This window comes from Seriola lalandi, unplaced genomic scaffold, assembly GCF_002814215.2.
Source record: "Seriola lalandi dorsalis isolate HSWRI2012SDOR001 ecotype SW California unplaced genomic scaffold, Sedor1 jcf7180002054579, whole genome shotgun sequence".
NCBI lineage: Eukaryota > Metazoa > Chordata > Actinopteri > Carangiformes > Carangidae > Seriola > Seriola lalandi.
The window spans coordinates 2,306,863-2,378,951 of NW_019525132.1; the positions used below are offsets into that span (position 1 = coordinate 2,306,863).

At 41.0% G+C, this 72,089-nt stretch overlaps 1 protein-coding gene across 1 annotated transcript; it reads right to left on the reverse strand.

Moving 5' to 3' along the window:
- Positions 1-31,174: 31,174 nt before the first annotated feature.
- mdfic (MyoD family inhibitor domain containing) lies at positions 31,175-52,917 on the reverse strand. The gene is made up of 5 exons (XM_023418015.2): positions 52,619-52,917; positions 52,161-52,320; positions 50,014-50,124; positions 37,771-38,160; positions 31,175-33,369 (listed from the first exon to the last, which is right to left on the reverse strand). The coding sequence occupies exons 2-5, from the start codon at positions 52,252-52,254 to the stop codon at positions 33,119-33,121; spliced, it is 846 nt and encodes a 281-aa protein (XP_023273783.1). The 5' UTR covers positions 52,255-52,320; positions 52,619-52,917; the 3' UTR covers positions 31,175-33,118.
- Between the last annotated feature and the right edge of the window lie 19,172 nt (positions 52,918-72,089).

The following is a 72,089-nucleotide window of genomic DNA, read 5'->3' on the forward strand; positions in this document are numbered from 1 at the left end:
CATTAGACATGCTTGTGAATGTGTTTTTATTGGGATAGAGCTTGCAATTCCAACTGTTGGGTTTTGCGCTCACCGTGAACCCTTTTTCCAATAAAAACTTGGGGAATGTTGGGAATGAGACGCAGGTGGGTGCAGCAAAAGATGGAAAAACAGAGAGAGGGGTAATGAGGGCAAGTGAGAGAAGTGACGTAGAGAGGTCAGTTTCAGTCAGGCGGGATGACTGAAACCAAAACTATCTGCTAAGATGATCGCATGTTTATCCTCTGTCAAATGGCACGCTTTCTATTTTACTACAAAACTACAAAACTTACTACAAAACTTGTTGGTATTATGTCATAACTTTTGCAAGATTGAGAATTACGGCTAAAACATTTGACAACATTTAGAAAAAAAAAAGGAACAGGAAGATTCTCAATGAAAGACATCACCAGCACCTCCAAAGCCAGGGCCATCTTATAAACACTGCTTAGCCTGACAAGTGAAACACACAGCAGTTTTGCTTTTAGTTGAATCACATGCTGAAAAGCAGAATAAAAAGCAAATATTCAACTCGTGTCTCAGATGAAGTTGCTGCTCTGAAAGCGCTCACTAAACACAGCCAGTGTACTGCATGCAGTCGCCTACTGAGGGGACCCGTTATTTATTCACAACAAGCTGCTGCCGAGGAATATTCGAAAAACAACTGTAATGATCAATAATACAAATCTTTGATTGTACATATTGTATAAGTGTTAATTATTCACTAAACAAAGTGACATAAAAGTCCATTAGTGTTGCTCTTCAACAAAACAAGAAATTACTCCCAGCGCAAATCCAATCTTAGGAATTATGTTTTATTGGTGGAGAGTTTAAAAAATGCATGATACAAAATATTTATCTTTATTTTTCAAAGGCTTGGGATGCAAATCTCTGATGATGAGCTCTAAATGGATGGTGTCTTTTCAAAAATGTATGCACTGCACAAAGCCTTCTCCCAGCATGCAGTTTGAGAGGCTTTTTTCATAAATTTGTTATGAAATGTTGGTTGACAAATACGAAAACATGAATATTGAAAGCATTTACAGCATTTTACTTTATGAGTTGACACATTTAATATGCTGACTAAAAGCCTACAGTTCTAAATTACTGTGCGTGACTGTGTGTGTCTCTTGCGTTAGTGTGCATGTGTTTGTGTGTATGTATTGTATGTCTAAGCCACTTAAAATGCATTCTGCACAGAGAAGTTCACTTAGAAAAACATTCTTGTACCTCAAGGCTTCATAAACACCCTTGCATGCATTACATAGATAAGATGCTGCTGTGCATATTGTACAACTTCAAAACATGCACTCATTGCATTCATCAAAACCCGCATGCCTTATTAGAATGGAAGTGCATTAAGCTTTAATACAGACGCCTGAGAAGCCTAAACACAACTCAACAGCTGAGTCTACTGCGCAAGCACGCACACAGCAGCGGTGCGGACACAAAAGCCAGTTGAAGATTACCATTTAAATGCTTTACTATAACCACACACATTTGATTCTGGAAAATTATAACAAAGCAACCGTACAGATGTTGAAAGAACACATTGATAAGCAAATTTGCAGTGATGTTCTTTTGTATTTGTGGTAGAATGAACCAAAGAGCAAGCTGCAGTTTGACTATTTGACAGAAAAATCCAGAACAAAAGATGCTAACAGATATAGTGAGCTGCAGATGACATTTTGGGGGAAAAAACAGAATTATTTTCTGATAGAGCACATCTACAGTAATTTAGAATTCTCTCTCCCCCTCATTCTTTTTGCGGGTAACACACCTCACTGCAGGGAATACCACTTCTAACTTTTGACTCTTTTAATATTCAGTGTTTGACAAAAAAAAAAAAAAAAAAAAGCCCACCGCTTTGCTCAGAAAGAAAACTGGTAGATTGTCAGAGAAGAAAACGATAAATAGCACTACAACTAGTGTGACTGAACCTTGCTGTGTGAAGATCAGAGTCCCAAAATCACACCTGACAATTCAAACACCAAAAGTTATACACACACATACACACACACTCTCACACTTCATGTCTCCCCTGTCTCGCTCTCCGGGGTGCTGCTTTATTAATGAGTTCGACACATTAAAAGCATCCGGAGGACGGGAAGTGTCACTCATCAAAAAAGGCTGTTTTTGAACAGTCTTGGCGCATGTTAAAGAATTATTCTCTTTCATAAGGACAAGAGACAATCAGTGATTGCCAGGGTTTTTTCAGATGACCAGACCGTGAATCCTTATTCTCAGACATGGCATGAATATTGTATGTAAAGTGTGCAAAGTTGGGTTTCCTAGTGGGAGAGAGGGAGGACTGAAGGCTGTAGACATTTGGTGCTGTTCATTATGACTGTTTGCAATGGGAAAGAGTGTGTGGTTTGTCAGTGTGTGTTTGTCTATGCAGTTGTGTGAGGAAGAGACAACATGAGAGTGTGATTAATTTCATTGATTAAATGCAATGTTTTGGGTAAATACAGATATGTGTAAACCACAAATGAATTGAGCAGATCAATGAAATTGATTTTTTGTGAATAAACTTTCAGTCTAGCTCAATAAAAGCTGCTTTCTCAAGACTAACCTGCCAAGGCTAGTAATAACAAACCACCATATGACAGCTAAGTGAAAGCTTCTCTACACACAATCTACACAATAAAGTCAACCTGCAATCATTTGGCCCTTCACCTACCTAAAAATACACAGACACACCGACCACGGTATAACTACAATCCAGCAGTGTACCACTTCATACAAAGTGCACAGATATACATACTGTATACAATGTGCAACACAGAGACACCACAGTACTAATGCCGGGCAATGACACACGCACACACAGTGTGCAATCACATACAAACACACTCACAGAGCTCCAGTCCTGTGTGATCTCGCCTGTGCCTTCCTGGACTAGAACAAATAATGGGGGGGAAGTCGACTGTGGGATTTTGAAGCTCCCCCTGTCAGTGACAGTGTCAGCCCTGCATCTCTCTCTACCAAACACACACCTTTGCTCCCCCCTTACTAAAACAGCATAAGGAACAAGGCCTTTGAATAATAAATACTCCAAAGTTTCTACACAGCTCTGGCCAGAGATGCCCATCCAGCAAACAATGTTGATGTGTAGAGGAGGAGAGCCATGGAAGGAGCCTGGATGAATACAAGATACATGTTCAGACACAACACAGGACTGAACAGGGGCTTCCAGGAAACGAGTTGGGCCTGCAGAGCAAGAGAGCTAGTGGCCTGAAACTTCAAAATCTCTGTGTACACACAGACAACTGACATTCATGCAGAAGATGGTACAACTGCAACATAAGCAAAAAAAAGTTGGGAATATTTTACTTGTGAAATTTGAAGTGAAATTGTAGGAAGTGAATATTTCCTAATGAAAGAAACAATGCATGAAGTGTGACCAACCCTCCACATTTTGAGGCTGGTATATGGAGTGAGTATAATTGAGTCACCTCATGCATATGTTTTAGAGCATCTTGCCATTCTCCCAGTAAACATTGAGATTATTATTGAGAACTTGGCAAAATTTCCCAAAGGCCATGGGGCATACTGTATTAATGGCTTACTTTCAGACAGAGGGATGATAACAAAGTGGCCCTCCATGAGCGGCACAAGGTGGCCCCATACTTCACTTTCCTCCAGAGGTGTTACAGGGGACAGGGCAGAATGAGGGTTTGCTGATGAACAGGGGCCATTGTAGTAGTTGATGTGTCCATCGTCAGCCGATATTTAATCCTCCGGTTCCGCAGCGTGGCCTGAACATGACAGAAAATCATTAGCCACTGTGGGCCGTTAACTGTCACATGAGTGATTGAATAGGCAGTGAGCCATGGAGTTTTGTATGGCAGTTAAACATCTGTCCTGAAGACTTGTGGTGGCGGTCCATTGAGGTCAATGATGAGGCAGAATTGGCGGACAGCCACTCCTACTCTCTGAGGAATGGGGTTCATTGATGTCTCACAACTGAGGGGGGAACAAGTAGGGGTCAAGCCAACGTAGTTTACATCAGTGTTGGAAAAGTAACTGGCTCAAATAACGGTGTCTACTTTACTTGAGTATTTCCATTTTTATGCTACTTTATACTTCAAATCTGCCAGAATTTAGAGGTAAATGTTGCACTTTTTACTGAACTACATTTACTTAATAACTTTAAGCAACAAATAAATGATCCAATGAATCCAAAGCTACCCAATAGTCGTAAAGTATTTAAAATTAGTCTTACTTTTACCAGCTGCAACATGAAAGTAATGAACATTTTAATGCATCAATAATTATAATCCAGTAACATAATATTCATTATTGTCAAAAGGAATGGCGGCTTGGAATGAATACCATTGCATGCACTGGGCCTGTATGGACAGCCTCTGCATAATCTGGCACAACATACTTGACATTAAACGTATCCAAGTGGGCAACAATATCGTCTCAATGGACGGTCTAAAAATACCATACCATGCAACATTTTTCATCTAACATCCACCCTCTTGCCACACACATCCACTACACCTCCTTTCCTCTGAGCCTTGACATCCAGACCTTGCTTAGCTGGTCTATGTAACCTATACATAAGCTTGGTTGTGTTATCCACCAAGGCCGAATCTCCATACCATTCCCCCGTGGCCTCTGTCTGTGTCTTGGAGAAAGTAGGAGGCCCAGCTTTACACACCAGCTCCTTGACTTGGGAGGTGGGGGGTGGGGTTGGGGGGTTCTCGAGGGTAAAACAGTCCAGTTTAAGAGGACAGACCACAGATGCCATTTATGTAAGTTAATTCTGCCTCTCCTTTTCACCATGCTACATGTTCATTAAAGTCACCGCTCTTAAATGTTTCTCTCCATTTCCCTTTTTTTTTTTTTTTTATTAAAGGAATACATGAAAGAGGGAGAAAAAAGAGGCAGGAAATTGTCAAATTATAAATTAAGCTGCTGCTTCAATTATTTGCTTGGTTTGATAATAACATGTGGTTAATTTTTGAACGAGGTTAATTACAAGAGGGTTAATGATATTCTAATAAAAACCAAGAACTCATCACATTTTCCTGCTTAAATTACACTGACATATATGAACCAAATATTTTCTTCAATTAATTCATAATTGTTAATAAATATCTTACAATTCAGGGGGCACGCAGGCTGAGGCCATGTTTTGGAATGACATATTTGAACAGATTCTCGACACATTCTGTAACAATAATTGCGATAACCGACTTCTCACTGGAGGTAATCTGACTCTTGCTGTCTTTGGTAGGTGGCCAATTTATTTCATGAAGTGGTGCAGATATTGCACTTGCTGCACATGGTGTTATTGAGTATGAATGTGTGTGTGTGTGTGTGTGTGTGTGTGTGTGTGTGAGGGAGGAAGAGAATGAGAAAGAGAGAGCAAGAGAGGGACAAACATGGGGCAGGTAGGTGTGATCGCTCATTCACACTAGAGCTGCTTGACGTTGAGCCCTACAAGGCATGATTACGAGGCCCTGGGTGATCCTTCAGCTCTCCGTCTGACACTTGCTGCCTGTCCCCTTCTCTTGCTCTTCTCGCATCCCACCCCCTTTATTCCTCTCTTCTCATCCATCTCTCTATACCCTCTTTCTTTAACTCTATCTCCCTCTCCCTAAGTTTTTTTTTTATGTTGCAAGAGTGTTTTATTTACTTCCCATGCACTCGCGTGTCATGATGATGTGGTTCTGCCAGTCTGATAAATAAAGCTGTTTGTCTTTTTACAGTACCCAGCTCAGTTAGAGATAATGTCTCTTCATCGGCCTCAGCTATTTATCAGACTTCAGACATGCGTTTACTGCGTGAGTCCCCTGCGGCACATTTCAACAAGGCTATTAGATTTCATGTGCTGAGGTATAAGTGGTATCTACACTACAAGCTTCAGGGGTAAGAGTTTCCTCTTTTCAATAGTAAAATTAGGAATTTTACATTACACATTTGGGGTATTTAGTTGAAGCTTTCAGCCATAACAACTAATAGTGGAGTAAACAGCTGCATGGGGCTTTCTTACTTAAAACCATTCCCTTTGTCATGTAATAACAAATGGAAGTGCTATTCATGTTGATTGTTTCCCATGCACTTCATTTTCATTAGACAGATTTACAGATTGCTCTGTGAGTTTGTTTGTCCCACCAGCCAGTGCTATAAAAACTAATATAGGCCCAGACTTTCATCTCATAAGATGCACTAATTTGCTTTTCCCCACTATCTGACACTTTAATCATCACTTTCATCTTCTCCACCACAAGTTCTGTTCACCCTCCTGTCATCACATTAATAACTGTCAAGAAAAATTGATCATGTAGCAACATGCTGCTAAACTTAACAGCAACAGGCCTAAACCACCATCAATGCACCATGGATTGGTAAAATAATGCAAGCATTACCACATCAAATTTTTGTACGATAACTCATTTTTAACACTAAATAATAATAATGTTTGACCTCCACGGGCAAGATACCAACCATTTACAAACTCCACAATGAGGAGAGCAGCCACCCAAATGACAGCAATGCAAGCAGTCAGTATGAAATGGAAAGATGCAAACCCACACTCATGATCAGTTTTAAGATTCATACACATAAAAATGAATTTAAACATTCTGATAGAACTTTTTTTTGTTTGGACAAATCAAATTTATCAGTTACACACACACACACACACACACACACACACACACACACACACACACACACACACACACACACACACAGCCAACTAATAAAATGTAGTTCCTGCAGAATTCCCTGCCCACACTAAGGTGAAAGAGAAGGAAGTGCAAACAAATTGGTTTTGTTAGGTTTCATTGCAAAATTCAGAAAATGAGGTAAATCAAATATTGTAAGGCAGTAACTAAGAATAAAAATCATTCAATTTCAATCTAGATTTTTGAAATAACACTGAAGTCTAAGAGTCCAGGTGACAAGATGAGATAGAGACTGCTGGAGCCTTGGTGGCAAAAAGTTAGAGAGAGTGAGATGATAAAATAGCTTGAATTTAAGCTCATAGTCTGAGGGTTTAATCTCCTCTTGTTAGAAGGACACAGGGGACTTGTGGTGACTTTTTAGGGGGCTAAAATATTACCATGATGGGCTAGCAGCATCCTTTCATGCTCTATCCAACAGAGTTCATATAGACATGCTTGGCTTAAAACCACCTTGTTAACAAAAAAGAGAGTGAACAAAAAAAATTGCACTCTGTAAAAATCCTGACACTTCTGCAGTGTGCGTACTTGAATTTTCAAACACTTGTCTTTTCTTTACCATAATAGATGTCAGTTTTCTCTGATGTAGCTCAAGTAGGGGGAGCAGCACGTAGGGTCTCACTCTTTCTGCATTTGAAGCTATCACTCAATAGCGGATCTGTGTTGTTCGACATCAAACGAAAGAGACATTCGCGGCATCACCTGCAGAGCGCTCCAAAGGGATGAAGCAAAATATCTTCAAATCACTTGTCCAAGACATTTCCCCCTATTAAGGCTGCCTCCACACGGGCTTTAAGGCGGAGACAGGCCCTTTAGATAAGCTAACCAAACCTGAGTGTTACAGCGGGGAGATCAGACACACAGTCTGTGTTCTATTACAGAACTCCCTTAAAATGGCATGCCATTAAAAAACTAAAAAGGCTCATTATTTAACAGTGTTAAACAAGTAGAATGATTTGACTATTTATCTGTAAACAGCAAATAGGAAAAAATTAGATTATCCACATATAATTATAGAGAGTAGTGTTTGACAAAGGGAGAAGAACAGGAATGCTCTACATATCATTCCTCTTAATGTGATCATTGTATACATCACACATTGTTGCAATTGCAGTTTTCCATATTTATTGTCTTTAATAAGCTGATTGACAACTGTCTGGTCACAATGAATAGATAAGTGTAAATACAAAAGTGAGCCAGTCATTTTGTTTTTGTTTCATACATTTTGAACACAGTAAATTATGAGGTTGCTTGTCAGCAAAGATTAATTTTTGGTCAAACATCTATTCATTTTGAATCAAATGTAGAAATGTTTCAAGTCGTCATTGCACCTGTGTGTGTGCCTGTTGTATTTGTATGAATGTGTATCACTCCCAACAGTGAATATATGGTACCAGCACTACAGTGCTAGGTGCGTTTTGGTGTATGTGTATGTGTATGTATGTGAGTGTGTGTGTGTGTTTGTGTGTGTGTTGTAATCTCAGCAGCAGATCATGTTTTCTAGGCCTCAGATGAGGCAAAGCAGCTTTGGCAGCGGGCCGTTTCATCTCAGGCACTGGGGCCCAAAACAAAGAGAAAATGATTGATTGGATGATGAATTATTTAGAGGTGGAGGGCTGAGGAACGAACCAGCCATGCTGGAGAGAGAGAGGGAGAGAGGGAGAGAGAGAGTAAGGAAACAAGAGAGAGAGAGAGTTCAACCTCCCTTTATCACTCTCTCTCCTTGTAGAAGATGGGAATCCAAGTAAAAACTTTCCCCTAATTGTACTAATGCGTGTCACTGCAAATTTGCCAAAATAAAATATTGATGTGGACGCAATGACAGGGCTGCACAGTACTGAGCGCTGATTGGAGAGGAGAGGTGTTTGCTCAGGGATCTATAGGACGTTTGAACCTACATGTAACACTACACCGAAGGCAAAGGGGGAACAACCCTCCTCAGCTCCAGACATCTATCCTTTCACCACACTCTGTCTGTATCGCAGCATATTTAAAGAGAAAACCACTATCACTAAATGTTTACCTGTACACTTACCTGTAGATAAGCCCATATTATTCGAATGGCGGCATGAAAACAACACTTTCTAAAATGTCAGCGACAGAACTGTGTGAGTGAACACAGCTACAGACACTTGTGTGATGCCCAGTTGGACCACAGGGGGCACTGATGTGATATATGAAAAAGAAACAGACAAGAGGGGAGAGAGAGTGCGAGAGACGGAGGAAAAGACAGTGGGGGTGAAAGAGAAAGGGAGAGAGACAGAGAGGGAGAGAGAGGAAGAGAAATGCAATGAGGCAAGGCTACAGGGATGAACGCAAAGCGTCTCTCTCCCTCCATTTTTTCAATATCCCCTCCTCATGAAATTTCATTTGGATTGTAAATGTTCAGTAATTTACCATCATAAATGTGTAATGGGCCCCTGAATCCAATGACATTGTGCTGGCTAATCAACTCATTTGAAAATGAATATAGATCTATTAAAGGGAACTCAGCATTTCCCCTTTGTTAAGACTGGCATGCTGTCAAACATGGGAACACTTCCTAAAAGGGGGTTTTTGGAAGAAGGGATCCTCTTCAGGGAAAAGAAAAAATAATCTACTCATCAGATGTTTTGATCTTAAATAGAGATGATGAATGAGATTAAGTGCTTGTGCTAAATTCTGATTTGTTTTGTCATTAGAAATCTGACATGGAATCGACTTAAGAGAAAAGAGGCTCATTTAAAACCTCATTCAAAAAATAAAAGCAGTGACAGGAAGTTAATGACACTTCATTTTCAGTTGGGAGAATATAGCGAAATTAAAGTCTTGAATTTTAAACTGTTTTCTCGGTCCCACGGCAGACAGCCACAGAATCCTCCAAAAAAACACACAATAACACACACAGAAGGATTACTGCTTCTTATCTATGAGAGACGGGCCTGAGGCGCTACCTACAAACACTTAATCAAAAACCAAGTTCAACTCATGGCAGCCAGTGACTCTTAGAAATAGAGAGTGATGGGGAGAGTGTGGAATGCAAATTGCGAGTGTTGCAACTCTGTCAACGTGTGTGTGTGTGTGCATGTGTGTGTACAGTACGCTTGACTCTCAAAACGAGTAAATCAGCCGCCGGTAAAAAAACCAAATAAGTGACAGTGGATGTCAATGAAATTCACAGAGTTTTGAGCGATGTGCTCTAAGTATGCGTAAACCTCTCAGGAAGAGACACATAAAGCCATTTGTGTAGCTTTACAATCATCCATTTTTCAGATTACAGAAAATGTTTTCAAAAACGTGTGTCAGTGACCGTAGACAATCATGTTATGATTATGTCAAAAATTCTGCTGGGCTTACATGGTCAAATTCATCCATATGTCTGAAGGTGTGCTGAATTGTTAAATAAATATAGCCATTATTAATTAGCAGTTATTAAGTTGTGACTTTCAAAAAAAGAGAAATCCCCACCTTGTTTGAATTTATTTATAAACTATGGTGACAGAAACGGTGGCTTCAGACACTAATGTAACTGTGCTCGGATAATGAGGACAAAGAGTTTCACATTATTTGCTTTCAGGTGGACGGGGAGATTGATACCACTCTCGTGTCTGTCCGCTGATTATGAAGCTACAGCCAACAGCTAGTGAGCTTAGCTTAGCACAAAGATTGGAAACAACAGGAAAGAGCAAGCCTGGCTCACTTCAAAGGTAACAAACCCACCTACAGTCCTATCAGCTAAAGCTCACTAATTAACATGTTGTATCTCATTTTACCATATCTCACAAGGGTAAAAGGAAAATTATCTGGGAGGTTACTCAAGGAAGTTACTGGTCCAGCATATAACTTGCCGTAAAACTGTAAATTTGTCATTTTGACACTTCAGTTTCCCCTTAATTCCAGTCTTTGTGCTCAGTTAAGATGACCTGCTGCTGGCTGAAGCCTTATATTTAACAGACAGACAACAGAGTGGTATCAATCCTCTTATCTATCTAAAGAATGTTTCCCTTAATGTCAAACTATTCCTTTAAACCCCCAGCCTTGTATAACTAAGCTAAAACTGGCCTCACAGACATCTTTAAAAATGCATACAGAATCATAAAAAGAAAAGTAAGTCAGTTTGTTTCACATGACTATGTTGTGTGTGTTTGCACCAGTTCTTGTTTATTGAACTAGATGTCCTCGGATAATCAGTACTTCAATTTTCAGCTTATTGTAAAACTTGTATTTACAAAAAACAGAAGAAAGACAGAAACAAACAGGCCTCTGAGAGAAACTACAACTATACTACAATCTGGGCTGAAGTCCCAGAAGTTACTGCGCCAACTTACATCACTGCTACAGTTTATCAGTCTGGCACTGTTCTGTACTTCTTGTTCACTTTCTCCTCAGTTCTCCCTCCTTCACAATCTTACTGCCTTCCTCTCCCTTTCACTCTTTCATTCCCTCCCTCCCTACGCTTTTTTTTACCCATTTCCCGCTCTCGGCCCTGATGCAGCAATCAAGGAAAAGAACTCATTTATCAGGTCTGATGGCGGCAGGGGGTGTATTGTGCACTGGTGGGGGTGCTTGGTTAGCCTGAATGCGTGGCTTTAGGCTACTGCCCTGTTGTAAGGTCATTGTAATTAAGTCTTGGCTCACAGTGGTGGACTCTGCCTTTGAGGTTCAAATGTCTTTCCCCTCCATCCTCAAAAGTCCTTTCCAGCACCATTTGCTTGTGAGATCATACAAAAAAGTCTCATCCCACACCAAATATTAGGCTCTGTCTGTGAATATTGATTTATCTGTGGACTCAGATGGGTTGGAATGAGTTAGATTCCCCTAACTTCCTCAGTGATTACTTTGTGGAAATAGAATATTAGAGTTTCAGTGATTGCTGCAGATGGAAAGTGCAGGGTTCCACCGAACATTTAAGATTGTTAATCTGGGATTCTAAATTTGCTCTAACTTCAATTACAGGAATCTGGAGTGAGAAAGAAAAGAATGGTGATGACCTATTGATACATTTACAGTATGTCTATGTCATCTCTCTCCTGCTCTCCATTTCTTTCTTTGCTGCCTTTCGTTTTCTTGTTTTTAAACTTGTACTCTGACAAGAAGTATGCCATAAAAAGCCTTGACCACTCCACATCAAGCTCGTCTCCCTGTCCAAAAATCATGCACCACATCAAGTCAAGTCCAATCCAGTTAGAGCAGTCAGCTCAGTCAGGCCCCTCCCTGATGGGAAACTGGTCCAGATGTAGCTGCTGTTTGCCAGTCCACACAGCCAGCGTTCTTTTGTGTGCGTCACTGCGCTGAGTGGCCCCAGGTGTTATGGACAATTTTACATCTAGACACCGCCGTGCTCCCTTTTGCACTCCCTGTGCCCCCCTTCTCTTTCCTCTTCTTGTTGCTCAGACAAGTAAACAGTTTTTCCCTTTCAGCTGGGAAAAACCTTGTCGACCACCAATCTCAAGTCAGAACCCCAAAAATTCCTCCAAAAGCTCCAAGTTTTTGCTCGACTGAGTGAACTGCTGACTTATACTGTATGTCAATATTACTGTGGTGTGGCTGTACACTTTATCACCAAGTGCTTGTTGTGCTCCTGAAAATGCTCATTATGAGAGCTCAAATTCAGCATTTCTGGTAACATCATGCATGAAGCAGGGTGTTCTTGCTGATGCAGTTTTCACACAATCGACGCTCAATTCTTCCGTACGCTGAGAGAATATGATGACCTACAATAGCCAGAAGTCAATGCCCCTATGATGCAGTACTTTAGTGAATCTTTTCTGAACGGAAAGACAATTGATTATCAATTGTTCAATTCATAGTAAACTAAATGAATGCAAGCAGTTTATCATATTTTAAGGGACTAGGTTCCCTTGAAAAAATGTTTCTTGACCCACTAAATGAGATATCAATCACAAGTTATCAATAACTGCCCTCTGGGGGTTAAAAAAGATGATAACCTGTGAGAAACACTGATATTGGAACCAAAGTTCTGCATGTGAAACAGTGTGACTAAAACTATAGTACCACAGAAACACTAAAGGATTACAGTACACATTAAATACCACGGTAGTGAATTCACATAGTTTTTTTCCAGGAAAAATCACATGTTTGGAAAAACCTACATTGTTACATAATAGCAGAGGCCAAGTATAAGGGGCATTGGCTGGTGAAGCGTCACTATAGGGTAAGTACTTTTTTTTCTACTTTCCAGGACACACGGACAGATGCCTGCAGACACACACATAATCATGGACGGGAATGCAGTCCATTCAGTGTATTCTTCCGTGACCACAGTATTCACAATGACTGTGAGGTTACTGTTCCCACAGGGAGGACAAAGACCACCAGATGATGCAGAGGCCCAGTTCGAACACTCTAAAGGATCTTTCTCTAACAAACTCCATGGATCCTTAAGGGTATTAGAACTTGGCCTTGGTATCATCGCATTTGTGCCAATGTTAAAACATTCACAAATGAAAATACAGTTTCAGACTGTATGAACATTAATAAAACCAACAAACTGAATTAGAATTAAAAATTGCATAGACTGTTGCTGTTTTCCCCTTTGAAACCATTAAAATGGTTAACAACAATAGAGGGTGTCTCTGGAAACTTTACTTTTTTTAAATTTTTCACATATCAAAGAGAAACTTTACAATCGTTTGTGCAACGTTTGATCTTTGTGACATGATGAACACAGACACCCGACAATATACAAGGCTCTTATTCCACTTACATAACATAGCGGGATTATAACTTTTTTTCTATGCCTCAAAATGCTCCTCACACGTCTGACAGTGGGCTGAGCTGCATTTCAACTAGCGGTGTACTGTGGCGTATCTTTGAACAACCAAACAACTCAAGTGAAGTGCCTGCAGTCCTTTAAGCACTTTATCCTCAGAGCTTCATTGGGCAACAGACAGGCAAAAAAAAAAAAAAAAAAAAAAAAAAAACAAGACAAAAAATGCAAATGAAGTCTTCAACACTTCTACATGCCATTCAAAACCAGCACAAAAAAGGCAGAGTACATTTAATATGTTTTTGAATGCCAGACTCATAACTGCACTTTACAACAATATGGAGAGAAAAAGATGGGGGGAAGTGGTAGAGAGAGAGAGTTAGAGAGACATGTTCTTTTCTGAGGCTTCTTAGCATCGCGTTGGGGATTCCATGTGTCTCATCGTCTTGTTTAGAGTGCATTAGCAGCCAATGACACAGCCTCCCTCCCTCCTCATCGCTCTAGTTTTCTTGTTGTCGGGGAAAGTGTCCTGAGGCAATAACAGCAACCATCAGCACTCCTCCTCCTCCTCCTACACCTCCTCTTCATGCAGAGATACGCCGGGGCCTAATTTTCCATCAGCAAAGCATGAAATCAAGAGAGAATGCCACACAACAAGCACTCTTATGAGGGGACACTTTGCCAGTTCGCCCACCCATACAAGCACACACACACACACAAACCCGCACGCAAACACGTCCTAACTTCTGAATAAATTATGAAATCAAGTGGATGCTAAGCTAAAGTGACAATCAGACGCTTGTTGATGAGATGACAAATGTGACTTTGGGAGATGGTTTAGAAATTTCATGAAATTAGTTGCCGGTTGTTATTTTCAGACTTTGTTTTTCTTTGACACAAAGATGATACTAAGTATTCAGATCATTTTTAATTTCAACTGGTTACTGTATCCAAATGCTTGCTATAATATATTGTTACAACTTCTGTTGTTACAAATGTAAACTGTAAAAAAATTTTGATTAAAAAAAAAAAAAGACAGGCTAGGTCTTGTGTGCAAGCAGCTTATTACAAGCAACTGTTACATTTTATGGTTAGTCAACCTCTAGCGGCCGAACTAATTTTGAAGGGGGCAAAGGAGGAAGTCAGTTGACCTAGTATAAAGACTAACACAGTCCACGTTAGGAGGAGGTTGGCGTGGATGAATGGGTTTACAAATGTTGATTCTTTTGTCCGTCACAATTTGACAACCAAGTTGTTTTTATGCCGAAACCTAACCAAACCATGAACGTTCCACACCCTTAACTGTGTGTTTATTGTTACCACTACGACACAGGTCCAGTACGGTTGCTGCTGGTACACTCCTGCAGGACGTATTATTGTTTCCGTGACGACAAAGGACCGGTACGCCTGCCGTACAGTCCCATGGGCTGTATCTGAGAGTAGCGACAGACGACCTATATTGTCGTTTAGGTTGTTGAATGAATTGCTGAATCTGATATAGTAAGACAGAAATCCTACTGCACTGACATGTTCAAACTTTACAGCTTCAGGTGAACTCTGTTGCCGGATCAGTTTTCAGATCTATTCTCAATATATTTTTGAGAGCGAAGTAAAGGTAGGAGCTTTGGTTCGTGTGGTAATATGATTTCTACCTGAAGGTATCTGAGATTTCCTGTGGTTTCTCACCATAAACCAGGTCTCCCCTGTTTCTCTGAAGAGGACAATGGTGTGATATGATATTATATTATGTGATATATGTAAATTACAGCTATACAACACTTTGTCTCTTGCAACAATGCAAAATGATAGACTATCCAAAATGTCAAATTACTGCTCACTATAGAGTGCTTTACTGTACAGAATGTGTAGTATGTAGAGAAGAATGAATGAGTGAGCATTGCAGTAATGTCAGACACAGCTTGAGCCTCTCAGACTGATGTTTCCCTTTCTATTTTGTGTGTGATCTCAATAGCTATGTACGTCAGTATCCATCAGTACACAGATATTGAGATAATGTCCTGATTTTCTGATCTGACTGCAGTGTTTCCCTTACAGTGTGTCCCTTGTTATCTCTTTACCAGTTCTCTCTTTGTGTCATTCAGGGTGCGCATGAGAGCATTCTGAGTTTGTGTACTGGGACTGTGCTCACTGTCCAATCACAAAACGTAATTAAATCTCACCAATTCTGGTTGGGTTGGTGAGGGATTTTATTTGTTTGACACAATGTGAAGAAATGGCTTCAATCTTTTAGTTGTTTATTTGTTATTAAGTACTTGGCAATTACTTATATATGGATTTATGGTATTACTTAATAATTATTTTAAGAAAGCCACCCCTCCCCCAGTGAGCTGCTGCCAAAAATAAATTATAATTCTGTGGAAACACTGGACAGTGACTGGATGCTTTGGGTCACAGTTGTAACTATGGGCAGACAGACTAATTATCTGTCTGAACTGGACAAGAAAAATAAGACAATGACAGAGGAGCAGAAAAATGAACTCCTTTGAGAAGGTTCCTGTGACTCAAGAGGGCCAACATTGTGTTTTCAGAGATCATGCAGCCAAGCAGAGACACTGAGCAGATGTTATCAGAGACCAACTGCTAGGATAAACTGAACAGTACTGTATCTCAGATTTCTATCAACTTAAAAATAAGGCAGTTAGTTATTAGGACAGTAACACTGACAAACACTACAGAGAGTGGAAAACTCTTTCTCTACAACACACAAACACAGAGAGAAGAAAAAGATCTCACTGCGCTGACTGACAAAGATGCCCTGCAATATAGATGATGAGAACAAAGCTCCGAATAACAAACTCTACTCATATTGAGGCGATTTCCTTTTCAATAATGAATCGCCATCAGCATCAGGCGTCAATACTTCACGTCTCTGTGTTGTGTGTGCCGGCGTGTGTGTATATGTGTGAGTGGAGGGGAAAAGGAAAAAAACATCTATCCTCAACGAGAACAAAACTTCTATATTTAATCTGTGCTGAGAACAAGCAGGCATGCAAAGTCAAAAACAAAACGGGGATGCAAGCTGAGGCTTTCTGTGGCATGCAAATCACATCCGGACCAACCAGCTGCTGTGAGCTTATCCCCCACATCTTCGTGATTGACAGGATTTTTAAAATGTGTAGATTATAAATATTTATAATTGACTTAATATTGACTGTATTCTCTCTGTTTGGTTGAACTTGTATGAGGAAAGAAAAAAATAAGGGGCAAAAAAAAGCTTTAATTTCGCAAAAAGCACAATACCACAATCCAGCTCATCCACAGCTCCGTCTTCACATAAATAACCCTCCCCGTGTGCCCCATAATGTGTGTGTGTGTGTGTGTCAATGTTCAGAAGCCTGTTTTCCTCACTGAAGATAATGAGCGTTACTTTGAATTTTGTGTAGTTGTGAGGTCCTTTAGCGTTTGACTGTTCTGAGAGAGGTCAGCACAGTCACTGTAAAGTCATGCTTGCCTTAAAAAAAAAAGGTGACATTTGGAAACATGGGCCGGATGTCCAGAAATTACACCAATAAAAGTACCAAGAGCGAGCCTAATCATGGCTGGGACAGAAGCCCAGTCTGGAGAAAGGGCAAATATTTAGTGTGGTGCAGCAGAGGCAGAGCTTGCCTGTTGTCGTAGCTCAGTTTATGTAGGAGAAACACAAGAATGCTTACGCAGTATACAAACACAAACACACTTGGAACTCTGTGTCGCCCTATGATCCTGTTGACAGCCCCTATTTTCCAGAAAGCACTGCACTTGCAATTTGAACCTGTGGTTGATCACAACAGATTCTTTATTCTGCTTTGGTTTTGAGGAGAGTTGAGGAGAGGAGAGGAGAGGAGAGGAGAGGAGAGGAGAGGAGGACATTTTCAGACTTTCTGCTTGTTTTTGCTTCTGTAGACCTCACTTGCTACTGTACTTAACTTATGAATCAAAGTTCATGTTCCGTTGAGGATGATGAAGAAACAACTGCAAATCAAGAGTGCCAAGGTGTCATTCCAGGTCCAGAAGAAAAGCCATGGTTGTAAGCAGGACAAGTGAAGGAGACACTATCCCAGTGTAGAACCGGGATGGGCCCGACCTCTAAGAAATTGAAATAGCTTTTGGCGTTTGATTGAATTGCACTATGTGATCTCACTATACTATATAAGCCCTCTCTGTGTCTCTGTCTGTCTAACTCTCTTTCAGCTCCACATCAAAAAGGCCATCTGCAGTAAAAAGGCCAGCCAACACACCATGTGCTCCCATCTCTTCCACAAGTTTCCTCTGCCCAGCATCCAGACACGGCACTGCCCACCGTCTCATCAATTTTCCTCTTTGATTTCATCACTGACTGAAACTAAAGTGGCATTACAAAGTTTTATTTTGCAACAGAGTAAGTTTCACAACTGAAACTGTGTGAAATTCAGAAACCCCAAGTTCTTATCTAATATATAAAAAAGTCTCTTATTAAAAATGTGGTGCCAAACAAATACACAAGGATTTATTTTACAGTCTCAAAAATGCCAACTGCTTTCAATCCCACAGAGCATTAGGATTTAAAGTGAGCATGAAACACAAACCCTTCAAGCAGATTAAATTTCAAATCAAGCAGGCCATGTAAATGATGTGGTGACAGGGGGCCCAGTGCAATTAGCATGCCAGGCTAGTGTTAAAGCAATTAGGCAAAACAGACGGCTAGAGCACCAGGGCTAAGCATGGGAAGGGAGGAAGGACGAATATTTCCATATTGCTCTTCAGGACATGCGTGCATGTGTGTGCATGATGTGTGTGTGTGTGTGCATGTACGGTTTGTTTGAGGTCGTTCGACACTCAACTTGTTTGTGAAATTCTCAGAGGGAATCGGAGGTTAATGGGAACTAGACTTTGTTTACTGACAGGGTATCCAGACATTTTGGAGAGCAAACGAGGGAAAAAAACTAAATAACAAATGCTGCGTTCCTTGTAACAAATAGAAAAAAATAAAAAAGAAACAGAAAACATTGACTCTCGTGTTGCTTAGGGGAATCACAAAAACATTTACTGGTAAACAAGCCCAGAGCGGAAACTCTGGGAACCACTTTGGGGAAAAAGCAGACACATTTGGGCAAATCTCTCAGGTGGAGCCATCAAAAGCTGTGTCGGCTTGTACACAGAGACGTGGCAGAAAGGACCACCTGGAGACAAGGAGTGACATTCGTTTGAGCGTAAATTACTCAAACAAGCATGCCGGGGAATGGCATTTAATACTTGATGTTTCCCAGTGGGAACAGTGGTGGATGCCTCCAATTCAAACAAGGAGTTATGATATACAAACACTACTAAAAACAAACATACAGTACATTGCACAGGAAGTTGTGTATGATGAGACACGGGGTCTTTTGGGATACAAAGTGGGACAGTCATTTATCTCTGTCTCAGTCTCCGTCAGCAACATGGGAAGAAAAGTAGTAACAATGAGGAGGAGGGGGCATAAAGTTAGTATTTTATAGTAGCGCCTCACGTTGAATATTTTGCTCCAGTGCAGAGGATCTTTTTCTAGTGTGCTATGTGCACAGTCCAATATGATGAGATACAGGTTTCATTTACATTTCCTTGCTGCACAAACAAAGTCATACCCGACAGGTACTTCAATAAGAAGCTAAGTAGGTTTCACACTATGGTTATGATTTTATTAGATACAACTGTACAATTTAATGCAATCTAATACAACAGCCCTGTAACAAATCTAATATTTGTGAACCTAATCTACAGGTGTCTCAAAAGGAATTGATTCAATGCTATCACTTTTGAGACTAGTGATGATGTTTCACTGCATTTAACTGAATGATATCGAGAGGTGTCCTTCAAGTATGTAAACAAAATTTAAGTTTAAAACAAAGAAATTAATTTAAGTATTACACAAGAGGCATAAAACAATGCAGTGAAACCAAAAATTTGCACAAATCTCACTCTTTTTCACAATCATAAGTTTTCTGTACACATAATGAAAAAGGGGAAGGACAAATGACATGGTTAAAAAGGAAATGATGCATACTGGTATTCGAATATTTGCTGACTCCAAGTTTTGGTCTGTGTTTGGTGACAGTCGCAATGTTTTTTGAAGAGGTTCAGACAAAATGCTAGACTGTGTGTGTGTGTGTTTTCCGGTCACATTTTCCTGCCATTAAACCATGAGACCTGAGAGACCAGCCAAACGAGAACATAAGCCAAGACATGTATATATGTGTTTTTATGTCAGGGGTTGCTTAGATACCACTTCCCTACCATGTGTTGAGGTGAAACCTAATTACAGGACTAAATGTGTATTAAAGCGAGGTAAATAACACACTTCAACTCGGGGGAACTTAGCAGCTGCAGTGGCAGTTTGCGTCAAAGCACACCACAGACGTCCAAACTCATCCAATAAAAAGACAAAAGGCAGAGTCTCTGTCAATTTGATTGCTTTAGTTTTCCCTATTCATGCAAAATCTATCAATATTTACATTTTCTTTACAGGATTTTTAAAAAATACCACCACGTATCCATAAAATGAGAGTAATCACATCAGCTGGATCATGCAAAATGTGGTATCCAGCTTTTGCTACCACATATTTTCACACTGCTACTAATGATTAATGTGCTCCAAAGAACCCCAGCTCATTATATAATACTAACAGAGACATTTCCTTTAAAATAGTCCTAATGTACACAACTCCATTAACTGAAATTTAGATTAAATGGAAATTTCAGAGAATGTACTAATTAGTTCAAGTCACTGCCATGAATAAATGCTATGTAGAACAACCTATCATACTATGTAGTGAGAATTATTTCATGGAGAGAGTCCAAACCAAGCAGGTGAGGCAGTGTTTTGGTTTCAGTGTAGCATCAGGCTTTACAGACAGAGGGAAGCAGAAAGAGAAGTCTTTCATGAATAGAGAGAGACATGAGAAAGGGATAAAAAAAAAAAAAGGTCAAATCCAAACGGACAGAGAGAGGAAGACGCTATCACAAAAACAGACACCCAAAACTGAGCAACACAGTGAAATCTGGCTTGTAGCCAAGTGAAACAAGTGGCATGATGTAGCTGACTGCTGTATCCTAGTAACACAAAGCCCAAAGAAAAAAAAAAAAAACAATGGATGAATACAAATCATTCCCAGACTGAGCAATATTTTCCTCCACAACAGGAAAGATGACAGCTGTGAGGGGTATTTCACACAAAGCTTGCTAGCCTGTTTGGTGTTAACTTGTTATCATCGAGCACAACTTTTGGGACCCCCCCAATTTCACCAAGGTGAACTTTTAATAAATAAAACTGGACCCCTCAAAAAATGTTGGTTACCTAGCAAACTGTAACTGTACAGAATGGCAGCCACAACACACATGTAAATCTTACTAAAAAGCCCTAAAGAACAATAGCATTTAACTTCATTGACAGCTGCATATCAATCGTGCTACTTCAACAAAACCGGTGTGTTGCAGTAAATGTGAAAAAGAAAGCACAAGTGACTTACTTACTGGAGGAGTTTTCACTTTTTCCAACCAATGTGTATCAGAACAGAGCCTTCAGCCGGGGTTTTTTGTCGTATATCCATAGGTTTTTACAGAAAGGGTAAAAGCCAAGCCTCTGTATATCACAAAATAGCTGCCTCTTTTTTAGCTTTCAAGTAGGTCTTCTTCTTCTTCTTAACAACAGATATTTGACTTCTTAAAGCAAAAAGCACAAGTGGAATTGGACTCTAACCTAAGCTAGACAGCTAGCACACACATTACCAGCACTTTTGAAATGTAACACCTAACTGAAATGCAGCCCTCGTTACTGTTATTAATTACACCTGTGTTTTCTTAGAAACTCCAAAATAAAAGTCCACAACAGAATGTTGTACAAAATGTAAAATATTTTTCAAAAGTTTACTTTGAAATGACTGCATAGGGTACATACTGTATTTTCAGGCTATAATTTTACTGATAATGACAGTCCTGTACCAAATTATGCTGGTACATTGTGCACAGTTTTCCAGTAAGGAAGTTAATGTTGCTTAGTTTCTTTTCACATTTATTGTTTTTGTCGCTTGAGTGTGGATTTAACTGGTGAAGTATTGACACTGATGTAAAAGCTACAGTATAGTTGTTTATGACGCATGAAAAAAAGCACATTGAAATCCTATTCAGCTCACTTACCATAACAACAAAATTACAGGGTACTGTACACACAAACTTTCAAGGATCTAACAGCTCACTGTGATTACACATCTTGAAATTTATGTCTATTTGCACATGTAACCCTCCTGCAGCGTCCAAAACCATCAAGTCATTACTTTGGATAACATTGTGCAATTTGTCAGCCTGACTGGATATAAGATTAAAACTCTATTTGTGGAAAACAATATTGTGTTGGTAAGTACACTGGATGCCTCTACTGAGACATTCAGTTGGACTTTGAGCTTTAGAGTCTTATATGGGTAGATAAGCTTTATACCTTGGGGATGGAAAAGTGCATAGTTGAGTGTAAACCAATGATCAACTAAAAGCTTGGCAGGATTATGTTGCGGCTTCCATGACTGTTTTATGACATGAGCTACCCGTTTTAAAGAGGAGGTTCTGTAGTTCATGGCACAGTATGGTCCCACAGTGGAAGAAGAGCAGTGGACTGCTTGATTTCATTTAAAACTTCAAAGCGCTCTTTGATTATATAATTGTAACAGGAAAAGTTTAATGTTACACACTACAAACAAGCAAAAATACAGAGGAATATATACACTCCAAACAGAGACTGGCAAGACTGGCCCGCTTTCTGGAACAAAGTTTGGTGAAATTATACAAGAATCAATCTTGTCTCAGGTACAGTCAGAGAGGGAAAGAGAGTGGATGTTTGCTTTCACCTGTCACATGCAGCCATTTCCTAATTTCCACACTATCATGAACAAGGCTCAGGCTTAGAAACAAAGGGCCCGCTAACAAAGCTTCCCATGGAGAATTGACTGCAGCCTTGGTTGCTATTTACATACAGATGCACTGGCAGGAATTTGCATAATGTTTTTTGTAGCTGGGTGCTCAGGGGAGCAGCATTGTAACATATTGGTGCCTAATGAACTCTGAAAAAAATTGATTTTCCACAGAGTAAATTAAGAAATGCATTATAGCTGTTAAAGCAATCTTGGGGGAAATCGGAGCCTTCCTTTGCTAAACTACGCTTGATAAGTAATAAATTACATGTTACACTTATTTGCTTTAATTCATGCTAATTTTGCCCAATTAATGTATCACTGTAGTTCTGAGGGCAGCCACTGGAGATTTAATTATTTATTGGGTTTTTGTGTGTGTATGTGCTTGTGTTGTATTGTTGGCATATGATGGTGTGTGTGAATATAGTATAAGATTGTTTGTAGATGTTGCTGTGCTACATGCAATTTGTATTTGTATTGTATTTGTATCTGTAGGCTTCTATGATAATAGTAAGTGTTTGTATGTGTGTGCAAGTGTGTGTGAATGTCCATCAGCAAGAGAGTTAAATCCCATGTCTGTCGGGACTTCCTGACTGAGGTCTGATTGTCTGTGGCTGCCGCCTCTCAAGGCTCTCTCTCTTTCTGCCACTCACACGCACAAACATACACACACTTGGACTAGTTTTGGCTGCCTTCTTTCCCTTCCTTCCTTCCCCTCCCCTTCCTTGCTAGCGAGAAGCGTGAGTCATTGTTTACAGGCCTTTCACTCTGCTGTCCTATCACCCTGCTCTGACGCTACTTTTCCATTTAATCACAGCCTCTGCATGTGGTGACATGACACCAGGCCTGGCCTTGCGTTTCCTTCTTGAGCTGTCTCCTGGGCCGACCGCCTTTGTCCACATGATAATCTGCATGCAACTGGCTGCAGCTTTTCACCACTTATCTCCACAGTTTACGTTTTATCCAGGTGATGTTTGTATCCAGAGTGACTTCTAATGCACATACACAGGAGCAGGTAGGGGGTCTGGTGTGTTGCTCAGGAACATTGACATTTCTGTTGCCAGGGATTAAACATGTGACCATCCCGTAAAGGGTCTTACTAGCCTGATGGAACATAATTACAAAACACAATAGAAATCCGACTTTGAAGTATGAAAATAAGCAGAAAAATATCTATTTAGGGACGTAAAAAGGAAAAACTGTGACACTTTGCCGTTATTGGAATATCAACCGCCAATGTTTTAAGTCCAAACACACATATGTACACACAGACACACACCTTATTGGAAGAGTGAATGGAATCTCAAGCTGCTGCTGAATGTTCCTTTGCGAGCGTTTGGCGAAGCTGCCGGAAAAATTTACTGTTGAATTAGCCTTTTGTTTCAGCAGGCTGTAAAAGAGAAGAGGCCTCTGCCTCCCTCCTCATAACCTGCCACTGAAGAGATTTCTCCCTTAATAGTAATACATGGACCTGCTAACATAAAGTAAGTTCAACCAGAGAACTTAATGCAAATATGTGCAGTCACATACTATATGCAAATTGAAGCTCTACTAAGGAGATCTGCAAGCACACCTATAAAAAAAACAAAAAAAACAAAATGCTTCAACAAGAATGACATGATGGCCTAGTTAACCATCAGCCTGCTGTCAAACCTAATAGGAATTAGAAGGAGTTAACGCTACTTTGTTTCTCTCCCCTTCAAGTACTCCCTCTACCCCTGCACTCACTTCTGAGGCATCCACTAAGTATCCACCCTCATCACGCCAATATTAAAAAGCTTAGCTGGCAATGGTTTTTCAAGTAAATTAGAGAAAACAAAATCTCTCAGATTAGTCAATTAAGTGGCACATTAGCCCGAGACTTAATTAAAAGATAGCGGGGCATACAGTCTTTAAGGATATAGAGAGGCGACGGGAGTGTTTAAACAGCAGATTGAACAAATGGCACTTATTAAAAACTTGACTGTGAGTCACTTGACACCTCACATATCCCCTGCACCTTGAGCTACATAAACAGAGTGTCAGCTCCCTGGGTTCCTGCTATGCAAATCTCGGGGATGAGGCAAAGAGAGGAAGTGCACTCGTCATACAACATCCCTGCCTGGAACGTCAAGATGCCCTCCTACAATCAGTGGCTTAGCAACTACAGCAAGCAGAGCGGAAACATAACGTTTACTATCTCACACTTTTCTCCGTGTACACCACTTTCTGAATAGTGGCTATCAATGTTTTTGAAAGGTGGAAGGGGAATCAAACTTGCCAAAAAAATAAATTCAAGTCAAGGTTTTGATGCTTTAACACAAAAACTGTGTCAGTAGGTTTGGTTCCAAAGAAAATTTTCTCTCAAGAACACAAACCCATTCTGAGATAATATGTGTGTTAGTGTGCATGCTTAGTGTCAACCGCTCTTTGAAAGGCATCCTTAATTAAACCTTTTGTTCTTCCAAAATGGCAAAAAAAAAAGCAGAGCCAGGCGAGCAAAAGGCAGTTATTGTGTCAGAGTGCTGAGACTGAAGAGCAAGGTACACTAAAACATCACAGTTCACTGCTCGTGTTGCCATCTCAGCGTCACTTTCTATCCAGAACAATGCGACAGCTGACAGCTCGCACCCAAGAATTATCACGCTAAACTGAATTATTTCTGCCACGTGTTAATTTATTAACAACCTGTGCATGCTCTAATGTAGCCTGCATTTGCATATACATTTTTAACCTGCAAGCTCAATCGTCTTGAATATTCTTTCGGGGGCTGAGAATATTTCAAACTGCCTTTTGTTGCACCATGTTTGAATTTTGAAGAATGGGGTGTGAAAAAAAGGAAGAAAGACATAGAAATCTCACACATGTCCGCAGGGCACATATTCTTTAAGGGCAGATATCTGCACTTCATCACCTTGCAACATATGAGATGCGGCATCTCCAATCTGTAGCCTCCTCCTCCTCACTTCTGTGCCTTGCTCGCTCTCTCTCTCTCTCTCTCTCTCTCTCTCTCTCTCTCTCTCTCTCTCTCCATCTCAAAGAGCACCTATGACTGCTTTCAGATGGCTTCAAATACTGGGAGCTGGCTTGTTTAGATGGTTCCCAAGGACTTTTCCGTTAAATAAGAGCAAACATACAGTATTAATAAGCACCAATGAACTATTCATATTTGGCTTCAATACACCATATGGAATATTTATCTGTGAATACTCCCAGATATGTGTTATGAACACTGTAATCTGAAAACCTATGCTAGTAAATGTTTGTTAAAATAAGTTATATACACGCACAATACAAAGAGACTATCCAGAATTAAAGATGAGAGAGGAGATATTCCTTCACACAACAGCCATGTTCTGACTAAGTATCCCAACAATGTCAATTATCACCTGGCAGACAATGAAGAAAAAGAAAAAAGATATCTGTAAAAAAAAAAAAAAAAAAGATAATTCACACTGACACTTTCCACCACATTTGCTCTCACCAGATGCACCACTGAACATGGCAAGGAAATGACATTTCCCACCCAGCTACCCCACTTCCTCCCACCTATACATCATGTTTACATTTGCACCAAGGCAGATTTTTCAATTTTTTTCATATCTATTTCAATTTGTAAAGCAAGACAAAGACTCAGTACACCCAAACTGTCTCTATAGTAAATGAAGGGAATTTTGTTTGTAGTTCTCTCAACTTTGCAGTTTTCCAACCAAAAAATATTCAACAGCAACATTCCTTTTTATAATGGATGTTCCATTTTCCCTGGATAAAACACAAACACAAACCGCACTGTAAACAAGTTTAACTGGAACTACTTCCTTCCAAAGAAATAGTCCCTATGAAAACTGTTTAAACTAAGTAATGGGAACACTGTTTCTGCAACGAGTTGTTCCTGCTGATTTTTTAATGTAATTTTTCAGCTCAGTGAACACAACAAACAAAAATCTGCACTGTATTGGTGTGGATACAGGACTCGCAGAGTGGTCTCAGACCTTTGGACCTCAATGCATAATGTATTTATTTTTTGGTAATTTGGATGGATCCCTTTAAAGCTTAGTTAAAAAGCACAAAAAATATCTATAACATAACCTGGGTGTGGTAACGGCATGTATGAAACAGCGCTGCAGTTACCCTGGCAATGAACCCTTTACGCACATGTTAATTAAACTTTATGAAGTTCTCCTCTGGATGAGGATGCGAGCAGGTGTTGCCGATGCACACCTGTAAACTTTCCCCACATATCAAATTCCCTGCGGCATGTGTACAAAACACCCTGCCAATGCCTAGTTACCTTTCTTTGAAACTGCGCTGCACACTACACATCATCACAAACAAACTGTCACCGAGGCAGTTTGTTGCTGAACGGTGCACAAACAAAGATGCAACAGGAGATGTGTTTATTTGTAGCAGATGACACAATTAAGGACGACTGACAGGCAAATAAACACAACCAGGCAAAGCATCTGGTAGCACGGGGGGTTATCTCTGCAGTGTCGTTGCCGTTTGTGCTGGAGCTAACAGCGAGTCGCTGTTTGGAGATGCAGCAAGAAAAGAATTTAACAGATCTGACAAACAATTAATCCTGTTTTTTTTTGTTTGTGAAAGGGAAAGGAGGAGCAGCTTTTGAGTTTGCCTGTGTAAAATATGGAAAAACAGTCATGTGAACATGTTTGTTTGATCTTGTGTTTTTGCCAGTTGCTACAAAGCATGTTAGAGCCAGCTTATTTGTGTGTGTGTGTGTGTGTGTGTGTGTGTGTGTGTGTGTGTGAAGCTTTGCCTGTCAGTCATGTTAACTCAATGTGAAGAGGCTGCTCCAAGCGGAAAGTTGAGTCCTATATATTTGCCACAATGGCTGGTGTTATTAAGACCTTGATCCGTGTTTTCTTTCTGCATGGAGGGAGGTAAGCTAGTAGACGCTCTTTCTCTCTCTTTGCTGCATGTCTGGGCGGGAAGGCTTGGTTGAGTCGGGTGAAGAGGAGACATACACACACAAACACACATCTCGGCTCTGTAAACATCCCTTATTCAAACCACCGTCGAGGGGAAATTTTCTGTTGGCGCTCATGTTTATGCTCAATTTAAAGCATTTTTGGTGGGAGCTGTGAAAAATAAATACGGTTTGATGCACGAAAAGGTCGCAGTTGATCTCAAAGGAACATAAACAGTCTAATTTATGAAAAGGAGGGAGTTGTGTGACAGAAACCAACCTTCTCTGCCATTTTGAGTAAGCATCATGAACTCTTTCAGTCGGCAGAACTAGGAAATCAAAGAATATTGCAAAAGAAAACTATTGATTGAAACCATAATTGCAAGAGACATCTTTATTTCAAAAGCAAATATTTCAGTGTGTCTCCAAATTACACAAGTGTTTTGTAAATCTGCAAAAGACTAATCGAGCAATCAATTTTATCATGAACATATCCTGCTCTGTATGTGGCTGTAAATACTCAGATATACTTTAACAGAACAAGCGTGCCTGCTAAACAACCTGCCAATCGTCCACGAGATCCAGATGACTGGAGGCCAAAGGAGCCCTCATTCATTTAAGTGATGTTAAGAACAAACAATCAAAAGCGCTGCTTGGGAGACCGCAACACGTCCACATCAGCAAATGACATGTAACAATGGTGACATCTCATTTATAGCTCAAGGAGAGTGTACAAGCAAATAAACAGGCATCCCTAGTCCGCACGTCCCTCTCAATTTGCCTCTCCCACGGTCTACTGCCTTTAAGACGAAGGGGCGGGAGGAAAATAGAAAAGTTGAAAGTGTTCAACTTTAAGCTGATGTCTTATTTACAGGTCCAAGACCACTGCCTCTGTTATTCTGTCTGAAGACCTGTGCAGGCATCCATGAAACACAAACCTCCCTGAACACAAATGCACACAAACACACCGCAGAAAACCGAGGCCTCGACAAAAATATCCCACTTGCACGTACAATGTGAGGGGGGTGTGAGGAAGGAGGGGATGTTTTCTGCAGTGTCGAGGAAGAAGGGAAATGATTTGAAAACATCTGTGTCTCTCTCTCTCCTTTCATTCCTGTCTGATTCATTCGTTCTCTCAGGCAGATGTTGTCAGCGCCGTCTTCACGGGGCACGAAACTTTGAACCTCACCGTGCCCTATCCAGGGGTTTTCAAGCTCCAGTCTCATGATCTCGTTAACTGCAACATGTTATCTTTGCATCACCGTGGCGACGCCTCCAGGTAACAAGGAGATTAGAAGCAGTGAGAGGCCCATGTACCACAGCAAAGCTTTAGCAAAAGGGGGTCTTTAAATATTTAAGGTACGAGTACGATCACACATTGTTACTCTAAGAATAGAGGGGAACAAAGGGTACAAATCTTTCACTTGGAAATCATTTACATTTCATTGCTGAGGATCTGCTCTGAGACTGATGTAATTTCTGAATGTTGAATTTGAGTGTTTTGTTTAAAAAGTATACAAATTTTAACAGACGTGCCACACTTCCTGCTGGCTGAAAATAAACAAAAAAAAAATCCTATCTTATCAGCGTTCTGTCACTGCTAATGCACTTTTATGCACTTTTCATGTCAGCAAGCACATTAATAATTTGTGTGAGAGAAATAACAAACAAATATCACGTGGTGTAAGGAGGTAGGCTTCTTCGGCCTCTTGTCAAAGTCAATTAGAGTCCTCAGGTAATGACCCTATTTGCATTGTAAACCAGGCCCTTGTGTGAGAGGGCTAATGGGGCCACTACCTGAGGAGATTAATTGAAAGTGACATTACTTGAACTCTCCAGGTATTTTTTTTCTTGCACAGCCCACTGAAAAATCGTCTCATCTTATTTTAATGTCATGCCACAAGTCTAAACAGCGAGGCCAAGTCTTTGGAAAAAAGAGGGAAAAAAAAAAACGACACTGTGGTGCATTCTACTGCATCATTTTAGGTTTACAAATGCAAAAGAATGTATTACAAAAGATTGAGCAATTTAAGCGCACATGTGTTATGTACTTCAGAATTCAACAATGTAGCAACAAACTTCTATGATATCATGTTTACAGTCCATTATGACACATGCCATAATGCAACAATGCATGTAATTTTCCGGTGTGCTCAGCATGCAAAAACTGCACACAGATGCTGACAGCCATTGTGTTCGTGTGATTATCTTTAATGACTCACAACATCATAAATATATCAAAATGAATCACCTCAATGCTAACAGCCAGTTAATGATGGCTATTATAGATCTTATGGATTGAGAGAGGACTAGGGGGGAAAAGCACATGCAGTCACATTTTCTGCCATTTGACAAAAAGAAGTACTGATGTTCCATCTGGAAAAAACAGATGGTGAATAAAGAGAAGTGTCACACATTACTGCCACCCCCTCTTGTCCTGTCTAATTAGTCATATTATATGTAATTATAATATGGTTATAATCTTATCAGTATACAACTCTCAGGTCTACCTCCAATACAAAAAAGAAGGAAACAAAACACCATTAATGTACCCATCTGCTTTTTTTCCCATATAAAGCGACAGCAAAAGCAGTAATTTGTTCTCATGGCCGAAGGCAGGAGAGTGAAAGTGTTGTATCCCACCCAATTGAGCGGGAAGAAGGGATGGATGGATGGATGGATGGATGGATGAATGGATGAGTACACGGCTAGTCGGAGCAGGTGGCCACCGCCACACTCTAATTTATTTAATATTGTAAAAGAAGTGACCTTGAGATCAGAGAAGTGCTGAATTTATCCCCAGACGGCAAACAGAAACAATGGAGCCGTCCTAATTGTGACATTACAATCCAGCACACAGTGAGCGATCAGAGGGGGATTGATTAGAGGAGTGGAAAGGTGGACGACTTTGTGAAAAGGTCATTGCACGCTCTACCTGGAGTTTCTAATATTTTCCGCCTCCTCTGTGAATGTGGAATAAAGTGAAAGAAAGACAGAAAAGTACAACTCCTGTGTGATTACAGACTTTCTGGACAGTGATATTTTCCCCAACGCATTAGTGAAATAAGATGGTAATTTCCTGGGGCCAGGGTGTATCCAGGCAGAAAATGATAAAAGGAAATAAAGATAGAATGAATGGTGGGGGGGCCTTTTTTTCTCCCTGCTCTTCCAGCAGGGGGGCTGACGTGGAGGTTAATTGAGAGGTTAATAGGGGGTGGTGTCGGCTGAAGGTCAGACTGCTGTTCCAGTCAGCAGGAGGTCCCTGCTCCCTGATGACCTCACTGAGTGTTGTTGGCCATGTTTCCATGTTAGTGCTAATGCTGCACTCTGAGCACCCTCTCTAATAGAGACAAGACCAGAGGAGAAGGACAGTGCAACACAGAGCTGTGAAAGAGGTGAGAGGTTACAGATGCGGTCATCATGAAACTTATACTTTGTGCTGCAACGCTGCCCCATCCACAAGAGAAAAAACAAGAAGGTACAAGCAGGCAACAGATCCTGTACCAAACTCTTTAAATTACATTTAATGTCAGGGCTGCGACTAGCAATTAATTACATTTTTGACCAATCTGCTGCAGAAACTTATAGAAACCAGTGAAAATGCCAGTTATAACTTCCCAAAATCGAGGAGATGTATTCAATTGTTTTTTTGGATTACCGATCCAAAACTCAAAGACATATACTAACAGTTTAATATCATAACTGACAAAGAAATGCAAGATATATTCAAATGTGAGAAGCCAGAACCAGCAACTGCTCTGATCCCACTAAAATGATTTGACAATTATGAAAATAGTTTCCACATTCAAATGAAAGAGAGGTCTGTTTGTTACCAGAGTGGACTGAGAGTTTGCTCCTGTAACAACTGGAATATGATGAAGAAATGATCAACACATTTAAAAAAATTCGTGCAAAACAATAATCATTCATTTTTTTAGTAATATTTTATTTTCTAAAAACTGTTCTCTTTGAGATGGAAGATAATGTACAAAACTAATAAAATGAGTTGTGAACTCCAAGTTAAGAAATTATGCACCAGGATGGAAATGAGACGGATCAAGTGTACGGCACAAAAAAAAATTAACAGTATAGTATAGGAGGACAACTACTGTAGCTACATGTATACATGTTTTCTTTTAGATAAATTCTTCACATTATCTATATAGTGTTTTCTTGACACTCCTTAGCACAGACGAAACATGTGGCTTGAGTTAATCATAAACATGAAAATGAGGTTTTCTTTCTGCACATTCTCTGCTGCAGAGGTGCCCGTCCAGCTTCCTTATACACAATAACAGTGCGCCATTAAGACGAGCTGTACATGACAGCACATTATCTTTGTTGGCATTACGAAGGGACATTTTTTTGTTACCATTTATCAAGCAGTGCTAATGAGGGCCAGCATTAAGTATCATCACTTAAACAACATCAAAGCACATCTCCAAGACAAGAAAATGACTCCACTGGTGATTCACCGCAACCTCATCTGGAAATACACAGAATTAAGGAACAGAAAAAAAAGAGAAGAAAACTGCCTTTACCCTGCATTAGTTTACCATTTCAGCTTGACAGTTCATGATTCCCTTTTTGTATTGTGAGTCACTGGGCTTCATACCCGAAAGCCGCTTATATGGCAACCAGGGTCACCGTTTTTTAATTCCTTATCACACCCCTCATGAACAGAGTGCAGTTCAACAAGTCATACTTACACAGTATGTATGTAAAATAGCATCACAGAGAAGACTTGTACCATATGCAGCTGACAAAGCCTAATCATTGATGGCTAACATTAGAGGAGGACTTTCAGAGAAATAAAGATATAAGCTGTAGACATTGTTTATCTTAACATTGCAGAAAACTGTGCAGTGAGCTGGTCAGAACCTTTTGTATTAAAAATGTGAGGATCTGCACTGTATTTCCAGTAAACCCAAGGCTTCAAACACTGCCAAATCAGGAGGTGTAAGATGAGATTCTTTGGTATAAAAATGTTTTCATCGACATTCCAACACTTTGTAAGATTTAGCTATCAGCAATTTTGTGCAGTTCTGTAATAATATACCATTTCAAAAAATGTTTCAAATAAAAAAGTATTTAGTCCTGACAGTAGCAGATGATATAATGTCCTGATTCACCTTTGATATTTCACCAGTTTCAGCTGTTCTGCAGTGCTACAGTAGATGAGTGAATGAAGTCTGTGTTGCAAAAATACAGTATGCAACTAAGAATGTATGAAGTGTCACATAAACCTGTTACAGTGTTGTACAGTACTAAGACTGCAACCTCAGCTTCTGAGCATCAAAAAACCAGAAGTATTGAAAATGAAAACAGAGTAAATGTTATCATTTTGTTTAGTGTACGCAACATGTCCGTCACCAAAATGACAAAAAAAAAAAAAAAAAAAAGGCAAGATAAGATACAATTACTCAGCATTCCTGATGTAATAATAAAATCTTTTAAGGCAGTCTGTGATAATACTTTTTTTTTCGCAAAGGATAGAATACTTAACAGAGATGACTTACTATAAACTAAAGATTTAACTGACATGTTCATATATCTGGAGTTACTGTAGCCCCTGCTGAGCTGATTTTGATGGAGAAGCCCAGTGTCAAAATACATCTTTTAAAGCATGCTTTACTCAACCGCACCATACTATTACACACACTGAACAGTCATCACACATCACAAGAAAAGGACATCCACAAACACATATACTGAACATCACACACACATACACACACCCACACACACTTGTTCCCTCTGTCTGCTGCTATATTTTAAGTGACAGCAGCAGCAGTGTCCTTCTAGATTCTCTTGTGGGCTCCAGTTATCCCCCTCAGACACACCCTGGTCCTCACCAGTACAGGCCTCCCTATGTAGGGAAGCAGATGCCGCAGCACTCCATACAGATCTCCAGGCAGTCTGAGGACTCGCAGCAGGCATCCATGATGCCACAGTCCATGTCACAGGGGCAGTTGCAGTCATCACCCAGGTCGTCGGTGCAGCAGCAGCAGCAGCACGCCTCTGACGTGCATGCGCCACACGAGGCCTGCGCCACCACCATGTTGCAAAGCGTAAGGAACTCACAGAACAGGCAGGCCAAGATGCAGTGGACGCAGCAGTCTGGGTCCATGGCAGAGCAGCCAGGGTGATAAGTTGTGAAGTGACATAAATATGTGAATGAAATAAAAATCAATCAAAGAGAACAAAAACACAAAACAAGAAAAACACAAATCTGCATGTGTCTGTAAATTAATTTCGTTACATGTGAATATTTTAAGTTTTATACTCACTAGAATTAGTGCCTGTTAAAAACAGTGCAGAGTGAGTGAGTGAGTGAGTGAGTGAGGATACATGCATGGCAGGCTGACAGGTACAATAGAGTAGGTATGAGGCAGAAGGGTGAGGGCTAACTAGGCAGGGGGGACAAAGGAAACAAGAGAAATTCAAAGAAATGAATTCCTCTCCTGCAGTTTTGATTAACGGACTGTTAAATAATTGTGGCATTATCATGCAAACTGCTGGGTTGATCACACAAAGATGATTAGCAAAGTCCAAGAGTCTCTCCCTGGCAAATAGGTGGATTAATGCTGGCAATGCTCACACCTCTGATTAACATTTAACCTCTTCACTTTATGTGGCTGGTGGCAAGTTTCAGCCTGTTGTTTCACAGCAATAAAGAGTTCCCCTTTAAATTACCAATGTGCCCATTAACCATCACAAATCTGTTTCTGAATGGCTGAATTAGTTACATATTTCATTAAAATGCTACTAAGCTGGTTTGAATAGGTAATGAAATAAGAAAAATTTAAAGTTTTACGTAGAATCTTCCACTGACACAGTATGTTAGTGACGGTACAGAAGAGTTTAACCCCCAAATATTTCAACTCTAGCCAGAAAACATCATCAAAACAATCTAATTCAACATAGGCATTATATTCATTAATTAAATCAAATCAAATCAAATCAAATCAAATCAAATCCTTAATTTACCCATTCTCCTTTAAAAAAAAAAAACAACTTAACTTGACCTAAACTTGTCAGTCATAACAGGTGAAGTAACTTTTTCCAAACAGCAAAAAATGTAATTTGGAACAAAACTATTCATTGTGTTGCAGGAAAAAAATAAAGCACAAAGCACTGAAGCGATAAGTGCAAAAGGTGAGATTAAATACAGAACAATGATTGTTTATTCAGACCTCACAGATTCCCAAATAAGAGTTAAATGCTCACAATTTATGATTTCATTAATCCAGCTGCTCCACACTAGAACTTCTGTAGTTGTATCCAAGTCACTAAATCATACTAAGTATCATTCGCTGAGTGCGCCTGGTATACACCCCTTGCAGCTGTCTCCTTTTTGAACCGAGGCCAGCACAGCGCCACTGCTTTGGAGTGTTAAAAAGACATGATGTGGATGGATGCAGAAAAATAGCATTACAAACAGGGCACATTTGCATAACTTTCATCAGGCCATCTTGAGCTGTCAGAAGGGGCTGTTACTGATTGGGTTAGAGGGAAAGCGAAAGGAGGAGAGTGTGGAGGACGGCATGGGAAGGCAAGCTGAGGACCGCTGGATGCTCATGTTTGATTAATCAAAGTGGATGGGATTTTTTTCCTATTTTTGCGGTGCTCAGGGCTGCAGAGCTGACCAGAAGCATTAGCTGACTGCGATACAAACAAGATAGAGAAGGGAACATGAAACGAGCAAGCGTGTCTACGTGCCTGTGTGTCTGTGAGGGTGCCTGAAGTTTGAATGCATCTTATTATACTTATCTGAGACCATAACACTGGCAGTGATGGGAGATGCATGAGAATAAATCCATCACTATTGAACATCTGGTGCGGACATGCAGTAAATTGCTGTTAGCCAGATTGTGGATTTGTTTCATGCTAGAAAAACAAAACTCGTACCACATTGTATACTGGCATTGACTGTAGTGTACTGTCATCTAAGTGCAGCAAAATGCCAATGAGAGCAATAAACACTACCCAGTTTCAGCAGCATGCACAAAACCTCAAAGTTCAACCTAACAAACTTTGAAGGACCCAGAGGGTAAAGCCATGCCAGCGTTCAGACTGTAACAGCAGACGGTGAATACGATATAAACACAGTACATAGGCATTAGGCAGCGGCCGGCCATCTCAGCTATTCACTTGGATGTATAATTCAACACCAGCGATTAGTCTGGATCTTAGAGAAGCCAGCAAGAAGGAGGGGAGCGGGGGATGGGGGGTCGTATACTGTACACAAGAGAGCTGGACGCAAGGCACATCTCCATGAAAACAGAGAGAGACAGACAGAAGGACAGAAAGGCAGACAGACACAGAGTGAAATCAACCAACAGACAGACAGAACAGCACACACTGACACTGCTCCTGTTTAATGTCAGCGAGCTGCGATGAAGCCCAGAGTTTGCAGGGCCAAAAACAGCGTCCGGCGCCTCTGAGGAAATAGTTTGAGACATCTGGAAAGCTAACATCAAAAAAGGGGAGCGGCATGACACAAAACAAGCTGGATGGGCCTCGGAGCGGCAAGCTGTGCAAAACATTCAAACTCACAAAGAGGGAGAGAGAGGGCAAGATAGCTAGGCAGACAAAGATAAAGAGAGAGAGATTGATCAGACAAAGCCTTGGTGGCCAAGGGAGTGCATAGAAGGCACACATGGGTAAAGAGGGCAGAGGATGTGGGTTACACAGCGGAGGTCCACCACATGTACTTTAAAGCAGGTCTGTTTATAATGTATGACTGAGGGAAAAGTAGAGCTTACACAACACACACAAACACATCGAGGTTTACAGCATAGCAAAAGTCTGCGCTCGCAGCCTTGGCCCTAAGTCTCTAAATGAGGCTAAAGCAGCTTTGAGACCTTAACTGATTACACACAAATTAACAGAGACACAAACTGGATGACAAGAGTTGAGACAACCCACCCCGCTAAACAAAAGCGTTGTGGTAAATGACTCCTCAGAAGCTGTGGCGTTATCACAGATTGGCTTCGGTGCCAACGGCATGTGCCAAGAAACACAGGGAGCAGCAGAATCCCCAGAGCTAGTTCATGCTAGCTTACGCCTTTTATTTCCTGTGTTCAGGGGGCTGTTTAGGAGGCTAATTTCACAGGCAAACAGATTATGTTAATCCGTGTAAACATTCAAACACAACAGCTTGGCTGTTTTCCTGAGGGAAATAAATAGTTGAGAGCGAACATATTGATTCTGAGAGCTCTCGTGTCTGCAAATAAGCAACACAAAGGCCATAATGAGACAGACTTGTTGAGCTGCTGTTGTTTTGTTTTTTTTTCATCCTCTCGCTTCTGTCCTTTACCAATTAAGATGTTGAAAACATAAGGTGTCTGGGATATCTCTAGTGGATACATCCCACCTTTACTTGTGAAGTTTTGCGGATGTGTACAGTACGTGCACCTTCTTGTTTTGTTCACCTGTAACTCAATCTGATGTGTATTTCAAGTACAGCATTATCAAAGATCTGACCGGCAACTTTTCTGACCATTGTGAGTCATGCAGCAAAGGCCTTGGGTTGAATGAATACATAAGAATAGCCACTCTACTTTAAAGAAATATGCCTGCAAAATAATATTGTATGGGGCATGAAAGGATAGAGAACACATGCATGTCCACAAATACATGCACAGTAGTTGGAGGAGAAATGCAACAAGGCCCTGTTAATGAGGGCCAGGGTGGTGCTGACGGGATGTAGGGAGAACCAGAAAGGGCCCAGAGAGGTGTGAGGGGCCGTGAGGGGCCTGAAGAAGGCTGGTCACGACTTTTAATAGGCACCCTGCGCTCTCAGGCCTCGTTAGACGGTCACACCTATCTCCCCAATGGAAAAGGACCAGCCAACCGCCTTCATTACTGGACTCACCTCAGCCTTGCACCTGACAAAGTGACGGCTTCCCTGCATGGCAAACAGACTCTCTGACTTGTTGTTAAAGAAAATAAAAACCACAGGAGCGGGATGAGATGTCATTTGCTTGGCAGGAGTGATAAATATGAGAGGTCATGCACTCCCATCATTAAAAGGTAAGAGAAGGTAAGAATTTATTATCAATATCTATTATTTCAGGAGGCCTCCCAAGAACAGCTTCTTAAACACAAAAACCACTTTGATGGTGATGATTTGATGGTGTTCTCATTTCACTGTGTGACTGCATGTTAGGGATCAGGTGGTTTTGCTGCACAGTATTTTATTAGATTAGATTAATTTAACTTTAAGAATTTAAAACTACCAATTTATGTTTTTTTATGATGACTGGAGTGTGTTTATGAATGCGGATGTATCTGAAGCAATACACAATAGAATAATGCCCTGACTGACCTCAGTTCCAAAGATATCCCAACTACAAATGAAATGAACTCATGACCAACACAAGGAGGGATGCAGAAAGAGAAGGATGCAAGCGAACAAATGTTAGACACGTTAGTATGAGGATCAGTTGTCAGTATGTGTGTAGCTTTCTGCTCTCTATATTTGCTGTCCATCATAACTGGTGTGTGGATACTCACCCTCTGGTAAAGGAGCTTTCTGCGACCCAGTAGAACTGCCTTTGCTGCGTCTGCTGCTGTCACTGTTGACCGACAAGCTGGACCTCAGTTTCCTCTGCATCCTCTGTGACACAGGTGTGGACGGCTGCTTCCTGGGCTGCTCTGTAGTCGGCGCAGTCGCCACTACTCTTGTGCCAGGGCCTGACCCACCCATGACGCCCATGTTGCTGATGTTGGCACCGCAAGTGCATATGCGCGTGGCCCCAGCCCCGCCGATGCCAGGGTGGATTCCACTGCCATTACTCAGCGCGGGCGTGCCAGTGCTGTTGTGGCGAAAGCCATTTTTGTCCTTGGCAGCGTCTCCCTCGACAGGCTCCGAGGACACTGGCTGAGGCTCAGACTGAGGTTGAGCTGGAGGGAAACATGAAGAAGAAAGGATATCTGTTTTACTCCTGTAAAAAGTTGGGTGTGTGGATTTTGTACAATGACTTAAATTAGTATTTAAATCATCAAATTTCCCTGGAGTATTTCATCTGTTGTGCATTTATTCAGCTGAAACACCTGCAAGTCTAAATACAAAACAAATAAAACTGAATATTGAACAATCACAGAACATTACTTATATACATATATACATATATACATATACATATACATATATATATATATATATATATATATATATATATATACACACATCATATACAGTCTTTCTGATGTGAATGTAGACCAAACACTAAGATACAAGATCAACAAAAGGAACTAGTGGTTTACCTTAATAACTTACTTAGCATTTATGGTGTCTATTTTTTAAGGAAGACAAAGAGTTGCGGATTCCTTCATCCATACGCGGCTAAACGCTGTAACTTTATTTTAACTGAAAGAGAACTTTATCTGCACTCTCTGCACCTTACACTTCATATCATTTATTCACATAAAAAGTTACAGTAGCTTGTGATATTCAGTTCTTACAAACCGAACACAGATGGAGACACCTTTCTCAGCGAAATCACTCTCAGCAAATCTTGCCACCATTTCCTAACATGATAATATCGATCATATGGCAAACATTTCAACCCGGAGTGACAGAGAGAAGCGGAGAGATACAGGAACCTTATATGTGACAGGTTCACAAAAGCCACTGCTGTAGGCAGAAAGACATTTGTGGGAGCAGTACCCAGGTGAGTTAAGACAGTGTGAGAGAAAGAGAGATTAATACAGAAAAAAGAGAAAGAGAGCCTGTGATACTGTGCATATACAAAATAGCTGCTGTCTGCAACAGTAATGATCTCCTTTCCTCTGAAAGCTCAGAGATGGCCTCAACTAGTCTTACTAAGTGTATGTGTGACAGCCACAGAAAGTCAGGAGACAGCGACCTGTCTGATAAGAAAGAAGGCGAAGGATGTGAGTGAGCAAAGGAGGTGGCATTTTACTGAAAGGAACACCTGCACATTCAGCTCTACTGGGAGTTACTCCTACATTACCTTCCCTCCACATCAGAGCCACTGTGCATGTGCACACGCCGCCAGTGCATGGTTAACTTGAGATTTTGTGAATTATTCATCTCTTTTTAAGTTTTTCTGTGTGAACCATACTTATTCATTTTTTTCTAAACTATACTTCCTTCATATACATTGAATATATAGTATCTTCACTACCAAACTCTGAATTCTGCCTTATTTACCAGATGTATAGTGCTAGCTGGCTTGTTTAAGTGTTTTCCAGCTGTCCAAAAATCAACAAATTTTCCAAAGTAGATGCAAACATAGAACTTAATATGATGCTGGTAATTTCTTTCCATCTCTATTTTCTTTCTGTCAGCTCACCAACAAGTACAATTACGGTTAACAAGAGAGGGCGAGAGTGTGGGAATCGGGCCTCGCGCTTTTTAACAACACATCACTCTGGGAGAGGCCGGACGTGAATGTGGATGTAAAACAAAGCAATTAAATACACACACTGGGTTTTCGCCTTCTCCTCATTCAGGGTTCTGCATGCTGCTCTGATAAACAAATATAGACTTTAGGGATCAGGATTCCATGCAATTTGAATTAGACAACTGGGTAGCACACGATAGAATTCATTATTCAGTGATTTAAGACCAGGTTGATGGATTTTCTTCTCCAAAAGACAAAAGCCTTGCAGCCTGCCCATGACAATGTGAGGAGAGACTAAAGCTTGCTAACAAGGAGACTCAGAGTAGGCTACATCTGTTGTTGTTCTTCAGTTTTACCCCTGACAGCTGCAACTGGGCATGTTTTTCACCTCTTTTTTTTCTCCAGCGCTTACTTTTTTCTTAAGCTGTGCCAACCAATATGAAAAAGAAACCATGGAAAACACACACTTAGGGTTTCCTACACATTAACACAGTGGTATGTACTCGGGTGGCCAAGGCGGACTTTTGATTTACCAGGAAGACATTTGAATTTCTAAATAAATTACTAATCTTTGAAATCTTAGTGCATTATACTCATCTGGAGTCAGTTAATTTGAGTCACACCCTAGCAAAATGTTTTCATCAACAAGACTCACAAACCAGATAATAAAAAGTAGCTCCTCATTTGGCTGTGATTTATTCTTTTAGTTTTGTCCTGAAGATGGTTGGATTGCTGTCTTTAGATTTACACTGACAAAGATTTAAATCAAGGATTAAATGAATTGTATCCAATCCAATCATCATTCCAACAATTTCTTCTTTATTTACATTATTTTCTTCATCAGATGTAGCCTCATACTTTGATGTGCGAACACAAAAAGCACTGGCTGACTTTAATGGGGATGACAAGGGAAATCCCTCTCTACAGCTCATGATCCAAACTCACTGGCAAAGACCACATACACACACAAACATTGCACAATTCGCAGCTAACACCGCACAATAATAATAATTCACCTGTTTCTCCAAGTCAGTACAACACAGCAAATTCCTGTGTAGAGAATAAGAGTTCCTTAACAAATCAATCACCCACAGTGTCTTGCGTAATAATAGTCGCTATTCCCATTTAGGTTAAGGGATCTCGCCACATGGACTCACACACAGACACATGTTCATGCACAAATAGGCCAAAGTAGACTCGGAGGCATAATTACCTTTCCTTTTGAGGAAGTCAAACCTTCAATTTACCAAAGTACAAATAGTTATTAAGGAACCACCACGTAAAACCCAGAGTACATAAGCAGCAACTCAGGTTTCTGACACGCTGCAAAGCCCTAAAGAGTGGTTCAAGTCCGAAGAGAGGCGCGCTTCAGTGGCATGTTCTTGGATCGTCTTTACACATTCACAGTCTTTATTTTTATCCTGATGAACACAGTGACTAAGATGAATGGACACGGTGGAAAAATATTCATAATCATTGATCACGATAATGATGATACTGTCAAGGATGGCAATGACAGACTTGTACAGCCACCAAGAGACAAATGAAGACTTAATGAGAAAAAGCAGAAATACAGTAAGTCCTGTTGGAATTGTGCTAGGGTGGTAAGTTGGGGAAACTTTCATTGTACATGCAGTGCAATGAAAGAGAAATGTATAGCATTTGTTCTGAGTACCTCATGAGGATCATCTGGTTGTTCAATGTGTGCTGTAAAACTGCATACAATATAGATTTAGGAAAAAGCTGGCATTTGTCAAGTCCACTTTGAAATGTATCAAAAATTGTGCATTTTGCATTATATAAGTCAATCCAAATGAATCACTGTGAATTTTACTATATAATAGACATTTTAGAAGTGTGCACAAAACCTCTATGAGCTTTTAATATGGGTACACAACTACACAAGACTAGACTTCATAACTTCAAAATAAGATAATGCAGTGATGAAGTTTTTGAACATAAAGTTTGTTTCCACATCTGAGGATACAAGTGATTTATGAAATTATGAGCTTGCCCTGTTAATAAATCCTGACGGAGCAGAGGCACGCTGCTACTGCATTGTTCCTATAACACGCACGCACACACACACACACACACACACACACACACACCAAATTGGACTTGTAACCGCCCTATTTCTAGCACATCAACAACTGTTGAGAGTGTACATTTGTAGTTGAATAAAACATGGTATTCCCCTACACACGCTGTCACACACATCACAGGGGAAACTAGGGGGTGAGTAGTTCTTGACTGTCTAAGCAGCATCCCAATTTGGTCCCAGCTACTAGTAGCTGACAGCCTCAAATATCTGGGGAGCATTTTTAAAAGGCCAGTGTTTGATGGATTCATGAAGAACACACAAATATAATTGCCATTTGTCACTGAGTCTTCAGTGGCTGCGCCACACAGGGACCGAGCACCGGAGTGCCTGGAGAGCGCTGGAGCTGTGCCAGAGCTGTGTGGGGGATCGCTCTGTATGTAAAACTGAGTATATAAACACCTCCGTTTTTGTCACAGAAAATAGGTCCTACAGGAGGGAGCTGGAAATTGCACCCAAAAGACAGAAGAAAGAAGAGGAGGAGTATACATATATGTGTCACAAGCCTACTGGAGCTCTCACACACACACACACGCACACACGCACGCACGCACGCACGCACGCACACACGCACAGAGCAGACCTACCAGGAAGGAATATGCATGTATGCATGTCAACTGAAACAGAGCTGTATAAACAAGAATTCTAAAATAGTCGAGAACATGAAAATATAACACAGAGGTCAAACAGGGCAGTGAGGAGATTCTCATTTGCACACCGCTACGCCCAGAGTCGCAGGTAAAGCAGGGAGCGGATTGAACAACCACACAAGCTCTGTGTTTCTAAAGCTCAGTCCTTTTTAATATTAATGCCCCTGAGAGAGAGAGAAAGAGGGAGAAGGAGACGAAAGGTGTTTGCCTTGGCTTATTAGAATGCCCATCATAGAGAGCATACAGTTATTCAAATGTCACATCATGTCAGCCAAATAAACACCACAACCCAGATCTTGTATTCATCTCCTAATAGCCGTTATTACACAATGCTACGAGTTTGTGAGTTAACACTGAATGGAATATGAGAGCTGAAGAGACACCTTTATTTTTAGTTATGAGTCCCAAACAGAAATGTGTAGAATACATAGCAGCAGTTAGCTCTGAAATGCTAATTCTTCTAACATGGACAGTGTTTTGTTTATCTTTTTGTGCCTTGTATTAGAAAAACATGTATATTTTCTGCTCGGCTGGCCATGTACCTGCATGATTGAAATGCTAATTTGTAAATGTGCAATGACCTAGCCAGACTCGTCTTACCACCACCGCCGCCACCCCCTCCTCTCTCTGCCAAAACAGCCTGAGGTATCATCTCTCCTCCTAACAAACAGCAGCACGTGGAACAGCTCCTGCCTTTCAATCCAAAGGGATATATTTTCTCATTAGAAATTATACATCTTCCCTGTCCATATTTATAGACGCAAAACCAGGGGAATTATACTGCAGACAGAGCGAGGGGGACACAGAGAAAGAGGAAAATAGTACAATGAATGTTATTACAAAGGGCTCCGATTGAAATTTTCCTTGAGTGTATCAAAGCCTCGTTTACCGTTTGACCTTCCAAACTCTTGGACAAGGACTTTCTTTATTGTCTGGAAGGACGCGTTGGAAGGAACAGACTTGAAGATCATCATTTAAGTGTCCCATCACAATGACAAAAAAAAAACTAACTGTGATTAGTATCAATATAATGCAGATATCAGCAGTGTGAAATAAGGCAAATTAACGATGTCAACTGACAACCAAGAACTAGCATGTGATTAGAAAATTACTCCTGTAATGTAAAGATGTGGGTGCCATGCCAAGTCAGTAGCCTTGTCTTGAGCGTTGACACAGAGTGGATAGCGACCTGACACAGGCTAACAGGAATGTCACTTGTTCCAATAGATATGAAAAATATGTGACTCTGGACATCATACTGCAATCCTGGCCCTGTCAGTTAACACACACCTATGATGTTTTGTATTTATCCAAGATAAAATGATGATGATGGCTGCGCAGATGATGATGGCCGCTGAGGATAGCTAAATTACTTGCTCTGATATTGGATCTTCATCAGCAAAAGTGACATGCTCTGTATGTGTGTGTGGGTGTGTTATGGTAGCCTGTAACAGAACTCTATTAGCTGTCTTCACCTGTCAAGGCTGATCATATTGTGTAGCATCTCAGTTAAGCAGGAAACATCACATTTTTGTCTGTTTTTCTATCCCATTCCAGGACAGTCAGTGGTGACATACTTATTTCCCAACCTGTTTTAATTCATTCTGACAGTCATTCAAATTTGGCTCCTCCACCCTGCTGAAGGGGAAGTGACACTTGAAGACAGCGCTTAATATTATTTCCAATCCTCCCTCACCACCGCTGCCACTGCCGCTACCACATTCACCCAACCAAGAGAGAAGCAGAGTGTCAGGGGTTTCCTAATTTCAAATTTCGCTGCTGATTGAGTGGAAAAAATAACCCCCTTCGGACCTTGTTCTGTTTAATTACATTTTACAGTAGCAAAGGCAACTTGAAAGACTAGAGCTTGATTTGACGACATGAACCTCTCAGCGTACTTGGTGCATAAGGCTGGTTAAGGTGTGTGCACGTGTGTGTGTGTGTGTGTGTGTGTGTGTGTTTGTGTGTGTGTGTGTGTGTGTGTGTGTGTGTGATGGGAAAGGGAGGGCAGGTGGTGGAGGAAGGGGGTGATCAATTATCCTTTGATTTCAAAACGGAACATTTTCCCAGATTAATATGTCTGACTGCTATCTAAATCATTGAAACTCCCAATGAGATGCCATTTTCTCTTACATGAATCATGTTGAGGGGAAGTCATTCACACTCAACCCACCCCCTCACGGCCAAGCTCCGGCCACAGAGGTCTCTGGTCTCTCCAGTGTTGTGTGGAATTTGGCACGGTGCTAATTTGAGTGCTACTAATGTAGCAGAACGCAAGACATCAAGGAGCCTTACAACCTGGCAGCTGTGAGAGACACTAAATGGTGCGTTATTCTCTTCCTCTCCTCATTTCTGAGATGAATTTGTACGAGCCTGTGTCTGCATTAAGCTTTGTCAAACGCCTTTCATTCTCCCTCATCTGTTTCTCACCATCCAAGAGGGGAGAAAGAGTGTAGTATAAAGACAGCCGAATGCTCGACTGCAGTATCTTTTAAAAGCTGCACATCTTGCACAGATTTAGGCTTTACACGGCTAGCTACCACAATTTCTAGAAAGATCAATTATGACGTGACTCAGAGCAGGCCTGAGGGAGCTGCCAGGCTCCATACTCCAAAAACGTGCTCCACCCTCTCCTCGCTGACGACTCAAAAACAAAAACTGAGCAACAGAGCAGGAGTGAACGGGAGGGTGAGAGGGGGGAGGGAGGGAGGGGAACGGGGTATTTTCAGTTTCAGTTACATCGATGACTCAAATATTCCACCGGCTTCAAAATCTCTTCGCTGAAGTAGAAGTTCCACAGGAAACTCATTCGTTTGAAATTCAACGGCAGGCACGCAGACTTGCACATGCGCACATTCATCCTTGTGCCCATATACTCAAAGGCATACACATGCATAAAGGCAGACACTGGGACAACCACACACACCAAATAAACAGCCACTGTGGACACAGACACTATTGGAGTCAGGGATGAGGATCTGGCAGTAGCGCTACCACTCCCTAAAAGCAAAAATACAGCTGAGGTCTGTCTCTGGGTCAGAGAGGGGATAGGCAGTCTATCAAAATACCCACATACCTAGTTCCTTTATTTGCTCAGTATCAATCTCAACATTAACCCTCTACTAATGGGACAGCTGTGGGTCAGTGCCTCACATCTTTGGGATGCCAATCAAGGCCTTAAGCTGAGAGATCAGCCTTTGAGACAGAGTTGCTCGTCTGCCTCTGAGTGGCTTTTTAAACACAGAGACGCCTGCATCGATTTTAGCTCTAGCCTGAAAAAGAGGGGGGGGTGTATTGCACTCATCGGGGCCTGTGTCTGCTGTGGCTGTCTGTGTGTCTGGACGGGAGCCATCCCCTGGTCCCTGGTCACCCTCCACTGATCAGGGGGCCTGACAGAATGACCTCGCAGAGAAGCACTGAACCTGCAAACATGAAGGGGGCAAGGAGCTGGAAGCTCGAGGGGGTCAGGGCTGGTGGGGGCAACATCAGCAGAGATCTCAGTAATAGAAAAGGGTTTTAACCTTAATGTTGGAGCCAAAACCCTGTTAGAGGCCAAGTAATCCCCCCTGCGCTGCTCTCATTTGAACTAGCTGATTTTTTTCTCTCTCTTCTCTCTGTGAGTGGCCTGCGAAACGGCACTGACACTGACTTGTGTGGCACAGGTCCGGGAGACAATAAACATGAGCAGAGCTGTCCACCTACTTCACCTGCGCTAAACAGACAGGCGATATAAAGATAATGGTGACTGGGTTTCAACTGTACAGATGTGCCGTTAGGGAAGTACTGTGCAGTTTGAGGTACTTCAACTTAACTTCAGTTATTTTTATGCCACTTTCCACTGTGTAATCTGATTGCTTAGTTACTACTTACATTGCAGATTTAGATTCTAAATAAAAAACACAACTGACTTGTATTAGATTAGATTGCAACTAACAAAAGTTGCATCACCTAAACTAATTACAAAATTTAACTATTGCATCCTTCTGTCTTCTGTACTTTTACTTTCATTTTAAGGACTTTTCTTCAGTATTATTATGCAGTAACCTACTTTCATTGATGTAAAAGATCTGACTATTTTCCACTACTGCAGATATGTGCTGCACAAGAACCATTTAGACACAAAGGTCAATCGGTGTTAAAACGACTCTGAATATCCAAATTCTCAGCAATGAAGAAAAAAATCCACACTCTTCTTCCACAATCAAAATCCATATATGTTGCCTTGTATCTAACATAAGCACTTAAAAGACTTCAGTCCATGAATTGAGGTATGCATATCTAATCATTTGGCTCAAGTATTTTGAATATCTTCAAAAAAAAAAAATTCACAGTGAATAGGCTCGGGCACTTCGGGTAAAATATGCTAATTAACACACTTGAAATTTCCCATATGAAATCTATCTGCACCAAGACAATGAGAAAATAATTACAACAGAGGTAGAATTACAATGGCCATTTTAATCAACCCCTACACTAGCATTTCACCCTATTTATACAGTTTTTGATTCCATGACCCACTGGTAAGTAATCACTTGAAAATTACGGTTCAGTTTATAATAGGTCTATGCTTTAGACACATTATTTCTGCAGAGACAGGGCTCTGAGGATTACAATAAAGATATGAATTTTGCATAACAACAATCACCATGCAGTTCCTATAGCTGAAAAAAACATTCTGGGTTAAAAAGTCTCAAAGTACTTAAGTAACTTTGGAATATACATGAGGCAAAGTGTGACAGTCTTAGAATGTTGATTCAACACTTGGGAAGCAAAAATATTTCAGCGCTGATGATGAAAATGATGATGAAGAGGCACTTGCCCTTTGTTTTATCTTAGTCTAACTCTGCCAACTGTCTGCTATCATAACACTTTATAGTTCTGTATATGAATATTAATTGTTGCACTGTCAAGGAATGTTCTTGCAAGACAGGTGTAAGTATGAGACACTTTCCCATTAAACAATCCCTTTTACTGCATTTATTAGGGGTCACAAATTCACTTCTGAAAGGTCAGTTCTGCACACAGGTAATAACCTTGAAGGTGTGCCACTAAAGAGCCCAATCAGGGATTCACACAAAGGTCAGACTAATGTCTTCCTTTAAAAAAAGAGAGTCATGTTATTTGACCTTCCTTTTTCACTACAGAATTTCCCTGAGATAAAAAAACAGACCTGTTCTTTGGGAAGCTAGTAAGGTCATCTTTATCAACCACAGAAGCATTTTAAAAAAAAAAGTATTTGACAATCCGGTGAATAATGTGACGATTAAACTCCTAAAACTGGTCCTGGGTGGTAGCAATTTATTTCTTGGCAGGGACTAGGAAGCTAAGGCCCTGTTTGCAGGAGATATCAGCTGCTTGAAAACCCAGAACGGTCTCTTGAGGAATGTCTGTCTCTCCCACAAGATTCTCCCTCCTCCCCCAGGATGGCGGAGCCACAGAGGAACCGTTCATTGACAAAGGCCTTAGAGGAAGGGCAGAATTGTACTTCTTTTTCTATAACAAGCCACAGTGGTTGGCAATCCCCTGAGCAACAACACGTTAGCTTTTTTACCAACTATGTGGATTTCTGAAACAACAATTTCAGCTTTTTAGGTCACACATCTAATGATTAATTTCTGCAACTGTGTGGCAAGATTAAGTTACTCTTGCACACTGTTTGCTGCACTCTCATGCAAATGCATGCTATGCTCCACAAAGAACAGTTTTAAATTACTATGAAACCACTGCCATGTTTACTTTCCTGTTTTAAAGAGGACCCACTCGTTAAAAAAACAACTTGTCAAAACAATGTTGTCATAAATGAAATAGGATCCGTGTTGTTATTACAACATTACAATAGGCTTCCTCTTGTTGTGAAAAGTAATCATCCACATACTGTACACAAGCTTTAAGTCGGACAGCGCAGAGAAAAAACAGCGAGAGCCAGGATGTAGGCGAGCAGATGATTTCTTATTGATTTCCTGTTTCTGTGTTGAAGAGGGCTCTCAATTATCCCTGCTAGGGAGCACTCTGATTGGCTACCTCAACAAATAAAATCACAGTGAGATTGCTACGGTCTATGTAACAAAAAGGTTAACTTGAGCTGCACTAAATGTAAGGATTTCCAACTTTGATTTAACCACAAACAGAAATAGGTACATAAAATTTTTACAAAGATTATCACAGCACAAATTTGGGGTTTCATCTTTATTTGACATGACTATTTTAAGAGAAATAGCACAACTTCTTCCCTCTTCAATTCCCGCAGCAGACAGTCTGTGTGTGTGCATATGTGCGAGAGGCTGTGTGTGGGTGCTTTTCAGGGTGAAGGGGGGGTTGCCTTCAATTACAACGCAAAACTGTTGTCACAGGGGCTTATCTGCCTAGATGAAAGAAAAGCATGCCTCCCTCCAGAAGTGCAATACTCCACATACCTGCCAAACTAAAAAGACCTCGACAGAAAATCTTTTTTTTTTTTTGTTGTTGTATCTGAATCTCTTTTCTTCGCTGCTTTAGTAAACAAGCCACTGGCAAGTCATTAAACTTAATACAAAAAAAAAGGCAGGAAAAGGCGCCATGGAAAAGTTAACAACCTAGAAACAAAAGAACTGTTGTGTCAAATGCAAACACAATCCTTATTACAGCGAGACACTTACATGGATGGAAGCAATCAGCTGCTATTAGCCTTTGCTGACACATCTCACTCTTCTTAGAAACAATAAAACACACACTCACACACACACAAAACTTTTAGCCGGTTTCCTTTTGTGACCTGCACTCCATAGCTCAGTATCAAGTCATTTAACTGAACAAGAGTGCATCTAGACTTAATTAGACCTGCTAATAACTTAGCAGTTCAATGGCTAATAATTGTTTGTAAGACCTCCCTGTATCAGGACATTTGCATAAAACAGTGTGTGATTGAGGTACAATATGGGCTTCCGAAGTTATAAAATCAGATTATAAAATGCAGGAAAAAAGCCAACCATGATTTAAAACATATGTTACTAGTATGGTTACTGGTTACTGGTAGGAATAATATACCTGAAGACACTGTTTAACAGAGAAATGCCTCTAGCAGCTGGTGCAATTCTTGTCCAATAGGTAAATGTTTGGTACGGGGTAAAAACATTGTGGCTAAGATGCAATCAGTGCGTTAAGACAGTAAATGCCAGAACCACAAACAGGATTTCCCCACTTCCACAACACAGGCCTGAGGGTTGGAAGGGGAAGCAAAAACGGAGAAGCGAGCCAAGTTTTGGTCATTATGGCAGAATGAGAGAGCATGCATATTACCACTCACTTGCCAAGAGACCATGGTGCTATCTTGATACTATTATAATTGGAAACACTGAAGCTAATATTTTAGTTGGCTAACTGACCCTACCTTGTGCATGCACACTGTGCAACTGTCATAACAAGTATTCTTCACAGCTGGAGCATGTTCATAAAAGGATGAAATTATAACCATTTAAATGTTAAATAAAACATTGCTAAACACCTACAACAGTTAAACTCAACCATCTGACTATGCAAGCAGAATATGTTAATCATTTTCACTGTCTCCAATTAAACAGCTCATTGTTGTTTATCATTAAAAATAACACCAAGATATCCTGCTGTCCGCCCACAGCTTTCCCAGGTCGTTAAAACTTACTTCTTACAGGCTCGCAATAATTAGGCTTCTCATCTGTCACGTGACTTTGTCCTTCAGTGGCTGGTTTCCTGGGAGACGGTGTTCTTCCTGATGATTCACTGTCACAAGCATCTAGGGTCACAAGCATTCAATGTTAAACATGGTTGAATAAGGAAAACCTGTTGCACACAAAGTTAAGAAGCAAAATATTATGCTGCGTGGTTACTACTAGAAAGGGCCTCAGTTGTTTAATTTAATGTTATGCTATTATGAGCGCAACTGTTCTAAATTAACATGTCTTACAGCCATTTCTCCACAAACAGATGTAAACTTTTACTGCAGGGTCAGCCACAGTGGACAGAATATCAGGGACAGCTGGACGAGCCAGAGGTGCAGAGGTCACTCTGCCTATTTTTGCCAGAAAAAACACAGGCCGCTGGCAATTGGTTGCACAACATGGTGGGGCGCTTCAGGTAAAGGCCTTGCCAGAGCTCTGGATCTCATTTTCTCTCCCTCTGCTCCCGGGTGTGCTCTACCTGCCAAGCTTCATTTTACTGCCATAAAGGCTGCATTCATCTAAATCGGAAAAAGTATGTGGGCAAAAACTCTAGGCCTGATAGCTGCGCAAAAACACAAGAGACAGTTTCACTCATCTCACTGCGCCACTCTAAACCATGTCTTCACTCTTCTTGACTTCAAGACTTGCTGACGCTTTGCTCATTGCACACTGCTGCTTTGTTCAGTAAATAAACCTTCCACAATGACTTTATTCACTGGTTTGGTGCCAGATGCCTGCTCATAGCCCAGTGTTTCTCTAAGCCTTTAAGTTTTCAGTAACATACTGTTTTCTTGAGCCACTTTTTTGTGTCACCTTCAAGAAAAAACAGCTAAGAATGATTCAGCAAAAACTAACATCATGTTTACCAAAGCTTGATGTGTTTGTTCCAGTGCTACAACACTCTCTGTCTGTGAGCAGTAATGGATGGAGGAGTGGAACGGATGGCCGCCGGCCAGCAGTTCTCGGTAGATATGGCACATATCTCAACTTGGAGCTGATGTATGGTAACGGCAGTTGCGTTAGCAGCAGTACTCTGTGATGCATCGCAGTATTTAGTGATCACAGTTAGAAATAAATTGGTCTATTCTCAGTACATCCACAGTCCCCTGAGAGGGGAAATTCAGTCTTTACTGCAAGCGCCTTTGAAGGTCCAGCGAAAATCCATTCGCAATCCAGCAGCCCCAGTGATTGCTTACTTTGTCCTACTTTGCTATTTTTTGACAGTGCCATAATGATGCTTGGTATAAATAGGATGGTTAACGGTTCATTGCTTGTTTGAAGGAAAATGAAAAGGGGGTGTGGGGGTAAGCTTATTTTACATGTGATAATCTTAGGGGCAACTAGAAAGTTAATTAAAAACTATAATTGGCTGTGGTTGCTGTTAATAGTCACCAGGGCGTTTCTTCAGACTTTATTGAGGAAAAAAGCAAAAACATTATCAAGGCTTAACATGGGAGCACAGATACTGATGTATACTAAAAGTCACATGAATATAATTTAACAAGACAAGGCTGATATTGTCCCAAGCACACTGATAAATGCTGATATGTACCAGTAATCTGTTAATGCATTCATTGACTCACTCTCTGCATTTCCTTTTTAGACAGTTTCTCTCATGTTTGACCAGGCAAGCAACAAGAGTTCTTGACAGAATATGTCACTGATATTTATAGCTCATTTTAATTTCTAGTGCACTGGCAGCATGGAGGAAAAAAAAAACTCCATCAACATTCACAAGAGAGAACTTCATGTACACATGAGCCATGCATCATACAGCAGGGATTCCTAAATGTTTGCATGTCACAGGGCGTTTAAACAGACACACTTACTGTATGGTTTGTGGACCACGAGCATTTGGGTGTGCAGACCCAATGAAAGCAGAGTTATGTTGTTAAATATGAACCAGTACATATCTGGACATATTTACACTTTGGTGGTAATTTTCCCTGACTATCCTGCCAATCAAATACTGGTTACATTACTACATGCTGCAGGACCTCAGGTGACCCTCTTCAGGCACCCATAGAACCCTAGACCCACTTTTTGTGACCTAAATTAAATTTTGTTTTTCCCATGCTATTCATGTCTGGCCTGTCCTGTGTGCCCTTACCGTGTGAGTCTGACAGCAGGGGATTTGTCTCTTGCTGGGGGCCCTTGCCTGGCCCTGCCGGCTCATCCGGAGGAAGGACGGTCTCCTTGGACATGAGACAGTCGTCTTTTTGGGACACACACGGCAGAAGAAGTTCCTCCCTTTCCCTCAGCCTTCAGCACTGTGAAAACCAATGTCTCATCATCAGCACAGGCTTGAAGACACGAAGCAACACCGTGCGGGTCATTATTCAACTTGCGAAAGTCGTCTGCTTATTCACACACCGACAAAGTGACGTCGAGCTCCAGTAAAACTTAGTGGAAATTTCCCTTCTCTCGCTTTTTACATAAACTTGTTGAAAGAGTCCATGTGCAGTCCATTTGTTCACACACTCCTTTTTCTTTATCAAAAAGCGACGGACGCTTGCTAAGTGCTGTTTATAGCTAAAGCGGACATATTGTTTATAAAGCATAACTTACCTTTCAAACATGACAACTCCCTTGCTTCAAATCTGACTTATTTCCATCCTTCCTTCCTCCAACTCTTTCCCCGGGACGGTGGGAAGAAAAACAAGAAACTGGGTGAAAGAGTAACTTCGCGTCCACAAACCTAACTTAACGTAACTTTGGTAGCCAGTTTGTCCCAGTCCTACTTAGTCCAGCGGTTGTTGACGTATAAAAAAAATATCAATAATAACGTTCGCGACGCCTCCGACGTTGAGTGGCGGTAGTTTTCTGAGGATAGTTGCGTCTAAAACATTTTCATCATATCCGGATTCCTGCACTACAGCCAGTGAAGCCACTCTTCACTCACTTTGCTTCCCTTGGCGGCAGAGAAGTGAACAAAGCCCTCCCTAAACATGTGTTCTTCAAAAATAAAGTTAGAGAAACTTTAAAATAAAGTAAAATAAAATATACCGGAGCTTTTTAATCTACTTTTCTGTGTTTTAAAATGTGTGAAAATTAGTATAAAGTTTTGAAATATCTGTCAAATATATTTAGTGTGCCCTACATTGGCACTTAAACATTACATAAAAACTCTGAAACTTACTTTGAAGTTTATAACTTCTCATAGCCGAGTTGCTCCGTTGTCATGGTGATCATTATGATTTTTTTTTTTTTTTTTTTTTAAATAGCCTATACCTGTTTTTAGGGAGGTCACTAACGAACCTAGTAGTGTAAAGTTGCACATGAATTTTTAAAAAGTGAAAGTGTAGCTGGATTTTTTTTTTTTTTATTCACTGGCATAATATAATATGTTTTTGAACACTTTACACTTATATACAGAATAAGTCATCAACATCGAATAAAGCAGTCATTAGTGAACACTCAAAATGTAATTCAATTAAACCTTATGTTTCTAAAGGCTTTTACTGCCTAACGATTGTTCATTTAAAAGTTGCAATATGATTTAGTAACCCTGGGATCAATAGGTCCTCCATGACAGCTCAAAAAACATATAAGCCTATGACAGTGTTTCAGCAGCTTGATACTTGATGAGTTTTGCTAATTTTCTTAGAATGTGTTATGAACATAATTTTGAACCGATGACGTTCACAAGCTCATTACAGAGAACGTCAAATTAATTCTGTTTGGGGGGTCTCAGAGACCCCAGCTGTGAACACAGTTAAATACAATGGGTTTTCATACGCTGCATATATGTGACTGGTGTTGACAGCAGCACTACCCCTCTTCAACCCCAAATACATTAAGTCTATTCAAATTTCTGGTACTCTACAGTTCTACAACAGTTTGTCTATGAGGGGTTTGAGGTAGGGGGTGGAAGTTAAACTCCTCTGGGGTCTGATTGACCCCAAACATAAGTGAGGTCACTCTGTGGGATTACATACTGTACATACATTCCTTTTAGCAAAAAAAAATAATAAAAATAAAAGCGTTTTTAGTAGCCAATCTAACATATAAAACATGAACCATTTCCTCATTTGGTGTAATCACAATGCTTTATGATCATTACCATGTTTTGTCAGCTTCAATCAAATGGCCAGCCCAGGTTGTGGAATACTGTGTGGGACCCCAAACAATAGGGATTGTAGGAATAATTTTTCTCCGCTGAGAACTGTGCTTCATTGAAATCCCCAGTATCTGAAGTATTTTTTGGTTGGATACTTGTTAACCTCAGTCACAAACTCAGCCCCTAGTTAACCTTATCTCCATGAAGAATATGAATAAATTTGCTGCAGGAAGTCAGCTGGAAAGTTAGCCAACATGAGTTAAAAGTTTGAAAAACTATATACAGTACATACAAGAGAAATAAAATCTCAAAAACCTCTTTGGTGCCAACATCATCTTTTACTTTTCTCCATTTCAATTCATATATAATTCACTTTAAATAAATGGCAATGGAGCCGCATGCTGTGTCCTCTGTGTAGTCAGTAGGGTGTTGTTAGTGCAGCGTCTTGCTGATTGCCATCATAGGCATTGAACCCTATTGGTAACAGTATAAGTGAGATTTAAGCCTTGGTAACATGAGAGTGTGGAGGTGATTGATGTGAAATATGCCCTCCCTCATTGACTGGCTGAACTCCATTTTCTGCTCCTAATGTAGAAATCACTCCGGGTCCCCGGCATAATGATTTACGATGAATCTGTGTCAATGTTGAACTCGGCAAACCCCACGTAATCCATCTTGCAGATATACCTACCTACCCCGCCCCACCTTGCCTGCTCTCACCCGCCCGTTCCCTGCATTGGCAATCGGAAGGTAAGGAATGCAGCTCTCTCTCTCTCTCGTCTATAAGTGTTGAATCCATTACAGGGCTGATGTGTAATCACAGAGGACCTCTGTGCCCCCTCAGACTGTAATTACTTGGATACAGATACTCCCTCACTCCATCCCCTAGAGCTGCTCAAAGCCAAGAACTCCGTTAACCAGCATGCAGTGCTTTCAGCTTGCCTATCTGGGTGGCAATGTGGAGATATATTTGAGAGATGGGGCCTGTAAGAAAAAATCATGGGTAAAATTGCATTTAAGTAATGGGATTTTGACCTTGCAGTGTGTAATGGCCACAGTTCACCTCGGAGATTGAATCCCACACAGAGCAAATCAAAGTCTGCACCTCGAAAAAACTGACTGCGAGGTCCTCCCCACATATGGAAATCATTTGAGGTCTGTACATGCAACATGACTGCACCGTGAAATCAACCCCCGTCGTCTGTCTTTGTCTCTCTTACACAGTGACACCGCTGTTGCTGCTGACAAACATTATCTTGTGTGTGATCATGTGCATAGTGTCATCTCCCTCGCCCGACTCCTTCCCTCCCTCCACCTTCAAAATAAGTCAAAGTGGAGGCGGCTGTGTAGACACAGTAGGCTGTCACACTGTGTCAAGCGTCGTGTCAGTATTGCATCTGTTGCAGTCACATCTCAGAAGACACAAGGAAACGTCTCTCTGTTGACTTCATCTGTTTGTTTGGCAGCTTGCCTGATTGCTGGAGTGTGTAGTGGTGAAGAGAAGCGCCGGCTCAGTCGGTGCACACGCTGCCGACAAGCCTAATCCTCCTTCGCTGGGAAAAGAGGGAATCTGGCCCCAAACAAACATGCATCCCTGTGTATGGCTTTCCCCAGCACACACACAAACTCCAAATCACTCCCACTGCAAGCTCCCGTGTCTTTCATCTCTCACACTACAGTAGGCAAGGCATTGTGGGTCTCTGCTGCTTGTCTTGAATACATTTTATGAGAAAAATGCTTTAAAGAAATGATTTGATTTTTTGGGGGAAATATGTTTATCACCTTTCTTGACAAGAGCCACATGAGAAGATTGTTTGCAATCTCAAAACTCTTGTAGCTAGAGCCAGCAATCAGTTTTAGCTTAGTATAGTATAAGGCTGTAAAGAGGAAGAAACAACCAGTCTGACTGTGCGAAGGTAGCAAAATCTGGCTTCAGCTATATTAATAGTACAGACATGAGAGTGGTATCGAACTTCTTGCCAAACTTTGCAAGAAAGTGAATATTTCCCAAACTGTTGTGCTCCTCCTTTAACACAGTGATAATGGCGTGTTTGCATTGTGAGTGTTTCGTTTGCTGGTACAACCCGAATCATTAACTGTGAGGCTCCCCTCTTATCACGAGCTGGGTAAAACTTTTGCAGAAACTGATCTGAAAAGCAGAGAATGGCTGTAGGACAGAACATCTGTAATCATCCCTAATGAGCTTATTCCTCAGCAGACTGCCATTCTAACAGAAATGCAGAAGTTGGCCTTCGCTGGCCTTCACGTCGACTTTAATGGCCAGGCGAAACGGTTGAGGTGCCGTTTTAAACAGCAGAAACTGGCACCTGTACCTGATCAAATCTTCAAAGATTTTACACACAACGCAATGCAGAATGAGGAGAAGTTAATAAGTAAGGCTTTTTCAAGATGACCATGACACCAGCTGAACCCTGACGCCCTCACATGATTAATAGCAATATGGTAAGTCCTTTTTTTTTTTTCCAAGTAAAGGATTGTTTGAGGCTGTCTGATCAAAACTTTCAACCTTTTATTGGCCCAACTGTCAAAGGAGGCAGACTTTGTGTTTGGCAGTTTGAGTCATTCTGTCTGGATGGGGAATGGACATGAATAGGGCATGAATTGATGGACTCATTAAAGAAAAATCTCTCTATGATCAGACTGAGGCTCGTTATTGCAACTGATTAGTGTTTCAATGCAAACAAACACCATATTCCTCAAGGAACAGGGATGCTGGGAGCTGAATAATGACTTTTAGCTTGTATAACTGTACATCTGGACTCCAAGTTTGGATTGAGAAGAGTGCACATAATCAGTTACAAATGTTCACACAAAAGCACCAGACTTCATAAATATGTATCGCTCGAATGAAAAAAAAGAAAAAGAAAAAAAGTGAATAGCAGGTGATCGGCGATTAATTCTGACGTTAGAAACACGAGCCCACTCGACAGGTTATCACAATAACTTGGGCCAGGCAATGCAAGATCCACATGTAAAGAGGACACCTGCGCCGCAGCTTTAGAGAGGATTCAAAATGGCATCCGCCGGCTCCTGGAAGAATATGAGATCAAAGTTACCACCCATCTGTGATTAATTTAACTTTATTGACAATTATCCAAAGCCACGGTGACAGCAACTGTGTTTGACCCATCATTCAGGCTCATTGCTCTGCCATATGCTGATGTTTTGATGATATGTGGAAACCAGAAAAAGGTGGAATCCGGTTTAAAACTTTAAATCTAAATGCAGAGACCACTTGATATGAGGAGCACAAATACTCACACCGATATACTCACACCGATACACTCACATGTCGGCACCATATTCATCTCTTATAAGTCACCTCTTAGCTTCTTGATCATCACAACATATGGAACGAGCACATCTTACGTGATGACATTGCGACATGCAACTTTACACCACATACGTGCAGTTCAGGCTCACAGAGACGCTGACTTATTAGACCATATTGTGACAATTGATGCAATGTTACAAGTTCGTGACAGAGGTGACTTGTAGCTGCTTATGTGATCTGAACCTTCAGGCGCACACTTAGTGAGAAATGCTCATGATCACTGCAACTGTGAATTAGGAGCAGCAGCTTAATGCTTGAATGAAACCATCATTAATCAAATTTTTCAGATGCTATTGCGTGCATTTCTAACAAGTGAATGAATTTAATATATCTAAATGTTGGATTCTCCTTAAAGTTTTGTGTCTGTCTTCTTTGTCCTTTGCTGCCTTTGTTGTCCAACATGGAATGATAATCAAAAATGTCAGACTGTTTGGATTTCTATGATCCTTCACAGATTAGTGATTAGCATAAACCATAAGCCAAGCTAAAGCAACGCTAGCTAAAATCACAGTGGGATCCCTATGTGTTAGGGCGTGACGCCTCATAGCCTATGTGTCCTGCTTTGAGCTTTCTCACATGGTGCCAGCACATACCCTTGAGTCCTGTTAGTGAAACCCCCCGGGTTGAGGCAGATCAAATTTTACCCACAGGCACATGCAGCCACCCACATGCACATGCACCCAAAAAGCACAAATGATGCACAAAGCGCAAATATACTCCCATATTCATGCAATAACTCTGTGTCTCTCTCTCTCTCTCTCTCTCTCACACACACACACACACACACACACACACACACACACACACACACACACACACACACACACACACACACACACGCTCCTCCACTGTCCACAAACATACCTATTTCTTGATTAATTGGATGCCCTGCCTAAGCTTCCTAGATTAGGCTTTGACATAGGTTATAATTAAATAAGACAAATTCAGGAAGTGTATGAAATCTCTCATTTCCTCAACAGAAATGTGAGTTTTAATTTACCTCATGCCGAGACGAGCTGTGGTCACCTGCAGAGAGCCAATTCACTGTGCATCGCTCGGCGCATGATGTCTGGCTTGGACAGAATGCGTCGTTAAAATAAACCCCCAATGCCAATTTATGGAACAGCGGTCAAATATTTATCCAGTTGATGAGCTGGGCTGTGTGTTCCTCCCTGACAATAATTAAAGACAAACCCGAGCTAAAGGTGAGCAGCAGCCATGACATCACTTCACAACGCGCTCACATGGCCTGGTTTTGAATAGGCAGCCGCTGGACAACACAAAAGTGCTGTGATTTGTTATGTTTCCTTTCTTGAGTCGTGCACAACTACTGAAGTAAAAAAAAAAAAAAAAAAAAAAAAAAGGGAGGATGGACAGCTTGAGTTGTTTTTTCCTGTTAGCATGTGCTGATGCATGCTGGCTAATCATCCTAAATGTCAGAGTGACTGCTTATCCAAACTAACTTAACCTCCTCAACAGCTGTGGCGAGAATAAGCAGAGTCAGTCTGGGAAACTGGAATAAATGAGTTTGCCTTGTTGATCTGAACCTTTCACCTCCACCAAAGCACAACACACACACACACACACACACACACACACACACACACAAACACACACACACACAAACACGCCCAACATGACACAGTGGAATCTCAGTCTAATTCCCTCATCTGGAAAAAGGAGTATATTCCCCCATCTTCCACTGCGCGCGCGCGCACACACACACACACACACACACACACACACACACACACACACACACACACACACACACAATAGACTTCAAAGATGTGAGAATGAAGCCTTAATGCTCTTATTCCCCATATGGCTGCCTGCTACCTCCTCAGTGGAGGCTATTGAGACGTAGGCATGAATGGGTATGAATGGGGCGCTGGGTTGTGCGTGCTGTGGGAAGGGCCTGTTGCGAGTGCTGGGGTTTCTCAGACGGGGATCACAGCCTGAGGTGCTGCGTGTGTCCAATGAACAGTGCTGAGCACCCTGGGATAACAATGAGAGCAGAGCAGTTCTGAAAATCAATAAACTGCTGGAGCTCTCCGTGGTCTCCTTCATAGAGAAATAACAGCATACCAGAGTCTATCTGTGTCTCTTTCTTTTCCCTTCTATCTCTTTTTACCCTCTCTTTCTCCTCAGCTTTTGTTTTCATATAAACACATTAAAAAGTCAGACACATAAAGTGAAGTCAGGTCAAAAAATAGTGTGCGCCAGTGATATAGTGCACGACACACAGTAAACACAGGCTCCTCTGCCTTCATTCTTTATGCAATGAGGATATTTTTTCTATATATCTTCTGGTTAAATATGCCCTTATAAATGTCACATCTAATCCATGGACTCACAGCATTAACATGACGATTGGGAGACGTGCATGGAAACAAGTCAGGATGGGGAAAAAAAAGGGGGGATTTTGTAAATCTCCCATCAAAGTTGTCTAATTATGTTAATCAAGAATTCTCCAAATGTCAGTGTTGCTGGAGAGGATGAGATTTGGAGAGAAAGTACTGTAAATGATGAACCAAGCAATCAGCTGGACCACAATGATGGTAATGACATTAATTAATTAAAGTTGGACATAGAAAAGAGGCAGGCTTAAATCATGGGCACACTTCAAGAGTGAACACATGTATTAATATCAAGAATCAATTTGTTGCAAGATAAATATTTTCTTACGCTGAATCAGCACAGATTTGCTCTGCGTTTATGGAAATCAAGAGTTTTGCTTCCGAATGAGAATCTGACAGAACAAAATGAGTTGATGCACGTGTGTGAAACAAGATTCTTTTTCTCCAGCAGCAGTTAAATAGGAAGAACTAAAATCCACCTACTGGCACCTATCTTATATCTTGTTTGTTTAATACTTACAAAGACTGAAGTATAAAAATTGAAGTGTAAACTTGTTTGTTCATTCTGTTTTTTGAAAGGATAAAACACAGGATTTAAATATTTTTTTTTTAAAAATGAGATTTGTATTTCCAGAGTGGTGTTGATCTTTTCATCTCACTCTTGCCTATAAAGCAAATAAGAGTATTTCCCAAAATGTCACACAATTTCTGCAACAGGTATGTGTTCTGAAAAAATTTCCAATTTTTTTAAATTTTCTGTACATTTCTATGTTGATACATACTGAATGTCAAGCTAGAATGTGTAAAAAAACAAAGACAGTCAAGTAGCTTCTGAAATATATATATATATTTTAAATCTGCCTTAAAAGAATTATGAATGTATTCTAAAGCAAAATAAAACATTAGTGTGCACAGTGAAACACACGTTTTCAGGCTCCGGTAAAGCTCCAGGATGTGTGGGGGCAGGGTACAATAGCAGACATTAAAAACAATCAAGCTGTTTATTGTGTTTGCAATAATTAGATCTTTAACAGCAGGAGGCTTTTTCCCTCTGATTCCCTAATTCGATACAGTATCGTCTCATCACCGTGCCGCAGGTTAGCCACACAGGGAGGAAACATTAATCTAATCTAACACTTTCATTCAAAACTCCAGGGGATCTCTGCTTAGTGTTGCAATCTCAGACTATTAAATTAATGTTGTTGTTTGTTTCATGCTGGAACAAATAGGATATGCTTGATGAATTAGTTCTTTTGCTGAGCAGAAAATTGGACAATTTAAGTGATGAACTGTAATGGCTGTGGTGTTATTAACATACCTGTGCGTAATATTGGATAACTAACAGACTGGAATTTAAATATAGTGTTATCAGTTCATTTTAGCATTTATATCAATTTGATGAAGTGAATCATATTGAGCCTCGGAGCCTTTCTGTGATATATGATCACTCCAAAGACACATGAATAATTTGTTTGATATGTTGCCAGGACAGCCTTGTAATTCTTGATTACTGACTGCATGTGATGTATATTATTAAAGCTCCTGTTACATGCATTTTAACTTGAGGAGAGCTTCATATAAAATACATTAAATGTATATGCAAAATGTTAACTTTTTTTGATTTTTATTTTAAATGGTCAAACTTATTTGTGAGCCCTGGCAGTCAGTGATGTGTCAACCACTCTTTGAGCCACAAATACAGGCTGTGGTATAATTCCCACAACACCTCAGAACTCTCCGGTATGGGCTTGAGACAGAACAAAACATTACACCCCATTTGCATGTCATTAGGAAAATGGAAAGCCACCTCCCCCCTGTGGGTTTAACCCCTTATAAATATATTTAAATATATAAATATCATGAATACATTAATTGACGTTGCCCTCACAACACAACCACTAAAAGCACGCCACAGTCCCACTGTGGAGCTGCTTTGTCTCTCTTGGGAGAGGTCATGCGTGCAGATGGCTCCATACACACCTGGAAACATGCGCACACATCTCCACAGACACACACGCCCAAACAAAAATCATTCCAACTTGGCCACACATTTCACCCAACTTATTCCTGACCTTCTCATAAACACACACAGAGAGCCTCACACCCCACCCTCTATAAAATAGTCACACACACGTCCGTCCTCGCCACCCACACCTCCCTGTCACATAATCTCAGCCCTCCTTCTGACTTTACAACACACACTGTCTCTCTCCGTCTTTCTCTGCTTTTCTCCCCTTCTCTCCCTCGCCTTTCTCTCTGTTTTCATGGATCAGCAGAGAGAGCAATTACATCAGCGTCGGTCTGGCGGCCGGGAGATGAAGAGCTGAGTGGCTGTGGGCAAACACCTGGCCACGGTTAGAGGAGCAGAGCAGGAGCAGGAAGAGTAGGAGGCAGGAGGAGGAGGAGGAGATCTAGTGTAGACAGATGTGCTGCAGGTTCTTTGGGCTGTGGGGAGGCCTTGAAGCAGTGTGTGTATGCGTGTGTGTGTTTGTGTGTGTTGGGGGTTGAGTTCTGATGGGGAGCAGCGAAGCACAAACATGCGAACCCACAAGATATGTATGTGTGTGTGTGTGTGTGTGTGTGTGTGTGTGTGTGTGTGTGTGTGTGTGTGTGTGTGTTTGTAAATCATGTGTGAGTGTGGTTGAGTCGAGTCAGTGAAGCCCTAAAACAACCCCCCATCACAAGCAGTTAACATTACAATCCTTCACAGCAGTCAAAACTCTGCACCACCAAAGTTTCGGACTATCCATTCAGCATGCGTCTGCCTTTTTACTTATTGACAGAGTCACAGCCATTTGCATTACAAAAGAAAACTGTTTGAAAATATGCACAAAACATGTCATCTCTGATATAGCTTCAAACATGCTCAAAAACACTGGAAAAACTGCACCGAAACTCAACTGTGAAGAGGACAATAGAATATAAAACACTTGCTGTGCTGCCATTTCCTCTAATCTGTTGCTGAGGGATATTTAATTTTTATTTGAAGCGAGAAGAAGGAAGGAAAGAAAGAAAGAAATAAAGAAGAGAGAAAAGAGAGAGAGAGAGAGGGAGGTTGCGTGAGGATCACAGATCTGCTCTTTGACCTCAGTCTAACCTCCAGGAGGCCTGTTGGACAGACATGTGGTTGCCATCTGGCCTGGCTCACCATGCTGTTATACCAGCTGATTTATTCTTAAATGCTACTTGGTTTGTGCTGCTACGGCTGATTTAGCTTTCGTTTTGTGCAGAGCTGAAGTCGGTTTGACTCTTGCTTAAAGTGACGAAGTGTCACACATGGAGAAATTGCGTTTTGACTATATATAATTTGTATTAGTTGTAATCAAACCAAATTTCAGTGACCTCACACATGTTATCTGTTTGATTTGATCTGATTTCAAACTATAAGCTCATAAGTACATTTGCCGAAGTTCTATAAAACTTAACTACAACTGAGAGGTGATGATGTTTTCCATTTCCATTATCCCAAGAACACTACAGTTAGTACTTTGCAGACAAAGATTTCAAATGCAAAATGCATAAATTCATAAAATTACAAGCTATCTGACTGAAGATTCAGATCTGTACTGTAAAAGACATTGATACAAACATGGCATCAGATTTTCTACTACTGGGCAGCCACCCTGTGTTTAGATATTCAAGCTTTAAAAAAAAAAAAAAAGGCAGCTGAATGGCCATGAAGCATAACAAAATAGAGCAGGTTTAAGTGGCACTTCAGATGGAGCTCCATTGTGAGCTTGCACAGACCCAGTGTAGACAGCAGTGCTAATTAAAATGACAGCTTATGTATTTAAAGAGACAAACAAAACCTGTCTGGAATGCCTGTGTTGTAGAGTACAGTCAATGTAAACTGCAGCCTTTCCTTTCTTACATTCTTGGCTGACAGTGAACAAGGCAGTGGTGAATGGGAGTCACCTCCAGACTTCCACTTAGGTTGTGGAAATGTTATCAAGTAATATAAAAACATAGAGATTAATGGTATGTTTTATAACCTGCTGTCAAAGTGTGCTTGTACAAGCCAGACTCCACCACAAATTCAACAGAGCGAGACGGACGCGTAGGTTGTTTTGGCTGAGAAGAGGCATCCCTAGTAAGGATGAAGAAGATGGAGCTGCAGGCCCACAGCACTGTGAACAGGTACAAAAAATGACTGACAATTTGTAGCTGTACCAAGTCGCTATGAGCTTAAGCCAACATAAACAAACATATAGCAAGGGAGCAGCTGACTATGAGTACACAAGTGTTCCTTTAATGCAGGCATTCTTGATCATCCACTAACTTAATGTATAGGTTATGTAACTCTGAATTCTGATACCTATTTTATTTACAGGAGCATGGAAAATCCACACTGTACGCCGAGTTAGAGACCAGGAGACTGCCACACAAATGACGACTAAAATCCAGACTCACAAGGCAGAGGTAGAAGAGCAACAACAGGCTTTTTTGGGTCAGTGTTAGAATAAATACAGTTATCATGAGAGAAGCAGCCAAACAGTCAGCCAAAGTCTCAAGAATGACATATGGCATCATGCAGGAAGGAAGCCAACACAGAGGAACTTCTGGAAAACAGAGACAACATGGACTCTGTGGCCAAGGTGCAAATGGTCATTGGGAAGTGTAGTGTACGTGCTGTGACTGATGTTTGATGGGGAACAGATATGTGGACAGGTGACTGGTCTGGTAATGGACAGATCCAAGCAGGAGAAACAATGTAAGGGAAGGATGAATCTGAAGAACTGACAATACAAGATAAACATATATTTAAATGTAATGTCATTAATGTAATAAATTAAAATTTTCATTGTTAATACATTCAAAAATATTAAAACATTTTAAAACCAGCAGTCTTAGAAATCTCCAACAAGCCTGTCTTCACACCAAGTATTCATAAGATGCAGTGTAAATGTGTTACCTCCTCTACAAACAGGGTGATATAGACCTCGAGTAGGAAATATTACAGTTTTAACTGAGGACTAAATGAGGTTTTCATTAAAGATAAATTCTGGCAAACTGTTTGAGAATATTCAGCTTGAATGACAGATCCAGTCAGTTGAGTTTGGTGTATAATAGTTTTGCAGCAGTTGTAGATTTCACTAATGCGGCTGTGTAAGGAATCTGATCTTTGTTCTCTGCTGCTCTAACACAACTCGCAGGCACTTGTTGCAGATGAGTGTAGAGCCACAGCACGCCTCCTAGCCAATTAACAGTAAAATCAACCCAAACAGATTTCCAATTGATAAATCTTTAATGATACCAGGGATTTTACACAAATGCACACTTGACAGTGCTAATTTAAAGCAAATAAGAAGCTTGATTAAAAATTCCCCAGGCATGGTGGGGGAAGATAAATGTTTGAATAATTTATCAGATTTAATTGACACGACTGCGATGTTGTAAACAGAAATGTTTTGATGTTCATAATGCATTTTGACACGATAAGATTTTGGGACGGTTCCAAGGAAGAGAGCGGTGGAATTTGAGAGAGTGGGGAGAGATTCACATGCGGGCGGGCGGGCGGGGGGGGGACTCCAGGAAGTGAAAGAGGCAGAGGAGGAAGCGGGAGATGAAGGGGTAGAGCAGCAAATCAACCAGTACTCCTCTCTATTTACATATTCCAGATCAAGCTGCTTGTACAAGCACCACTGGGTGTTTTATTATAACAAATAAAAAAATAAATAAGGCAGGAAAAGTGTGGGACTATGATAGGCAGTGAAAGTGATCAGCAAACACAATGATACACAAGCCTGGGAGCCAGCCTGAGGCGACGGCACTTTGGTTTGACCCCAAGAATGTGACACTAAACAAGGATGTAAATACTGTGAGAAATGTGATAGGAAAGAGGGAGAGATAGAGGGAAAGAAGGAGCAGGGTAGGAGGAGGAGGAGGAGGAGGAGGAGGAAGGGGAGGGGATGTGTGGATGGGGATTCTTAGGCTGAGCACATACGGTGTTTGTCGCAGCACTGCACATAGATATACAAGCGCACATCAAGATAGACAGCAAGTGAGAGGGGAGGTTTGACGGCGTCAGAGAGATGACAGGAAAACAGGGAAACCTTCCGCAGATTCATGTTCCGCTGGGGACCCAGCAGGGGTTACATGGCCGGCAGGTGCAGGGCCACCCTTGTCCGATAAGAAACTGATCTGCATGTGGCTGTCTGCTTTCCCACTGCCCGGCCTCTGGTAAACATCCCAGTTATCTGCAAACAAACAGAGTTTACTAGTGACTATGAATGAATACATCAAATTTTGATGGAATTGCCATGTTGGGCTCCCTAGCGCTCCGAATGCATCTCCACCATGATCCAATGTACACCTGAATACATGAATAGCCAACAAGGAGGCCCTTGCTGTTTGTAGGGGTAATGTTGACTGAATTTTTAAAGATGTTATTTTGATTTGACACGACTGCTGGCTCAGTAGAGTTCTGAGGGGGGGAGATGCAAGACAGCCAGACGCAGACACAGAAAATCATCCAAGGTGGTCCGTGTCTGGGGAAGGGGCAGGATAAACAGCGGTGGGAGAAGCAAGAGAGGACGAAGACAAAAGACAATCAGCTGGTAAGGGATGGAATCACCATATTGACTGTCATGGGGACAGACAGACAGAGAGAGGAAAGGGGGGAGATACGGAAGCCAGGAGATAAACAGATCCAGAGATGACAGGCTCACAGTGACAGTCCTACACATGAAGACATAAAAGCAGTAACACATAAAGACAGCCAGATGCAAAGATATATTGTAGAATTAGATGTCAGCATTACAGACAGCAAACTAAAGTCACCTCGACTGCCTGCAGGTAATGTAAGTAATTGGCACCATTTGTTTTTTCTTACACCTTCAATTTATGCCCAACAACGACAATAATAAGAGTCAAAGTGAAAACCACGACGCGCCTCCATGCGACACTGCGCACACAATGCAAAAAGGGGGCTAGGAGCAAAGCTGACATTACAACACATGCGTTTATGTTGCCTGACAATGTATCGCTTCCACATCAAAGGAAGCCTCACCTTTTGCAAAAGGAAGCGAGGGCGAAATAAGCGGAGGCCCTCGCTTTATTAACTCCCAATCAATAAACATGCAGTCTGTGGCAAGGTAATCAAGAAACACTGGCAAATGGCCTGACAATGTATCAAAGCCGCCGCTCCGAGGCAACGGCACAAACTCTAACAAGCATTTTATTACCGGTAGCTGTTACTGACATTAGTCAAAAACCAAAGAGAGATAAAATAGAATAAGGAATGGAGCGTGGCTGACTGAGAGGGGCCCACAGCTGAGAGTGTGCACCTCGCGCGTTTGATAGCCGCACGCCTCCTCTTTGATATGATAACAAATATAAATTGTTTAAAAACATCAAATGGGCAGTGAGCTGGAAGCAGACGGATGTCTAGCGTAGGGGGCGATGATGTTGCTTGCCCACAAGCACGGGCCGATGCAGCTGCAGGCTTTTGGTTGAGTCACAGGAAGTTTTAGTGGGAGGATGCTGAGTTAAATATTTGGCAGACACAAACCTCTACAAAATAAAAAAGGCTCTGTGTGTCTTAAAAGTACATTTACATGAATGTAAATATACTTCATTCCGGGTGAAAGGCCTGCATTCAAAATCTTATTCAAGAATTACCATCAAAATATACTTAAAGTACGAAAAGTTTAGGCGCTTTACACACAGTTTGGTATTTTAGTCCAGTGGTTCCCAGCCTGAGGGTCATGTCACCTCTGATGGGTCACAAGATGAATGTGACGGGGGTTGATTAAAGGAAAGAAGAAAAATCAAAGTTCTTGTAAATTTTCTCCCACATCTAAACTTTTCTTTTGTAAAACAACAGAGATAGTTTTACATATTTGGGCCTCAGTTATTTAAATGAGAAGCTCCACTAACAACTCAAACAATATATCTGAAATGTGAAGGGGGCTCCAAATTGACACAGCTTTGTTTTTTATACAAGGGATCACAAACCAATGTGATCCTGCAATCTTCAGTAAAAATACATCTATTTGCTTTCTTGATGTCAGTTAAATGAAAAGATCAATACTACTCTGTACCGAATATTGCTGTAAATACAAGGCCGCTGCCAGTAGCTTAGCTCAGTGCAAAGACTAGGAACAGGGGGAATCACCTACTATTGCTCTGTTGAAAGGTGACACCTACCAGCACCTGTAAAGCTCACAGATTCATGTGCTACATACTAAAGAGCAAAAACGACACATTATGATTTTGCAGGAGCTTATGTGTTTGAGCTAGGCTAAGCTAACTAGCTGCTAACTAGTGGTAGCTTCGTATTTATCGCACTCTTAAAGAGAGTGGTGTCAACCTTTATCATCGAACAAGAAAACAAATAAAGCAAAACTCCAAATGATTCTTTTAACAATGCAAACATATGTCATGGAGTAAAAAGTTAAAATATTTCGCTCTGAAACATAGTAAAAGTATAAAGTAAATAAAAAATAGATATACAATTTCAATTAAAGGTTGAGAGCACTACTAGAGTTTACCTCACCGCATTTTTTTCCCCAGCCATGTTCGTACTGTGTTGAGCCTTGTTCTCTACCTGCACACCCCAAGGATCACATACAGGTGAGCAACCAAGATTGAAACCTGCCCACCCGTCGGCTAATTTGTTTGTTTCGTTCCGGGGCACAGCTGATATTAAAAGGAGATCGCGAGCAGCGCCGCAGTGGGGGGAAAGAGGGACGGAGGGAACTGGGGAAAGAGGGAGGGGAGGGGGAGGGATGAGTTTACAAGCCCCAGGTATGGTGAATGGGTGAGTGAGAAGATGCAGAAAAGAAGGCAGTGAGGGAGAGAGAAAAAAAAAATCTCATCCAAATAATTTTCACCCCGTGGGTGCTAAAATGCAAATCACAGATCAAAGAGGTTTGGAATGGAAACTAGCGAGATTGGGAAAGAATATCATCAAGGTGGGGTTATATATGTATGTTCAGGATGTGAGGGAGACATGCTGGACCCAGGTAATGGAGCTGACCTGTACTTGAACACTGCCCCCCACTGCCACTATCATTTTCCCACCTGCCTTCTCCCGGGGATTGTAGCGTGTACAGTACACTGGAAAGTGATATAGTGTCTCCTCACAATACCTTACTTCCCTTTCTGTTCCCTTCAGCCTCTGTTTAAGAAGCCTTTTCATCAGCCAGCAGTTTACACAAACCTCCTCTCAGAGCAGTGGCGAATTCCCCTCTCACATGTTGACACTGAGCTGATGTTTGGCAGTGGCGTGTTTGCATGTTGCCCTGTAAAGCAAGACACTTTGTTTTTTCCAGCTCAGCACACAGCAAACGTTAGAAAACAGATTCATGTCAGGAAGGAAAGTCAAGCAGTCACACAACAACACAACAACCAGCGCTGGAATGTGTGTGCGTGTGTGTGTGTGTGTGTGTGTGTGTGTGTGTGTGTGTGTTTGTGTGTGTGTGTGTGTGTGTGGCCTATAAAGAACTTTGCCAGCTTTAAATGCTTGAAATACCCGAGTGGTGTTTGATTTAGTTTCACAAGACACGGCAAGCAAATGGAATTGCCCCAAAATGCACCTTGCCAGAACAAAATTAAAAGTGTTAACGCAGCGTAGCTCACATCGGCTTCTCCACACACAGATGAGAGAGAGCATGCAGTGGGCGGAGAGGTGCGGGCGCAGGGAGAAAAAAAAGGGCCGAGCTATAGATAGAAACAGAGAGGAAGGATGTGACTGGGAGAAAGTGAGGGTAGACTCAGTATGAGGAGTCACCACATTAATGCCTAATTAATGTCTGTCTCCCCATTAATGTCTAATTAATAATCCATGTCTGTCTCACCCACCTGAAGCTGTCATAACTTTTCTTGTATCCTGACATTAAATGTGACAGTGTTGGCTTGTGGCAGATACTTTTGTTGTCTGCCTCTGACTTAAACTGGCCAATTAAAGCATTTCATATTCATATGTACAGTATACACAATTTTAAGGTTGTGGTACTTAACTTTAGTACTAAATCAGTGGATTCCAATCTTTTGGGCTTGTGTCTACTGTAGGCCTCATGTCTAGACAGATTTCCCCCCTGGACATCTCAGATGTTTTAATTTCAATAGCTGTTCCACACCTAAATAGGTAAAATAATCCAATTTTACACAAGAAAGCCAACAGCTTTGCCCTTTTCTTATTTCCTATAAACTCACAACCCTTCAGCTTCATTTGTGACCCCGTAGGCTCGAAACCAATGAACTAATCTAGTTAACTGTTTATAAAGTAGTTCAAATTAGCTACAACAGTAAAATGAGGTGTGTGGGTTAATACATTTGTGTTATTGTCCCACTAAAGGATGTGATGAGACCTGATCTTCCTCTCCCATCAGAGCTGAGGAAAAAAGAAAAAAGATCACTAAGTTACTTCTTTGCCCTGATTAACTCTGTTCTTTTAATCAACTCAAACTCAACCACCAGTGCTAAACACACTGCACATCACTTAATTCTGCAGTTCTGAAATACAAGCAAAGAAAATCCATTCATATCCGGAAGAATACACTTCTCCCTCCACAAAGAGAAGGTTCATTTCATTCCAAAGCTCTAGTGTCTCCTCTCAGAGACAGAGCAGGTATTCAGTTGCAGTGTGGCGTTCGCCGTCTGCATCAGCACCAAAGCCCTCCCCCGATGTGGATTAGCGGTTCGCGGCACTTTGACTCTCGCTGCCACAGGATTCAAAACACAGCTGCTTTTTATGGTTGGTCAGCAAGACCTGTACGTGGCCACACTCCGTCTTCATGCAGCCCCCTTCAAAGACACCTTCCCTTCTCCGCTTTAGTCTCTCTTTCTCTCGTGGTATTTGCTTTTGAATGTAAATCCTTAATCCTCCCATCGTGTCTCTTCTCTCTGTCCACCCATCCTTCCATCTTTTCTCCCTGTGAACCTCTCCATCCCCTTGTTATTGCCAGCCATCCAAATTTCTCTGCACCCAGTGTCACCTGCTTTGTAATCAGATTACTTCAAGGTGGAATTAGTATGTATATTTAATGCAGTTTTTCTTCTTTTCTCCTCTGTGTCTTTTATTCTTTTTAAATCTTGATGAGTGATGCAGGGAGGAACGGAGATGGGGTGGGGTTGCTCTTCTTGCATGTCTGGCGGATATGCCAGGGCCATGCTAATAAATGACAGCTGATTTATGCGTCTGTATTCTTTTATTTATAAAAAAATAGCAAGCGGGCTGATTTCTGATATTAATAATACAAGTGGATCCACTTTGATTAGGCTTCTGTGGAGAGCTGTGCATATTCAGCATTACAATTAAAGCCTCTGATGTGAAATAGGAATGACACGCTAATGAAGCGAGCTAGCGAGCCTGAACCGCGACTGTCCAACAGCATTACGGCCCATCTCGGATGAAGAGTAATTATACAAGGAACACTGAAATGTCATTAAAAATCTTCAGTAAGTGATTTAACCCACCATTCCTCACTAATGCTAGATACTTCGTTTTTTCTTTACCACCCCCCCCCCAAACCCCCACATGATCAACTCCCAAGGTTTTCTTTTTCTTTTTATTAAAAAAAAAATCTTTTTTTTTTTTCCCACAAGCCCAAGACCAAACTTCTCCTTCAGAAGTTCCACAAACAAAAAAGCACCAGACCCCTTAAACACAAACATATTGAGATATGAGACAAAGACATACAATTGCATTGTCCTAATTTAATTGCAGAAGTCGGTGGTGCCGGTGGTGGTAGGTAATTGAAATCATTCCATTATAAATTCCATTATGAATTGGTGATTAAGGCCAGATGTGATTACCATGGATTAAAGATGATAGTTGGGTTTTTTTCTTCTTCAGCATAACCTCTCCAGCCACCTGCACGCTATCCACCTCAAACAGCTTGATTTATCACAACTAACATGTAAGGGAAGAAAGCAATACGAGAGAGAGAGATATGATGTGTTGAAAAGAGGGGAAATGTGGGTGATAAAGGCAAAGAGTGTGTTTGAGGGGAGTGTTGTTTCTAAGAGGATTTAGTTAATCTGATTCTACCCTTTCATTCTTCTTTGATGTGCTCATTTTCACAGGCAAAAGATTTACCAGCAGCCTAGAAGGGTTGTTGTTGTTGTTGTTAAAGCGTCGAGCAAACAAATAATGAGCAATATCATGTTACCATATCATATTCATTAGGGTTATTGTCAAGTCTCTGTGTGCTTGTGTGTGTGTGTGTGGGTGTGTGTGTGTGTGTGTGTGTGAGACAGAGGGAGAGAGAGAACCTGATAGGATGAGTGTGTGTGTGTGTGTGTGTGTGTATGTGTGTG

Excerpts from the sequence above, each read along its gene's own strand:
- mdfic (XM_023418015.2), bottom strand. The coding sequence starts at position 52,254 with ATGTCCAAGGAGACCGTCCTTCCTCCGGATGAGCCGGCAGGGCCAGGC. Across the intron at positions 50,125-52,160 it reads CCTGCTGTCAGACTCACACG|ATGCTTGTGACAGTGAATCA; the intron begins GTAAGGGCACAC and ends TTGTGACCCTAG. Across the intron at positions 38,161-50,013 it reads TTATTGCGAGCCTGTAAGAA|CTCAACCTCAGTCTGAGCCT; the intron begins GTAAGTTTTAAC and ends GTTTCCCTCCAG.